Source organism: Lethenteron reissneri, chromosome 24 (assembly GCF_015708825.2).
Source record: "Lethenteron reissneri isolate LAM-NWPU_2019-01 chromosome 24, ASM1570882v1, whole genome shotgun sequence".
Lineage (NCBI taxonomy): Eukaryota > Metazoa > Chordata > Hyperoartia > Petromyzontiformes > Petromyzontidae > Lethenteron > Lethenteron reissneri.
In genome coordinates, this window is record NC_083802.1 from 10332209 (window position 1) to 10396339 (window position 64131).

Genomic DNA, 64131 nt, shown 5'->3' on the forward strand with positions numbered 1-64131 from the left:
CCTGTGCCTCACCCCTTCACCAACCGGCACTGACCTGTGTGGTGAAGTATGGTCAATCAACACTCATGACGACACGTCACTGAAGAGATGTTCCTACACAGGGCTATCATTTATATATTTATATTTACATACGCATATCATTTTGGGTCCTGTCCCCGCCTCTGTTTTTATTGGTGACCATATCCGGTGCATTAGTGGCTGGTGCTATGTCTTAGTGACTCACTGTAATCCTGTACAGCACAGAGAGCCACTCACCTCTGGAATTAGTTACGCAGCCTTTATAACTAAATTGTGCTCAAATGTTGCAGGATTCGTCATTTAAACAAACACCTCCCTAGAAAGAAAACAGGTTTGTTTTATATTCTTGGCTCTTTCGGGAAAGTCACGTAAATAGAAAACAAAAAATCGAAAAAAATTAAGAAGAATATAAACATGATCAAATAAAATTAAAATAATTAAAATACAATACAAATAAATAAAAAAAGCAAAAAAACCCACGACGTTTCGATTGCAACACAAGCGATCAAAAACGTCGTGGGTTTATTATTTTTATTATATTTTATCATTTTTGTTTAATGTTACATTTTTGTTTGTTTTTATATTTTCGTGACTTCACCGAAAGAACCAAGAATATGAATTCCTGCACTCACGAAAGGTTTAAGTCACAGTGCTGTAAGCAAGCACCGATGAAGACCAACACGGCACATGCATCATGCTCGGCCGCCTTTGTCTGCTCACAATACTGGCGTTTACACGCCGCATCAAAATTATATTTTAAGGCTGAGTCGATTTAGGCACCAGATACTCATTTAAGACTAAGCCGACCTCTGGGAGATCCAGGAGCGATTTAAATTACTCACTGCTGAAGTTGTTCCGTGAGCGGGTATTGAACTCAGGTGGCTCGGTTTGTGGCTTAGTGCGTTAACCACTGCGCCTCCATCTCAGATTCTGCACACAAAGATCCCCCATATAGACTCCACAATTCTGCACACACGCACTTACACACACACCTTCTCACATGTAATACCATATTTATTTATTTATTTCAACGTTCTCACTGATGTTAAAACGTTACTATCTGTGCAATGGTTAAAATTATTAACATAAATATAATCACAAGCAATGTCTGTATTTGACTGGTTCCTGTGTCTTCTGCTTCTACCAGACACCCCTGCAAATGATACCGGAGTAGAATGAGAAACAGGCATGACTTATCAATTAGTCACGTAACAACAATACCTCTCATAGTTGTTTCTAGGACATTTCCCTTTCGTGTACAACAACCCAGACTGCTGTCAGATAGCCTTGGTGTTGGCTTTTACCGTGTGTCCGGTGGCTTGAGTTTATTTTGAAAGGTGAAAATAAATGCCCCCTAAGCAAACATTGTCCCCAGCTTGCTCCAATGTAGTGGCGTGAGTTTGCGTTGCTACTAGGGTTGGCGAATCACTTAGGGATGGGCACACCTTCTATGTGTCAGCAGTCGCCAACCAAAGATCTACATGTGAGCTGAAAACAACTCGAGTTCTTTGTTTTTATTTTTATCGCACAGATCGCCCACTTTGGGAATAAGGCTTCCGCAACGCCATGTCGGTCATGGCGGTTGTTCGACCATACTTCACCACGCTGGTCAGTGTGGATTGGTGAAAGGGGAAGGGGGTGGTGGAAGCGGTTCAGGATCAGTTCAGATATCACTCGCTACTGATGTTAGCCATGGACAGGAATCAAACTCAGGTTACTGGGTTCATAGCACAGTGGGCAAACCACTGCTCCACCACCACTGCCACATTTAGAGTGGCACCATGCTCATACTCAATTGAGCCGATAGTGAAAATTCCCTATTTATGTGGCTGGACAACCGTGGTTAACTTAACTTCAACTGCTACTCTATGGATGCTCATTGTTTTGTCCCCAGATAGGTGAAAAGGAACCCCTTTCCCCTTTCATATCAGAATTGGCTATAACTCACGCACCAAGGTAACAGTGCAACTGAGACGCGTTTGGCAATTTTTGGCCACAGGATCTGGGGCACCGGGTTCTGCAGATGTACAATCGACCCTCGAGGGGTCAACCCGAATGGCACTACCATCGGAAAAAAAACACAAAGATCCCCCGTGTAGCATTTACAGACTTCTGGGACAAGTGCTGTTGGCGAGCACTTTTAAAAGCCGGCACGGTACACGAGCGAGGTGGGGGGGGGAGGCAGCACCACGCCCCACCGCCTTTGTCTCCCCAGTGGCGATGTGTACACATCACACCACGTTACTAATTTTGAGGCTCAGTTGACCTAGAGGAGGCCCAGGACCGGTTCAGATAATCGTCAGCGCGGTTGTTCGGCCCTGACCGGTAATGGAACTCGGGTGTCTGCCGGGTTCGTGGCGCAGCGCGCTCACCACTGCCACGCTGCCGCTCACTAGCCACCCACCCAACCCACCAAACGCAAATAAATAAATGAAAATAGAGAGAGCGAGAGAGCCTCTTGAGTTGGACGATGCTTTCCCCAACAAGCTCGTTGAGAACCTCGGTACAACAACAAGGAGGAGGAGGAGAGGACGAAGAGGTAGGCCCTTTTTCGATTTAAAGCTTTCGTGACTGCAGGGATTCATCTTCTTGGTTCTTTCTGTAAACTCACGTAGAAGGGAAGTAATAAAATAATACAAATAAAACATAATAAAATAATTCTCACGACGTTTCGGCCACAACGCAAGCAGCCGTCATCAGGTGAAGAATGAATTCATTCATTCATTCTTCATTCTTCACCTGAGGACGGCTGCTTGCGTTGTGGCCGAAACGTCGTGAGAATTATTTTATTATTTCCCTTCTACGTGACTTTACCGAAAGAACCAAGAAGAAGGGTGGCCCTTGCTGAGTGGTGCCCCATCTCTGCGCTCCTGTCCTGTCGATCAGGCGGCACCGGCGGGGAGCCGCCCCGAAGGCTGACGAGGGTCGTGATGACAGTGCCCGGCGGCGGCGGCGCTTTGGAGAGAAGCAAAGTTTGCCCTCGAAACACTAACATCCGTCGCTGCTGTTCCCTCCATCTAGGGAGCTGGATATATCAAAGGGATTGTTTGTGCGCTCTGAAACCCACCCCCTCCACCCCACGCGTTCCGCACTGCCACCCTCCCTCGCCTCCACCTTGGGGATGGGAGGATTTTGAGGATTTTGAGGATGAAAGCATGAAAAATGCTGTTTTCCCTTTCTCTCCCCCCACCGCCCCACCCCCCTTGCTCAAAAATATAATTGAAGATCGCATTGCAATAATACGTCGCGAATAACAATGACGATGAAATGGAGGGGGGGGGATGCGAGGTAGCCAGAAGAGTTTGTGTTGCCGCGGCTGAAAGGCAAGTGGGGAGCGATATCATCCCGGCACCGGCGCCTTATGAATTCGCCTCTTGCGATTCGTGTTTTCGATATCGTAGCAGAGCAGCGTTCGTCTCGATCGTGATGCCGGGCTTGCCTCGTGAATCGGTGTAGGTGTTTTAGACTCAGCCTCAAATGGAGTACCCGGTGCGGTGTGTGAACATCGCCGCGAGGGAGGCAAAGGCGGCAGAGGAGTCTGTGAAGGCTATATGGGGGATCTGTGTATTCCATTGATAATAATTTAAAAGTGATACTTCATCATTATCATCATCATCAGTCATGATCAATTCCACTGCTAAACGAGGGTCTCTCCAAGCCGTCGCCCTCCCACGTGATCCCGTCACTGCTACAATCCACCTAGCATCTGCACAAGAGCTGGTCTCGTGGATGCATCTCTTCGTTGGACGTCTGCTCGGACGCGTTTCATTCATTGGCTGGCACTTTCATTTTTCATTGACCACACTATGTAACACAATTTTTGTTCCTGGGTACTAAGTGTTATTTTTTAATTGCTTATGCTTAAAAAGTATCAAAAATAGATATTATTCCTCACAATCTTTGCTTTTGTGACCAGGACTTTGTGTGAACGAAAGACACGAATTCGCCCATTTTCTCATTGAAAATATGTAAATTTAAAAATATCACTGCCCTGGTCACAAAAGCAAAGTTTGTGGGGAATAATAGCTATTTTTTCTACTTTTGAGGCATAAGCAATTAGGAAATAACACTTACTACCCAGGAACAAAACATTGTTTTTGTTACATAGTGATGGTCGGCCACCATCCACTGTAGCGCGACGTTCCTGCCAAAGACAACGCCTGGTTTTTATTAAACCTCAATTATATCCGTGACCTGTGTATGATATCTAAATAAAGGGGCTCCTCTTTCTGTCGCTCAATGTAATTCAAAGCTTGCATCTCACCATGCTAATTTTCTATTTTAAGTTTTGTCAAAAAAATGTATCATGCCCATGTTTCTGAACTACATTGGTATGTTCAGCTTTCCAAAAGCATTCCTCCAACTTGCTGGAGTCCACCCATTATACTTCAGCCTCTTTTAATAGCATAAGAATATACAAGCAAGCTAAAGACAACGTACATATTTTTCTTCTTCTTCATATGGCTGATGTTGTCGTAGAGCAACAACTATAATTTTATGACAAAAATAAGAATAGGTTTTATCCTATCATGGCTGCGATGCCTCGTAAACGCAATGACGATCGTTCGTCGTAAAGCAACGTTGCGCTGCGAAAACAAATCTCCGCTGGTGTTGCTTTCTTGCGATGACGTGTCAAACGATCCCATTGTTATACGTCAAAGGTTGGAGGCTAGGTCAAACTTGATGGGCCCTATGATGGTTTACAGAAAGGATTTCATCGATTGGATTGCTCGAGGCTGTTGTGTTTATACATGCCCTCTCTTGGGCTTACAAGGTACTGTGAATTAAAAATAAAAGGGTCTATTTGGCCAAAAACATTTTTAGCCTTAATTATTTTGTATGTCTCTTGGCCTGCACAAGCATATAAAATGTATGACAACATATGCACAGGTACTCGCTCATATACAGAAGAGAAAAAAAAACACATTCCTGCGGAGGGAGCTGGTAGGAACGTTGGGTTGCTCGGTCAATGGCCAGGGTCAACAGCGGCGTGGTGTATTCCGCAAACATGCCCGACTGTGAGGGCAGGTACAAGCCGGCGTGAGTAGGTTAAACGTTGAGTTTTATAAGGGCACCACGGGGTGACCAGCCCCTCCCCACCCAGCCCCTCCCACCCTCCCCACCCAGCCCCTCCCCACCCAGCCCCTCCCCACCCTCCCCTCCCAGCCCCACCCTCCCCACTCAGCCCCTCCCTCCCCACCCAGCCCCTCCCTGCACGACAGACACAATAATCTCCTGTGGGCTGGTGTAACCAGGAGGTTCCTACCAGTATTAAGCGTGCTTGTGTGCACTGATGAATTCAGTAATACAAGATAGTAAGAATCAAGATGGAAGGAAGATTATTATACAGTATATATTTTTTGGCATTGTAAATGTTACATACGTGGAGCTTTAAGGATAGGGATTTCAAATGTATATTAAAATACATTTACTTCGTTCTGGATGTATGTCACCGCTTGGTTAAAATGTGACGCCCAATTATTCCTTGACAATTGTTGTTGCAAATCGGTACGACTTTATTTGGTACAGGTTTTTAGATTTCCAAAAAATTGAGGCCGTTTTGGGTTAGCATAGCCCTGCGTAGATTTTACGTTATGGGGTTGCTGATGCCCATGGGCTGAAAACCCAAGCACCATATTATCATTGCACAATCACGATTCTGCCCCCCGCAAAGCGCGTTTCTTCTTGATTGACCCGAAACGATAATTATCAACGGCAACAGCTTGGGTCCGTTTGCAGATGTCAATTTCCCTGTCCTGTGGTATCAAAATTGCCACTTTCCTGTAAAAGTTTTTGGATTCCGCAAAAATGTTGGCCTTTTTGGGTTAGCGTAGCCCTGTGTAGATTGAACACGTGGGTTGTTGATGCCCACGGCTGAAAGCTCAAGCACCCGATTCTGATTTCCCAATCACGATTCTGCCCCTTGCAAAGCGCGTTGTTCCTTGATTGGTCCTAAACGATCATCAACGTCACCATCTTGGGTCCGTTTGTAGATTGTCAGTGCTGTTTCCGCGGTATAAAAACGTGCCACTTTCCTGTTCGCGTGACTACACGCTCAAGTACGTCGCGTTCACGCTGCGATTTGGAAAGTCACGAATGAAAGTGCACATCTGAATGTTTTGGTTTGGCAACAAAAATGACAACGAGAGCACATTCGTGAGTCACGCGCGCACACATATGGACGCACGTGTGCGCGCGCAAAGATACCCCCCGGTATAGACATTAACAGGCTGTTGGGGACAAGGGCTGTTAGCGAGCACTGATGAAGGCAGGAACGGCACACGAGGGGGTGGGTGGCCAGCATCATGCCCGGCCGTCTTTGTCTCCCTCGTGGCAATGTCCATGTGCACATCCACACACGCACAATACTGATCTTGTATTTTTGATCCCTGCACGCGAACTAATGCTATTACAGAATTTTTGATAACCAACAGATTCAAGACACGTCGCATTAATATGCCATAATTTAATCTCATTGCAGACGCAAATCGTTTTATTGTTTTTATTGTAACGTAGGAGTCAAACTTGTAACATGTGGTCTCTCACATACGTTCTACTTCCCACTGCCTCTGTATTGAAGAATGGACCAATGCCTGAAATTGTTTTTTTCTTTTCAATTCACGAGATAACGTTTTTGATCGTATGGGTAAATTGCTTGTCTATTCAGTCTAAGTCTTTGCAAAGCTGGCTTTGGAATTTGTTTTGGCCACTGAAAACATTAAGCAGCACTCGGAATACCTTTTATCAAAGCCAGGGCTGTAGATAAAGACCCACACACATGCGCACACACAAAGGCAGCCCTGACCTTCAGATCAAAAAAGCTAGACTCCAGCCTCCATTAGACTTTGATAATATATTTTCTCTCGATTCTTGAGACACTGACAAGCCGTGAAGCCGTCCTTTCAAACATGCATTTTGATGATTTGGACGTGCAAAGCAGAACACACACACGAGCACTGTATTTCAAAATAAATAAATTTTAAATAGGAATAAATCCCGCTGTCAACTTAGATGGAACACTGTCATCATCTCCCCTTTAGTGGAACGCCACACGAAGCCTTAATCTAAAACAGCTGCCCCCCCCCCCTTGCCATTTGCAAGCTGCTCGTCCAGATATCCTGCGCCTCTTTCCCGATTTAATCTCAAACTGCTTGCACACTCATTCACGGCTGTTGCCAGCGCCGCCACAGCAGGTGGCCATGGCTGACACCACAGGTGTCTGCCAATCGTCTCGACGTGTCAGTGTAGAAAATCCTTCCAGTTCCCTGGATGACTCGTGTGCATTGTGTTTCCGCCGGTACTTGGGCAAACAGGAATGAAGAAATTATGGCGGCAGGTATTTTTTGGACCGTTTTTGTTTTCCTGGTTATTATTATTATGTTGTTGTTGTTTCACCTCAATGTATTCTAATGTTATAAAGCGAGGTGGAAAATCTATTCGGAAATGTGGCAGAGCAGCAGATTGCTCCGTGTGCCATGGGATCATCACAGAGCTATGGGATAGTAGGGGCTGGCACTATCCCATACATTCTGCCACCAAAAGTAATATTCGTCACATGACCAACCAGTGTTTTTAAAATATATTCTACGGCTGGAATGTATGAAAAAAATCAAGTATAGAACCGATTTCGATTTAAAGCTTTCGTGACTGCAGGGATTCATCTTCTTGGTTCTTTCGGTAAAGTCACGTAGAAGGGAAGTAATAAAATAATAAAAATAAAACATAATAAAATAATTCTCACGACGTTTCGGCCACAACGCAAGAAAGAACCAAGAAGATATAGAACCGATGTTTGTGTGATTTTTGTGTGCGAAATCATTGGCGATTGGGCTGATGCCATCAACGCGCTATAGTTGAAAACCTGAGTTAGTCACCGTCGGCTGTCTGGATTCCACCCCAGGGTCTGAGCAGCGCAGGCTCAGCACTCTGACCTCTTAGCCACCCGCCACCTCTGTATGTGTGTACATTTAACAGATGATGATTATTATCACTATGCATTCTCAATTATAATAATAACGTGAATTAAAATTGCAAGCAAAATTGCGTGGGCTACACTTCACGTTTAATCAATTGGGCTGGCAGATGTGAATACAGTTCTTCGGTGTTGTGAAGTATGTCTGCTGCCGAAAACATAACCATATATTCATGTCCTGCTATAAAGAAGCAACGATAGCTCTCGAATGTGTTTTACTTTTGTACCGTGTGTTTGGAGGTCCCCAGCATCAGACATCGTGCTGAACAACACGCGGGTTCAACCTGAGAACACATAAGACAGTTAAACAGCTCAACCGTGAAACCCTACAACAGTGTTAGGAAGTGCCAATGATGCGTGTATTCCATTCAATTTGTTCATATAAAATTATTCATATTTCCACGTGACTGGTACTTGCCAAATTAACACTCTTAGGAATTCACCACTTAAAAGAAGATGATTAAAATATATGTAAAGATATAATTTTAATACATGGGTTCTTAAGGGGCCATGTTATGCAAGAGCCAATCTATTATCTACTAACAGCACGGTAAGTAATCAGGAAGTTTTTTTTTCTTTATTCCTGTCTGGCTTTTTCAAACTTTTTTTAGACAGGTTAAGTTACTGCTTTCAACATAAAAGTCGTAGATTTGAAGCCAGCACTGATATTGCTGCCAACCTGTTGCGGGAGTTTCATTCTTGCTAAAGCCTTACTTTATAAAACTTTATTAACGTGCAGAAAAGTTTCCGGTGCATGCCAAGAAACTGCAAAATTGTTCTTCTTCTTCTTCAGGTGTGTGCGCAAGAGCAGGTCCATGGCTCAAGCTATTTGATCCAACTTCCCCCCATTCTACGGGTCTTATTGAGTCGCTACGACCTGCGATCAGTGGAGCAAGTGAGAGATCAGCAGCCAGGTGTCTCGTCGATTGAACTCTTCGCCCCAGAACCATCGGAACTCTCAGTTGCTTGCGTCGTAAACGCCCAATCTTAAAAACGTATTTGCTTTCACCGTGTAGGGGTTGTGCCTTTTATGTTGTCGTTATCCTTTATAGGTCTTTTATCATTTTATTTGTTAAGGGTTATTTTTCTTTTCTTTTAATAGTTTCATTCAGTTTTAATTCTCAAGGCTCGGGTTATTTTATGTCAAGCGCTGGGAAGCTTCATGTGTAAGGGGCTGTATAACGTGAGGTTCTAGTTAATACTATGGTATGATGGCAGAGGTGGATTCCCATTGTTGTTCTCAACGGTATTTATTTTAGGTGACACCATCCCATAGTTGCAATGTAATAATTTACCCAGGACAGTCTACCATATGGTTCGGATTATAAGATGTATCTTAAAATGTAAAACGCGATTTATAACTGGGAGATTAAGGTTGTATGATAACCATCTTCCAGAAGAAGATACAATGTGAAGATTGTGCCTTATGGAAGATGATTACCTACAACGAGTTGAAAACACGTCTTTAGAAAAATAATGTATTACGATGGAGAGCAATGCAGCTTTAAAAATTGGAAATAGGTCTTCAAGAAGAAGACTTTGAATGGCTTGCTGGTAATGTATTGCGATGGAGAACCATATTTCAGAAGATAATTCTGAACAACGAGATTAAAACATGTCTTCAGGAAGGTGACGTATTTCCCGGATTATAAAATGCACCCCACATTGTCTTTAAATTACAGGGTTTGAAAAGTGTGTCTTATAATCAAGAGAAGACCTTAAGAGTTAATTTGACTTAAAAAGGGCATTTTTTCCCCTTCCAAATTTAATTTAATATTTCTGTGAAACCAGATGCGGTAATTAAGACTGAGCTAATTTGCAGACAAAATGTGACTCAGCATACCACAAAGGTCATTACCGAAGATGGCGTGACATAGTGCCTTTTGAGGCAAGCAGGTATAATGGCATACCCTTTAAAGGATTAAATCATTAAATGCACAGATCTAGACTAAAATGGATTATTTTTAAAGTTAATATCACACTGATTAGCTTCATTTGATATGTACCTGGCAACTTTAGTTAAATTCCTCGCCACGGCTGACATCAGTGGGCGAATGATATCTGAAACGGACCTGAGCCTCCCCCCTTGACTTACCCACAATTACCATAGTGGTGAAGTATGCTCAAACAACCGCCATAACCAACACGGCACATTTACATTATCCCACAATGTCAGTTAATTCCCGCAAAAAAATCAACGTAAAAAAAAATTTGCAGCTGATTTGACCTTTTTTTCTGCCACTAATACAGAGGTGTTACGATGGTTTGTGGTCATTCAAACAGTGTCTCCTATGTTGTCATTAACACTAGGCGAACCTCAACCACATCAAATATGCTTTACCAATGGCTTAGGTTCCACATTCATGAGCCAAGAGCCAGTCCACCCACAGAAATTTTTTTAAACCACAATTGAATGAAAGATTGTGTTTAACTTCGCTGGCGTTGGAACTGCTGACCTTAATATTCAGCGTACGATTTCAGCTGTGTAAACATTACATAATGGAAATTACAAATTCGCTGTGTCTTATAAGCGTCCATATAAGAAAACAGAACAGTGTTTGTAAGTAAAGATGTTCTTACTTTAAATATTGACTCTAAGGTATACAACACGTTGTTTACACAATGCATAACATCTTACTAAACCAGAAAAAGTTTAAAGTCCAATTCAAAATAAAACATTGTAAAAAAAAATCAGCACTCGCGGCTTCGACATTGACACGGTGAAGACCGGTAGGTTTATCCACAGGATGATCACCGCTGTCGGCTTTCCACAACTCGTGACTCATTCTATTGACCCCAGAAGGTGTTATGGGCTGACTTGACCCCTGTCTGAGATTCGTATTTGCAAAGCTTCCCATTGCAACAACCGGGCGATCGTGCAGAGACAACCAACCGGGCTATATCTATGCCACCCGGTGATGTGCTAAGCCCCCTTTTGATATATATATATGATTGTCACGCTCGGCCTGGTTGAGATCAACGTCTCCTGTAACAAGGTGACGTCAGCCCGAAAAGCACCAGACGCTATCTGGACAACGCCAGGTTCCACCTCCGCAGCTCCCTTCCCGTCAATGTGAGTCAAGCGCTGGCGATGTCCTCAAGAAGCACAGCTAATTGGGCGAACGGCAGCGCTTCTCGTTTTCAGTGCCCTGTGCTGTTTCACTTTGAGTGCTGGACATCGTACTGAACAATTAATGAAGGCGGCGATCATTCAGAACACCTGATAAACTGACCGTGCTAACTTTGACTTAAAGCTTTCGTGACTGCAGGAATTTATATTCGTTGGGTCTTTCGGTAAAGTCACGACGACCGCTTGTGTTGCGATCGAAACGTCGTAGTTTTTTGTTATTTTATTTGAACCTATCTACGTGCTAACTTTTTTTTGAAATACAGAAAGGTCGTCTGCAAGTAATGTTTTAAGCTCGGAATTGGCTAACGTACAAAATGATCACCGTTATCACAGTCGTCATACTTTATGTTGCCCATGAAACTTCACATCTTAGCCCCCCGCCCACGTTTTTAGCTGCCCCTGTCTTTGACCTCACCACCATCTATGTAACCATATCATCATCATTCTCCCACCTCCACTCCCTTCCCTAAATCAACGTGTGTTTCCATGATGAAAGCGACTGGCACGATTTATATTACTTTGCTTGAGCTTTTTTGCGAATGATTCTGTGGTTAGGCATTGCCTTGGATAAACACATTGACAGTAACAAAACCCAATGTCACCTTATTTAAGCTAATCGGAGAGTAAAAAGGTAGCTGAAAGAAACAATAAAAAATACAATGTTACCAATTGCTAAAATATAATCAATTACAGTCCTTTATCAAGCCACTGTTGGATGAAAGCCTCCCCACGTCGTTTTGGTAATGGTTGGGGGTTGTTTGACCATACTTCACCATGCCAGTCACTGTGGTTTGGTGAGCAAGGTGTGTCCAGCATCAGTACAGTTCCGATACTGAATCACTCGCCGTCAAAGTTTAACGTGGCCAGGAATCGAACTCAGGGTGTTTTCGCGCAGTGGACTAACACCCCCCCCCCCGACCCTGTATGCATAAACGATAATTGTTATCCACTTTCTTTCCAAATAAAAACTGAGTCGATATCACTTTAACCTGGGATAATTTCCATTTCAACGCTCATTTCCCCACTCGGGCACAAATCTGCCACCTGCCCCGCACATGCGCGCGCTGCGTGAGTCCAGCCTTGCCCCGTGCTCTGCGCGGCACATGCGCATCAAGGCGTTGGCGTCGTTTCCATGCGGGGCCACTCGGAACACATTCCATCCCACTTAAATGTAAAGCGGTTCAAATGCAACGGGCCTCGTTTAGATTGAGGGTAACTGTCCACGTGGGTCAGGTCAAAGCCCACCCCCGGGATCGCCCCGAATGTCGTCGTTTCGCGCGCAACTCGGTTCGGTCAACCCGTGGCACCTGGGTTCTTGGTCCCGTGACCTCCTGCCAGCGAGCCTTCGACACTTGACGTGGCCTCAAAGTGCACCTGACCTGGCACAAGCACCGTGGGTTGATGTCACCGCCACTTAGTTGGCGAATGGGTGGCGTGTGGTTGTTGTTGTTGTTGCATCTGCGTGAACCTCGGCAGAGCGCGGCGTCGACCGAGTTCAAGATTTTAGAATCCGCACGGAGATCGGCCACTGTTACGGCTCAGTGCGTACTTCCTCCTGGATTTAATTAAGCGGAGCCACATTTGCAGAGTAGTGGGAACGCCGAGTGTAAACAATGGGACGTGCCAAGAAGTAGACGACGACGTTTAAGCCCTGGCATTCATTCCATTTGTAGTTACCCACCAAGGCTAGGGTCGCTGCTTCTCATCGCATCGTTTGCAGGTTAATGATATCCGACTGTTTTGGCTACAGCAGAATGCTTTTGTTAAAGATTGAAACGCATACACATCAATGGCCGTGTCAAGGGTCTTGTGGCAGTTTGGTGTACGCAACTAAAATCACAGTTGTCCGTGTAATTGATGTCCGTAGATTTTCACTGAGAGGCAGCTTGCCTATGGAGTGTAATCACAGCTTATATTTGGTGAGATGTTGCAGCTCCCAGTGAAGGGAACCTTCAGCACAACACACAAGTTCAGCGGCTGTTGTACGAGCAGTCGCAGGGCCAGAGCGTTTTCATGTTTCCAATCAACTCCAATCCATCTCAGTGTTTGCGGTAAAACGCACTCGCTTGACACAGATAGCTAAATATTGTTCGTGAAATGTTCACTTTAGTAATTTGTGTATTTTATATAACTTAAGAATTGTTTTGCTTACAGGATACAATCTCAAGAATGAGCTGTGCACACACGGTTCATATTTGAGGCACAGCTCTCCACCGTGAGAAATAGTGGATCAATGAATGCCCCATTTAATCCAGGTGATGATCCGTTCTAAGTCGGAAATGCGGCTGCGATTGTGGCATGTGGTTGCACGATGAGGAGTGCCCATTATTACAGTATTGACCTGATTCTGGTGCGTATTTTTGTGTTATCCCCTCGTATTTGTGGGTTTTCTCCAGGCACGCCGGGGGAGGGGGGGTATTAGTGAGAAACACAATCTCAACGCTGTACTGTTTGTACCCTATATTGCTAGAGTGCCATGCCAATAGCGAGCATCGTGAGTACAGAACAAGGCGAGGTAGATGCGGAGTGCCAAAGTCATTCCCGGAACGACGTTCCGGACTGTTGCGGTTCACATTACAACTCCTTCCCCCACCCCACCTCGCACCTCCGATTAGCGCGGTTGGCTACGTACGGCGCGAAAGAAGTTCAACGTACGGTATACACACACACATCAAGCAAGCAGCCTCCACTCACTCCATTCTCAGCGCTTCCAGCAAACAAAATTAAAATTAAACGGACCGCGCCGACCCCACGGGAGGGCGCCAAACGCGCCACTCCGCTGATTCAAGCTCGCGTCTCGCAAACAGCGCATTGAAGACGGGGGCTCGCGAGAGAGAGGGGAGAGAGAGAGGATGGAGAGGAGGGAGGGAGGGGGGAGCACTCACACTCACTCAGAGCGCACGAGTCAATGAGGGCGAGACGCCGCGACGCAAGCCACGCGCAGCCACGCGCCGCGAGGAGCACGGGCAGCACGGGAGGAGCACCGCCCGCATCATATGAAGCCGGCAGGGCAAAGGGGCTCGGCTGAAACATCTCACACAGACACTGAAGACAATTCGAGAGACGCAGCAACAACAACGACAACAACCACAGCAACAAGAAGAAAGCGAGCCGGGGGTGTCTCTCTGGGTCCCCTTGACCTTTCACAGGAGTGACCGCGTCTCTGGCAGCTTGTGCATGAGCCTTCGGAAGACGTTGACAGCCACGGACGAGTGACCCCGTGGGCAGGTAGGGAGCTGCTGGATGAGTGACGTCATGAACAGGTAGGGAGCTGCTGGAGGAGTGACGTCATGGATAGGTAGGGAGCTGCTGGAGGAGTGACGTCATGGACAGGTAGGGAGCTGCTGGAGGAGTGACGTCGTGGACAGGTAGGGAGCTGCTATAGGAGTGACCCCGTGGGCAGGTAGGGAGCTGCTATAGGAGTGACGTCATGGACAGCTAGGGAGCTGCTGGAGGAGTGACGTCATGGACAGGGAGGGAGCTGCTGGAGGAGTGACCCCGTGGGCAGGTAGGGAGCTGCTGGAGGAGTGACGTCATGGACAGGTAGGGAGCTGCTGGAGGAGTGACGTCATGGACAGGTAGGGAGCTGCTGGAGGAGTGACGTCATGGACAGGTAGGGAGCTGCTGGAGGAGTGACGCCATGGACAGGTAGGGAGCTGCTGGAGGAGTGACGTCATGGACAGGTAGGGAGCTGCTGGAGGAGTGACGTCATGGACATTTAGGGAGCTACTGGAGGAGTGACGTCATGGACAGGTAGGGAGCTGCTGGAGGAGTGACGTCATGGACAGGTAGGGAGCTGCTGGAGGAGTGACGTCATGGACAGGTAGGGAGCTACTGGAGGAGTGACGTCATGGACAGGTAGGGAGCTGCTGGAGGAGTGACGTCATGGACAGGTAGGGAGCTGCTGGAGGAGTGACGTCATGGACAGGTAGGGAGCTGCTGGAGGAGTTACGTCATGGACATTTAGGGAGCTACTGGAGGAGTGACGTCATGGACAGGTAGGGAGCTGCTGGAGGAGTGACGTCATGGACAGGTAGGGAGCTGCTGGAGGAGTGACGTCATGGACAGGTAGGGAGCTGCTGGAGGAGTGACGTCATGGACAGGTAGGGAGCTGCTGGAGGAGTGACGTCATGGACAGGTAGGGAGCTGCTGGAGGAGTGACGTCATGGACATTTAGGGAGCTACTGGAGGAGTGACGTCATGGACAGGTAGGGAGCTGCTGGCTGGTAGTTGTAGGAGGCTTGAGAAGATCGTGACAGCCCCTGAGTAGTTAACACTCGAGCAGCGATTGGAAGAGTGACGCGTGGATAAAAAGAGGGGGCACTTGGAGGAGTGACACTGGACTGCTGGTAGTCGTAGAACGACGAAGACGAGGGGTGACAGCCCCCGGCCGTGTGACGCTTGGAACAGGGTAGAGATTCATTTCGATTTAAAGCTTTCGTGACTGCAGGGATTCATATTTTTGGTTCTTTCGGTAAAGTCGCGTAGAAGGGAAATAATAAAATAATACAACATAATAAAATAATTCTCACGACGTTTCGGCCACAACGCAAGCAGCCGTCCTCAGGTGAAGAACAGGGCTATCGGAAAGACAGACCTCATTCAGACGCTGAAGAACAGGTCTGTCGGAAAAACAGACCTCATTCAGACGCTGTCTTCCCGACAGACCTGTTCTTCACCTGAGGACTGCTGCTTGCGTTGTAGCCGAAACGTCGTGAGAATTATTTTATTATGTTTTATTATTTTATTATTTCCCTTCTACGTGACTTTACCGAAAGAACCAAGAAGAGGGTAAAGATACATTTTGATTTAAAGCTTTCGTGACTGCAGGGATTCATATTCTTGGTTCTTTCGGTAAAGTCACGTAGAAGGGAAATAATAAAATAAATATTAAAAATAAAAATTCTCACGACGTTTCGACTGCAACGTCGTGAAAATTGTTATTGTTTTATATTTATATTATTTTATTATTTCCCTTCTACGTGACTTTACCGAAAGAACCAAGAATATAGGGGTAGAGATATTTATACGATTGCTCCTATTGATGTCACGTTGATGTAGCGTGCAAGACTCGGGGGAGAGGGGAGCTGGGTGATGCGTCGCGCGTTCAGTAAATACCCGTGCGCTGGCTCTGAGCAAGAGCAGTGAACCCGGCCACTGATCGGAACGCCGCCGCTCTGCTCCGTGCCACGCGAGACACCTGAAGATTACTGCGATTGTGGAGCAAAGGTCGAAGGAACCAAAACAAAACACCGACGACATTTCGGAACTCTTGTCGTTGTTGTTTTTTTTGTGTTCCCCCAGCGTGCTGTGTCGATCTGAGCTGACCCTCTTGTCCGCGAGCTGGCGGCGGCGAGGGTTTGAACCTGGGTCCCGGGTTGGAGGAGGAAGAGTGAGGAGGGAGTGAGAAGGAGGAGGGAGTGACGAGGAGGAGGAGGAGTGCTGCAAGTGGCGCAGGCGGCGGCGGGGGGGGGGGACAAAAAAGCGCTCTCTGGAGTTTGTCGTCTCGACCAAAAAAAGCATCCCCACCCGAGGGCGCGCGGAAGCTCTGCCGAAAATCAAGATCACAGCGCAGGAGAAGGCGGCAGGGCCGTCAGCCAGGGACCTGGGGGCAAACATGACGTGGCAAAGCTCAGGGTAAGGCGGCACACCGGGACGATCGCACCACGCGTAGGGTTCAAGAGCGACACGTGGTGGCCCTCTCTCTCTCACTCACGTGCGCGCGCGCGCAGCGAGACGCGGCTGCTCACTGTTACACGGCCAGCGCTGTCGCTGGGATGGCTTTCGGAATGAATCGTGTCACTTTGATTGTTATCGAAGCATGTGTGTGTGTTGAACTTCTTTCGCACCGTACGTAGCCAGCTGTGATAATCGGAGGTGCGGCATGGGGGGGAAAGATAACAAACTGAACACAAACAGCAGTTGCTGAGAAAAGTATTTCTCGACGATGTGTGGGTGTCTGGCTGTAGTTCGGCGTGACTTTGTCCGACGTTTCGCGTCACGTGCTGGGGGGGGGGGGGGGCGTTTTCAGAGGAAACTGAGTTGAGTTGCTCTTCAGTTCTGTGAAGGAGATTTCGCCGAACGATCGCAAATCGTGTCCAACAAACAAACATCGGAGGATGATAGAGCCACAAGCGCGAGTAGCTACGCAGTAGTAATGCAGTCCTGTATGATCATTCATGTTGAATTTAATGTTGGAATCGGCTGCCTGGCCGAGAAGAGTTGTCCTGGCTCGGACTGCTGGTATCGGTGAACGGTTTTCCAAGCGCTACCTATCCGGTGAAGAGGTATTCATTTGTGTTCGCTGGGTATGAATCGGAGTTGGTTACGCGACGGTTGCTTTGCTGAGAATGTCAAATGGTTGGTTCGGAATGTACTTTCGGAGGTTGGTTAAACGTTAGAACAGTCACATGAGTTGTGGTAGTTGTTGACTGGTTAAGAGCTGCATGTTGACTGTAGAGTAGTAATTGTGTTCGTGAATGCTGCATAATTACATACAGGTGCCTGGTTGAGTATTGGTTATGTAGCTGGTGACTGGTTAACATTGCGGTGGTTTACTTGAGGATGACTTTAGTTGCCTGGGATAGCCGGTGGGTGGCTAATAATGTATTGTGGTAGTTGGTTGGGTAGCTGGACATCTGTGATAAGAGCTTCAGAGCTCATCGGATTTCTCAAGAATACATACATATTGTAACTCTGAGCTATGAATTGCTCGTGTTGATTGGATAAGAACGATAGTGATTGGCGGTTGGTTTAACAATGCGACAGGATGATTTATATGTAGACTGTTGGGGCATTTCTGACTCGCTGGGCTATCTTACAAGGTGCGTGCAGTCTGGCTAAGGGCTATGTGTAAAATCTTTTATGTGTTGAAAACTATTGGAGCGATGCTGTTGCATGTCTGTGTGTCTGTCACACGTAGAAACGAAACGCACAGCCACATTGCACGTGCAGAAAGTTTTATTGCTGTTGTACAATAACTTCATGATTCAGCAAAGTGACAAAATAAATATGTATGTTTGTTGAACTTTTCGGAGGTGCGGGGGAAGGACAACATTAATAAAGTATTAATGTACAGCTGCTTGTCATTCCACTGCTGGATGAAGTAAGTCATCTCCAACTTCATGTCAATCACGGGGGGGGGGGGGTGGGTTGTTTGACCATACTTCACCACGATTGTCAGTTCGGGTGGCGGTGAAGGGCGGGTGGGGTACGCCAAAGGGGCTGGGGTTAAGGGAAATCACTCGTCACTGACGTGAGCCGTGGCGGCCTGGAATAGAATTCGTGTCGGAGGGTTCACATCGCCGTTGCGCTAACCACTGCGCCACCGCTCCACCGCTGATGTTGTCACGTCTCGTGCTCCCCCCCTCCCCACCGCTTTCACCAACCCGCATTGACCGGTGCGATGAAGTAAGGCCTAATTACTCACTGCTGGAGGAGGGAAGCCGCCTATTTGGCAGTCGTAGATGTTCAAAAAGGCGCTCTCACACGTACACGCAGCGTGTTCTGCGGATCATAAGACGCTCCGGCAAAGTAAGACTCACAACCGCCCAGCCCACCTCGCACTTTTACTTTAGAACACAAGGTGGAAGGAAGTTGCCCTCTTACAATCCAATGATTATGGTGCACGGACTCTTAACCGACCCTCGTTTTATTTAACACGTTTTGCCGAGCTTCGTGTCAACACATACATACCAAAGCGGTACTAGATATCTATTAAAAAAATCCACGTTGACAGCGAGTGCGCACTGATTGTGCTGATTGTGTGTGGTAAACTCTCAGTGAGTTGGACCCCGTTTATGTCACGTTCACCTGTAGATATCAGCAAGGTGCGGTGTCTTCTCTCCCTCCTCCCCCTCGCCGCGTTATCCCTCGTGCGCGTGGAATGCGCGGCTGTATATCTGTGGCATGCGCTTACATAATGGAAGTTTAAACAAGGCGACTTGTAAAGTGCGCGCTGTAGCCGCGTGGCTCCGAACCTATCGTGCCCTTCGCTCGGGGTTGGCAAAGGGCGGTGGTGTAAACAGCACTTTGTGTGCCGTCACAGCAAGATACTGCGGGGTAGGGGCAGCCTGGGTTCGCGACTCTTGCGTGGAGTGTGCTGTTACGTTCTCCACCGGTTGTTTTGCGTGGGTTTTTACTCTCATAACTAAATAATCCAACAAACCAAACCAAACCACCCCTCACATGCAAAGTAATTGGTGTCGGCCCAAACAACCCCCAAACGTCGAAGTAAAAACAAAACGCGTGAAAACAACTCAGTTGGGATGACACGTGGAAATGATGATGATGATTACGTTTGTGTTGCAGAGATGTTGGTGTTGCCATCGGGGTTGCCATGCCCGCTCTCTGGATCCTCCTCTCGTTCTGCGTCCTCAGTGGCGAGGTAAGGCAACGTACTGTATGTACATGTATACAGCAAACGAACACAAGTCACGTGCGATTTCCTGCTCAAACGAGCAATTGAGGTGCCTCTCGTCTCCTCCTTCAGAGTCACGAGTCAGTGGTGGGAATTCCTCATTCCGGTGGCAGGGGCCAGTTTATCTATACACGAAACCACCGTTGATTTCCCCACAAAGCGGTTGGCACTTTATTGATCCCCCGACCCCCGGAGGGATGATGGGTTGGGTCAACGCCAAACCAGCCTTTGAAACTGGCAATCGGAAGGGCCGCTCAACTCACCACGTGGCAAGCCGTGTACGCTGCAGCCACTGGCTGAATTTCTCACTCGACGTTCGGGGGACGGCGGCGGTGTTGTTCCAGCTGAGATTAAAAACCGCGGTACGACCCACGCTGTGACGTGCGTGACTTGTTTGCGGGGTTGGATACAAATGCTCAAGGAGGTTGGGGAGGGGGGGGGGACATGACCCTCATTATAATCACTAACATTCCTGCCACCACCGTCATCACCATTAACACTATCATTATTACGGTATTAAGACCATCATCATGACTTTAAGAATGTATAAGGGAGGCTGAACCTTCAGCAGGGGGAGGGGTGGCGGTGTCAGCTCCCTCCACCACCCCCTTGCTACTAAGAGGCTGTGTCCTCTTAGTAGCGAGCTGTGCTCGTTTCTGTTGTGGGTCCCAAACCAGTGGTGGGAATTCCACCTGTTTTTATTGCAGAGAATATTTGGTCTTCGCCTGACGCAACCGACCTCCCACGCACTCGAATAACGAATTTCTTTATAACTGCTTTTTGTGTTTCGTTTATTTGTCCTTCCCCCACACCTCCGATTATCACGGTTGGCTTACGTACGGTGCGAAAGAAGTTCAACATACGTACTGCAATGGTGGGATGGGTCTCCCCAGTAGCTGAGTCTACCTAGTGCCATAGCCAGGGCTGACATTCTCATGGAATATATTTTCTGGGAGTCCCCCGATCTCTCGGGTTCCCCCACCCACCCCGCAGTCACGGGGTGGTGGGGGAGTGGGCTCGGCAAATAATATTTTCAGGAGCCCAGCCTCAGGCAGTTTTGGCTGACATTAAACCCTGGGCTTAGTGTGGTTGGCATGGGCTCTGGTGCAACGAGTGCAATGGGGCCCACTCCTGTCTACCTTCATCGTATTCGTAGCCCAGAGTTTCTGTTATTCCGGCCAATAGTCGACCCCACACTTGGGACTTGCACTCGAGTGCAGCGCTTGCACGCGGGAGCCTGCCGCTCTAGAAATTGCGCGAATCTTCATCGTTACGTGTCTTTGGATAAAGTAAGTCATCCACGGTCTGTTAAGGCTATACGGGGGATATTTGTCTTTGTATGTGGGGAGCAGTAGTGTAGTGGTTAGCGCGCTGCACTAGGAACCTGGCGACCCGAGTTCGATTCCCGTGCACGGCTAACACCAGTGACGATTATCTGAACCCCAATGTCGACTCAGCCTCAAATGAGTGCCTGGTGCAATGTGAAAACGTCGCCACTGGGGAGACAAAGGTGAGCGGGCGTGGTGCTGGCCACCCAATCCCCTGTGTGATGTTCCGGCCTGCATAGGCACTCACTAGCAACACTTGCCCCAAAAGTCTGTTAAGGCTATATGGGGGATGTTTGTCTTTTGTACAGGACCGCAGTACATCTACATGTGACATATCACAGCCCGTGTTTTGTGAAATGCAGCCTATGGCACGCGGTGCTCAAAAAACGGCCTTCTGCTTATCGATCGCAATCGCTAACATAAGGAGTTCTTTGCGAGAGAGATAAATGGGGGGCGCGAGCAACGCGTTATTAAATAACAAACGTCGGCGTTGACGGCGCGGGCACCGGGGCGGCGGCGGCAGCTACCTGCACATTCCCGTGTCAGGGGTTCAAGAGAGACGCACCGACTCCCACGTGTCAATCTCAATCGGCGATCAACAGCCATTACCTGTTGCACAACGGTGTTCGGGAACGTTTGGGGACGTGGTGTTAGGTTGCTCCGCGCCGAGTTGGCTGCAGGTATAAAGTGATGCTCGCGTGACATTTCTGTTAGCCCATTTGGCCGTCATTCGTTCCAACGTTGCGCGCGCGCTTCGCTTGCATTCGCCGGTAGTCGACTGTGAGCGAGAAAGCGCGGTATCTTGCCGGCGGCAGTTTTTCGCTGAGGTGCGTGCGCGACGCGAGCAACCCGCCGCGCACTCTCGACGTGCGTGCGTGCGTTTGGCTTGTACCGCGTGTTTTTGTTGGCATGACGTTCAACGTTTTAACTCCAAAAAGCGTGGCAGCGAAACGTCGGACACCGCGCCGGCGCAATATAAAGTCACAGCGGAGAGGCGCCCGGCACGGCCGCGAAAACTTATGCAATCGTACTTTATCATGATTATACACGTTCCTTGCGTGCTGTCACCAACGAACGGACAAATCACCCATCAGGTGCAACTGGTGTATGTACCCCATGGTCCGAGACAAACACAGCATCGAAGGGGTCCCAGAGATGCCCGGGAGCCTTGCAGGGAAAGGCAAATGTCGATCGGTCGCTTTCTTTGCACGTTTAATGTAGATCCCATATTTGATCACGTATCCGTTAAAACCACCCCTTTTGTTCCCCCTGATTAAATTGTGCTCAGGGGACCTGGGATGTCCATGTGTTGGCCATGTCTATCTATAATTAAACATCGCTGTATTTAGCCTCTTACGTTCGGACATGCACACCTGACTTTGGTATTGCAGGCAGGGTGGGCAGCTGTCTGAGTTGACAAAATCAAGAGCGTTCTCTGGATTTTGCTGATCCTGGGAGTTTTGGGTGTGAGCCGTGACCTCTACCCCTCGGACCTCCCAGCTGCACTGAGCCTCCCACACTTTGTGCCAGGCCTCCCAAATGCCCACCCCTGTACTCCAGACCTCCTCTTCGAATCTCTCAAACCTTTCCATCGGGGCATTTCAACATTCCGCCTGGGCTTTCAAAAGTCATTTCCTGGCCTCCCATCTTTGTACCTGGGAATTTTGACTTCCCCTTCGTATTTTTTACCACTTTTTCAGGTATCTTGACATCCCAGTCCACGATTTCCAACCTGGCCTATATCGCCCTATTTCCTTATTGTGCATTTAAAAAAAAATCTCAAGGATCTTACTTCCTCTCTCCTGGTCTCACATCCTCCTCCCCCTCTTCTCTCTACCATTCTGCCTGGTGTTTCTGACCTCTGCACTGGCAATTCCATGACCTCCTGACCTCCCCACAGGGGGTTTCAACCTCCCTCTCAAGGCTGCCTGTTCGTGAGCTCCCTGAACTTCTACCAGGGATCTTCTGACTTGTATGCCAGGACTGTGCGTCTTTTTAATGTTTTGGATGTCCTAAATTCCCCACCAAGCTGCCTGAGCTCATGCCCTGGCCTGTGGATGGCGAGATATTTTAAAATGTTGTAGTCAACAGCAAGTCACGGAAAACTGATTTCCCATCACACGTGATATCGTGTTTGCAAAGCTCATGTTGTAAGATTGTGCTTCCGCAGTATCGTGTGCGCGCTTGCTGATGAATGGGTGCTTAGATCTTGGGAATGATGCTCAGGAGGAACAAGGAAAGTGGTCGCTGTTATCAAACCACTCCCACGAGGGCAATTCTAACATAAACCCAGTTTTATTTAACGCGTACAAATGTATGCAGCGAAGAGCAATTGAATCAATTGATGTTTGCATCAGTCACAAGATCAAAGTTCACATGTGTAGTTCAAATGAGCTATTTTACAGCCAATGAATGTTTTAACTAAATATTTGACATTGCACTTTATTGTATTTTAAAGCTTATTTTTGCAATTTATTGGTGAATTGCTACTAAAGGCAACGTATATGACCACAATAAATGTGATTGCAAAAGAAAGAAAATGGCAAAATAAAAGTGGTAAAACAGCCCTTTAAAACAGATTATTTTGAACTACAGAATAAGGATTGCACTGAATGCAGTTTTTTTGCATTTCAAACGAGGAGCCGATGTGCCGTGCACATTGGGTTAAATACAGGAGCAACAAGATACCTGACACAACCGGTACATTTCACTCGTTACCTCAGTTAATGCGTGACACCCGCCCTCATCTCGCATTTGAATTATCGTCGTTCTCTGCACAGCGTGACTCGTAAATCGCAACGTGTTTTCATCTCTTAATTCCGGTCAATTGGCAACACGGTGACAGGTGGCTGCAGTCCCTCAGCATCATTTCCCCCCCTCTGGATGACGAGGGGCGGAGGAGGAGGAAATTGGAGCCGTCATTAAAACCGCTTTTGTGGTTTGCCGTGTTTGCGGCGATGACGAGATTGTCATATTCCTCCGCGGCGTCAGTGGCTCGAATCGCCATTCGGCACGCGGAGCGCTGCGCTGCGCATAGAGGTAACTCCGCAGCCGAGCCTCGAGCGGATGATTGACTTGTGCGGTTGGCATCCAACATTGTTTTCTTTCCCTGGGTTCAGTGCATGGGCAGAGTTGTGGGAGGGGGGGGGGGGGTGCACGTGGGGGCAACACCCCAGGCAAGCTGAACACTTTTATACATTTATTTTCTGTCGTTTACAATTAAGATTAAAACTAAAGTCATTATATTCACCCGCGATTCCGAATGTGAGGGACAAAGCAAACCCATGCCACCCCCAATATAGACGTTAAACTCCGCCTCTGGTTCAGTGGCAGGGTTTGCAGGGTCTCCGTGCATGCATAGCTCAAAAGGCAATGACATTTGATTTCAGCTGGGAGAACCCGATGAGCTATGAAGCTCTTCATCGCATGGGTCCAGAAATCTCCACTTATGAATGCACCACATGAGGGAGTTGTTGTGGCCTGAGCTATACCTGGCCGCCTTTGTCTCCCCGGTGCTAATGTTTCCACGCCACTCTAGATACTCATTAAAGGTTGAGGAGACCGGTTCAGATATTCGCTGGCGGTGTTGGCCATGAGTGGGAACTGATTGAAGGTCTCCCGGTTCGTGGCGCAGTGCAATAGGTGCTCACAACAGCACTTGCCCCAACAGCCTCTGTAAGCTATACGGGGGATCTTTGTCTCTGTGGTTCTGCAGGACACTTAATTAGATGAGCACAGGAACCCCCCCAACAGAGGTGCTTTCTGAGATGAACACAGCAGAAATGATGCCAGTTGTAGGTTCATCATCAGAGACAGATGATTTGGTGTCAGTGCATCCTCCCAAAGGATTGCACACGAACAGCTGTGGCGTGTTTGCACATTCGACTACAAACATATTGTATTGAACTAAAACTTTTAAATGTTATACGGAACTTTAATTGACTGCGTTTGAGTTATTTTGATGTAATGTGTTGCTTAAATAAAAACATGTTGGTCAGCTTCCACAAATGTAAAGCAAGGCCCTTTTTTTCGTGCCATCATATTGACTGACTTTTGTACTAATTGTCCATGATTATTTGAGGGGTTTTTCTCCATCCCCTCTTCTCTTTATTTAACTTATAATACTCAAGGCTTCCTTGTGAAGAAAAAAAAGACTCAATATCTCATTGGCTTCTTGCCGGGGAAATGATCAAACGACTGGAATTGTAACGGCTGTCTGCACACATCCATAGGATTTTGTAACGGAAGCAATGCTATTTCAGATCAATTAGATTTTTTCCTAGAAATATACTTTTGATAAGTAAATTATAGAGAGGGGGAAAAAATGTGACCTCTCTCGTATGAGATGTCTACAAGGCGAGGGCGTACCATCGAGTTTGTTGCGGGTGATTTATGAGTGCCGTCTTCCCTCAAGGTATGTGCAGTTTGCTTGGCTCAGTCTGGTTCCGTATCTCACTCGACGGGAAGATAAATCAGCTGCCAGGAACCGGTGCTCAGGACAACGTTCAAGTCCAAGGCTTATAGGCCGGAGAAGATTAGAACCCAAATACAATACATAACATTTAAATTACAACATCAGCTTGAATTTACTAAATCGTTCCAATGTAAACACATCGTAAGTGTATTTTTGCGTAAGAAATATGTTTCGTGATTTTTCCATCCACTTGTTATTGAACAAAATTTTACCTTTGCCCTAATTATTCGGCTATATATGACTTACTGGCCCCGGGCACTATTTATGTGATATATTGTTCACAATAGCCTTGTGTGTGACACGGATTATGTTTCAAAATGAATCAAGACCTTAGTAATCCGCAAGGTTATTAAGGCCTACAATACACAGAGAGGGCACATGTCCACACCGCTAGTCAAGGCGGTGTTAATAAGGCATCGATTGTATGTTGTGTATCAATGGTTTGTCGCACTGACGTTCCCCGCGCACATTCAACATTTCTCCTGCACGGTATCCATGCCGCAGCCTGTGCTACTCCCACATTCCCACCACCCCTCCCCGCTGGTTGAGAACAGCTGAAATAGCCCTTCAATAAGTTCAGTCGTAGTGGTGGTGATTCCTGCGAGTGGTGGTGGCATTTTAAAAACTATAACTATTTTTTTTATTTTACCAGGTAAGGCCCACTTAGTTATACAGCGTTTGTTTCAGAAGCGACCTGGCCACAAATGATAGCTCGACGCTTAAGTGGCTTAGCAGGTGAACATTTACAGCAGCCAAATGCTCTAAACGCACATTGACTCTAAATGTGGAGGGGAAGAAACCGGAGGACCCGTAGAAAAATCCACACGACCACGGGAAGAACATGCACACTTCACGTACAGCAGGCGTCAGGCTCGAGATCGATACCAGGTGAGGTAATTGACGTCTCGCCTCCGTGGCGTCCACCGTTTGTGTCGGGCAGGCTGGCAGCAGGCCGGCGGCGCTGCTGTCGCGGCCGAAGCGGCAGGCGCTCTCCGTGGGCGAGTGGGGGCCCTGGTCAGCCTGGAGCCCGTGCTCCCTCTCCTGCGGCGGCGGCGTCACCCTCCGGAGCAGGCGGTGTGCCTCCAGGTGCGGTACACTCGCTCGCGCCCCCCGCCCACCCGCGCCATAGTCATGTCAGACTCGCCATCGGCAGCAGCGTCGTCGTCAATTTTTCACTCGGCTGGCTTGGAGTTAGGGTTGGCTACGTACAGTGCGAAAGAAGTTCAACATACATGCATACATTGGGGTAAGGCACTACCACTAGAGTACCGGATACACGATATGCCTATCCATAATAATCCTATGTTATAGTACCCTGTGTTGTTGTACACTATGTTGCTATCATTTTATGGACATGTTTGTATCATGAGGACAAAGTAAGGGGCGATGGATGACCAGAAACGGAGCACAGGCAGTAGTTATATCAAGTTAGCCATACTCATCAACATCATGTTGTCATCATCATCCTAAACCCACTCATTCATTAATTATGAATAGCAAAAATAAATGTTTTCTTGAGCTAATGTGATTTTTGGAGTTGAAGGAACTTCTCCCAAATGCATTGACGATTTTATAAAATATAATTTCATAGCAGGCTCATAAAACATAGCAGTCCACCACAGTGGACATGATGATGCATGAGAGGGTTAAGACCACAGACATGTCATAGCCAGGTGTCTTGTGGGGTTTAAAGTCTGTGTTGAGGCACCTGCTGCTGAGATTCTGAATAAAAATGAGGGGTCACCACCTGAAATTAAAATCCAGGTTTTTAAGTTGTAGCTATCAGATGACCACTCGCAGCCTATCCAATTATCACTGCACACAACCACCACTGAGTGTTGATGTAGCGAGAAAAGCACGAACGTTGCGTTATCGAGCTCGCACAATCCATTTGACAGATATGCACAGAGTGAGCAATTTACACACGCAATTATTTGCACTTACAACAGGACCCTGCGGGGTGGGCTGGTAGGTATAATACTTAGTACCGGTACAGAGATATCGACCGGGTATAGAGGAGTTAAAGAAAAAATTACTGTATTCTAGTGTAACGTTAATTAAAAGTGTTTGTTTTGACAAGAAACGCTGTGAGATTTAAAGACTCGTAGTCTTTCATTTCCAACACCACCCTCAACACCACCCCTCCCACGGACGGACGGACGGACGGACGATATAATCTATTGGTGGTCTGGTCCACTTCGTTCCTACCAGTATAATCCAGAGGTTGTACTAAGAAACAACACCTTAAGTGATATCAGGTATCGGCATGGATAATTGTTTTTTACTTGCTTCCCCAAAAGTGACAGTCCACTCCTGTTGTATTAAGTTCTAAGAAATGCAAATGTTTGCTCTGTGCCTCTAGTGTTGGTTAAACATTTTGGAATATATTTAAGTTCTATGTTAAATCATCATAAACTATGCCATTAGTTGTGAACTACATGTAGCCTTCATGCATGTAGCCTGTTTATTCATTTTACATTCATATTTTAAAAAATATTATTTGTAAGAACTTTATAAGTCACGAGTGACATTTAGCTAAATACCGAATAAGAACTATTTGCAGTTTACTGTTTTTTTTGGCAGAACTGATTAGCAAAAGCGGTTGCGAGGATTTAATGGTGCTTTAAAGTCATCGAAGGAGCAATGTTCGTGCTGAACTATGTTTACCTTTGGATCACAAGACAGCAACAACAGGCATTAGTAACTTCTGCAAGGTCCAGGCCCTCAGAGTTATGTTCATATTTGTTTATATGCAGCAACTGGAATGCAAAGCAACGATGACATTTCGTACTAAATTCGCATGTCTAATGGTAAATTATAGAGCTTTGAAAGGTTCAATATTTAATTTATACTTTTCTAGCAGTGACTTTTTTTCTTCCAAAATTCCCACCAAGAGCCTGTTTGAGAATGCAGTCACCGTCTTAACGCTTCCACAGTCTACATGACCTGGTGGTGATTGTGAACGTGCGTTTGCCGATCATCTGTTGCCAATGCTTTGATTACTATTTGTTTCAACCCACGCAGATTTCCGGACACAGAACCCTGTCAGGGGGACGAGCGCCAGTACCAGGCCTGCAACATGGTGGTGGTACGGTACTAATTATTTTATATTGAATTTAGCACGGTTGACTACGTACGATGTGAATAAGTTAAACATACATACATAAAGAAGCAAACACATGAACTGCAGTGATGGAGGTGAAGCTTTTGATGGATCGTATAATTCGCATTGTCCATAATAGAGGTTTTTTGGGTTAGATCGTGTAAATATAAATATCATGGGACCTCCTTTGCCAGCACCAAAATATGAGAATAGGGTTTCCCCTTTTTCTGGCAACAAAACAGTTGTGTTAAGATGTTAAAACACCAAACTGAAACCTTTTACAAGGAATCATGTCTGCATTAACCACAATACTTGGGGTCAGAATGCAAACAAAAAACATACTCTGATAATATATGCATTTTCTTTGAAACTGATTGGTCCACACCAATTTTGTTACCAGAAAAAATGTGAAAACCTATTCTCAATATAAATATATAAATATGTTGTTAAACTCGCCCTGTGGTGGACCCGTGGTGGCCAGTTTAACGACACAACATTTATATTTACGCAATCTAACCCAAAAAAACCCTCTAATATGGATAATATTGGACGCAAAAGCCTACGTGTTACACATTATTAGCATTATTCCACAGATATTCCTCCTCTTATCTTTGCGGCTTTCAGCAGCTAATGCTCGGATAATGGAATGCATTTGGTGCTTCCAGGAGATCACGGCCAGTGGTTTGTTACCTGCAGATAAGCAATGGATAATACGGTGACCCCTCCTCTCTCCCTGGAAAAGTGTGGAGAATGGAGTGATGCCTTTTGGATTATCTGGGCCAGCGTCAACATCAGCCAAACGAAGAAGTGAAGACTCTTGTCCACGAAATAACATGTGGACAATAAGGAATAATTCATGTAAGGGTGATAGAATTTGTCATGTATCAATTCAGGGTGGCAGATAACAGGAAGGGCAGGTAATGGAAGGGCGTTTAAGTGGAGTTTGAATGTAGGAAGAAACACAAATATTTCTCCTTCATCACCGCCCAAAAAAATATAATGCCACTAAAACCAAAGTGCGTGAAATAATTGCAAAAGTCATCGCAGGGGCCGAGCCTCTGGCATCATGGCTCTAACTGCCACTGGCCCAGAGGGTGCAATTTCCCCCAGTGGTGAGGACTTAGGCACGGGGTGGTGGAGGGGGGTGGAGAGGGCCCACTGGGAGGCTGCCCCGTGTGCAACAGTGTGGCGCGCCGCGGAAAGCATTTTCGGCTGGAATGTTTAATCGTAATGGCATTGGCCGGAGGTGGCTTTACATTGGCTTCATTCCCAGCAGGGTGATCAACTTAGTTGTGGCACCTGAACAATGATTTATCACGCGATTGCCTCAGCAAGAGTCCCATTCAGGTAAAAATTATGTTATTTTGAGTGAAGAATTCATTATGTCACCTGCTGCTGTTTCCATGGTTTGTAGATATATATATTTTAAAGAAAATATTCAATTACACGTGACCTGGAAGCATTTTCCAATTTTCTTTAATTTCGATTCTGGGGAAAAAATATAATGGGCATTCTAAAGTTATTCATGGAAACAGCAGGTGAGTTATTCACTTCAAATCGAATGATTTTAAACTAGGCTCTGTATAACTGCGTAGGTTTTCGCGGTCCTGCTGTAGAGCTGTCCGATGTGTTTTCTGGTCGTTCTGTGTGTTGTTCTACACGATGTCCAACGTTTCAATCCAGTCAAAACTTTTGTACGACCTGGAAACCCACACCGGAGTGTCGCTTGTATATATTTCCATATATATGCCTATACTAGTTGAGCAAGGTAACGATAGGAAAAAAAAATCACTTTTTTTCAGGAATGTCCTCAAGGCTCGGTAGATTTCAGGGAAATGCAGTGCACCTTATACAACGACCGCCCAATCCGGGGACACGGAGGAATATTTCAGTGGACTCCCTTTCACGGAGGTAAACTGTTGCCGGGTGGCGATGTGGCCGAGCGCTCGCGCCATTTGCTGACCGTGGCAGTGCTTTGCGATACGAGCATGGCGACCGTCATGCTTCATGCCATGGTCGCATGAAACGAAACTACACACCACACGCTTAATGGCGGACGTTATAGATCCCGTGACATCATTCGAGAAGGATTGAGACATGTGTGTGTGAGCCGCTGTCCTGGTGCAAATTTGGAAAATGTTGAAAAATTACCCGCATATTTATTAAATTGGTTAAAACCACATTTTTACATTTCACCCCTACTTGCTGTCTATACCCATTTGCGGAACTTTGCGACCATGGCAGCTTTGTGATATTAGAATGGCGCAAATTACATATGTACAAAATGTATTTCCTTGTCGAATGATGGATCATGTGCGCGTGTATTTTCTAAGAATTTGGTCAAGGACAAAGGTCTCCCGTAGAGCCTATATTGTTCGGCCAAGCTCTGTTAGCGAGTTTTTTGGGGCACAGTAATGCAGTGGTTTCTGTACTGGGTGACCCGGATTCAATTTTCAGCCACAGCCAACATCAGTGTGGATAGCGAGAAAAACTAGTCCTGGGCATCCCTTAGATCGACTCAGCTTTCACTGAATACTTGGTGTGGTAGGTAAACCAGCACTGGGAAATCAAAGCTAGCACGGGGTGGCGCTTGCCACCCCCTCCTATGTCGAACCGGCCTTAATAGACACTCGCAAATAATACTTGCCCCAATAGCCTGCTAAAGGGTATACAGGGGATCCTTCTGAGAATTTGATGAATATTTAGACGTGTGGGTGTCAATGTAGTCTCAAAAGTGGAGCTCATTTCATAATTAATCCAAGGTCTATGATTTTGAATCTCCATCTCTACTCCATGAAGCATTCTTTGTAGAAGCTGAGAGCATTACGTATTTCCACTTGTTAAATATGCCACTACATTTCACGGTGCTTGCCCCTGGTATTCATGCAGAATTGCCCCTGCCAAAACACAGGACATTGGCTCTTTGTTCAGAAGCTTAGAATCTGCATTCAGCTTAAAGCTATGTAATACATTTAATGTTCCATTACAAATTTCAAAAAGTCATTCAACGAACTTACAAGTACATATGCTACGTAGCAATGGGCAGACATTAGACAACAAGGCCATTCCAATGCATGCGGTTTACAGGCATGTGTTTTTGATTCTATTTTGATTCTATTTTATAAATGGTGCAGCTTGGCAATCTGTGTTCAATTCCTGACCACGGCTTACATCAGCGGTGAGCGATATTTGAACTGGTCCCTGAAGAATTGTCGGTCCAACCCCCATGACCGACGTGGCCTGGGGAGAACTTAATCCAGCAGGGGATTGACAAAGCTCTGCAAAGAGCACATACAATAAAAAATACGTAAAAGAGCCAACACTGACCGTTCATTTCACGAACAACAATGTTGTCTTGCCCCCTTTGCAGCTATAAACCAGTGCGAGCTGAACTGCCTCGCCACGGGACAGAACTTCTATTACAACTTTGGCCGGGTGCTCGATGGGACTCGCTGTGGCATGGACTTGGGCCAACTTTGCGTCAATGGTCAGTGCCTGGTGAGTCCTCTCGTGGTGGTCGTGGTAGTGGTGGTGCACGCATCTCTGCAAGTTCATGCGGCGGCTCAGGTTGTAAATGCATTAGGAAAGGCGTGCTGCAGTGTCGCGGTGGTTAGCGTGCTGCGTCGTGAACCTGACCGCTCAAGTTCGATTCCTGGCCACGTTGCGAGTGATATATGAACCGATCCGAGCCCTCCTTCCAAAACCAACCCACGCTCACCATCGTGGTGAAGAATGGCCGAATAATCCCCCATAATTGGCATGGTGTGGGGGGAGGCATTCATGCAGCAAGGGACAATTAATAACTATAACTAATCTGGATTTGACTATAACTATAACTAACTATAGCTATTTTTTACTTTACCAGGTAAGGCCCACTTAGCTATTTTGCTTTTTTTGGAGAGGCGACCTGGCCACAAGTGATAGCTTAACGAAGTGGCTTATCATATGGACGTTTAGCATAGCCAAATACTCTAAAATGCATGTTTATAAATATTAGGGAAAAACCTGAAGAAAAATCCATGCGACCCCTGGGAGAACATGCAAACTACAAATATATAGGTGTCAAGGTCGGGATCGGGATCGAACCTACTACCTCCTGTACACCAGGCGAGGTAGTTAACATCTCGCCACCGTGGTGCGACAGGTGTGAGCGCAGCTGCCTCTTGCCATAATACTTCTAAGCTGTGCACAGGTAGGATTATGTACAATACAACACGATTTTAATTTATGTGAACGGCGGCAAGGAGTTGACAATGCATGGCTGGGGGAAGGGAGTTTCATACAGTCCTGTGTATGAAGTCAAACTGTCTCTACATTGGGTGGTGAATTTCTGTATTGACAATTTTGACCCGGCAGCAGGAATTCCACATTGGTGTGGCAAGGACCAGTATCTCCGTAGAATAACCACTGTTAATGACCCACGAGGGAGGTGCTTACTTGAGTCGAACGTGGGTTCTAACTCAGGATCTCTTCCTCTGAAGTTCTTGCCTCTCCAACATGGTGTGCATAGAATGTGTATTTGCAATTTTAATAGCGGTTTATTTTGCGTCAGTACATTTCTTGTGGAAGCGCTAACGTACAGGAATGGAGCCTTTGATGTTGCTCACAAGTATAACCGTAAGACTACTTCTGTGCTTGCCTGTCATTTGGGTTCAGCTCGGAACTCGACAGACGTAGGACAGAGCTCATGGGCTCTGTGTGTGTTTCTTTTTGCCGCCTCCACATCAGATTCGGTTGACAGATTTGATTTTTTTTTTATTATTACATCGGACACACATGACTCTCACCCCTGGTCCAGAAAATCCCAGCTGTGTCAAGCTTTTTCAACACTTTGCGCTATCGCGAGGCCAAAGTCGAAATCAGAATCAGGATATTTATTTAGACCGGAGGAGGAATCAAATGAGCCATGAAGCTCTTTTTCACAGATGTCCAGTACGGGCGGGTCAGAAAGTTGCAACAACAAAGAATACAAAAACCGATAGGAGTGCTGTGGAGGTTGGGGATGCCTGAATAGCGAATGGTTCCCGGTGGCCATTGAGTACATTGTGAAGTTGGACCCCCACTTGGTCACGGATAAGAGAACAGTTCTACATGATAATAATATTAAATCTAGTAGTAGGTTTTTACCCTTTAAACTGGTACAAAACTGACACCTTTATACAAGGCATCATGTTTGCAATAACCACAACACAAGCAGTCAAAATGCAAACAAAAAGAAACAATTCTGATAATGGTAATGATATGCACTGTCCTTGAAGTTGATTGGTCCACACCCGAGACAGCTTTCCTTAGAGCCTAGTCTCCATTGGTGTTGGACCAGATGACGCCAAAAGGCGTACAACTCAAAAACAGCGCACTATCAGAGTATTGAGAGCTCCGGGGTAAGCATTTACACTATGAGACCTCCTTTACCAGTGGCAAAATATAGTAATAGGTTTTTACCTTTTAAACTGGTACAACACAATATTAAATCTACACAACTAGTGGCCACAGACTCAGTACTGAGCCGACTGTTTGTGCACTCTTGTGTATGCAAGGTTCTATCATGAGCATAATTAGCATTGATGTCACCCTGTTGATGAGAGAAAGATGCAGACACCAGATGGCAGAGATCCAGTGTACATTGAATTATGCATGGGAGAGTCGATTATTTGCTTTTTATGCAAATTACATGCAAATTAGGGGAATAAGATAACAGAAAACGTAAATCTAGACCAACCACAGACGCAAGCTGTACTTGGGAAGAGCTGTCGCAAGGCAGTGTCACGAATTGGTTCAATAATAATAATTTATCTTGTTTTTTTACCACCTCATTTGTATTGTTTTTCTTTTCCTGGCTCATTCGTCCAGTTTGGTTTGCTCCATTAGCCCAAGTGATGAACTTGTCATTTGCATTCAAAAATCGACTTGTACACGTGTGATTGGACGCATGTATCGTGAATTTTCAGACTAATTCAGCGATTCGATTTACCACTACACACCTAGTAAAAGCAACTTTCTATGCACATGTCGATGCAAATAATTCAGCCGTGAATTGATTCCCATGAACTCGTGTATATTTACCCATCATCCGCATTGAAAACAAGTGTCCCATAGACGTGCGCACTGTCCAGTAAATCTGTAACACGTGTTCCGCGTCAGAAGGCAATTAGGCCATGGCACAGCATGCTCGCGGTTTTATTCCCAGCAGGGATGCGGGTTGCAGGCCACAAACCAATGCGAAATCTGGCATTCGACAACAAACTTTCCAGCACTGACAGAGAGGACCGCGTGCCTTTACGGGGTGTGGCGTCAAGAGTCCTCTGCTCCCCGGAGGGCTTCAGTGTCACGCCGATGCTGTAAATGGGGGATTTTTTTTTAAATGTCTCAAAATCGACAGCGTTCCTGCGAGGGAGAAGCGAGTCGACGGGTTGCGATGCGCGCAAGGAGGAAACGGCGGAGTGGTGGATGCTTGTTGTCATCAGCATCGTCATCATCGTCGCACTCGAGGGCACGCCGCAGCCCAGCGGCCTCGTGTTCGCACGAGCGCCCAGGCGCGCGTGCGTGGCCTCCGCGCGTCGTGTCAAATCCGCGCGTTCGATTTGTCGCCGCCGAGCACGAGCGGTCCGTGCATCCGCGGCTCGCGCGCGAGTGCACGTGCACGTGCGCGCCGTGCACTTCCCCGGCGCGTGGCATCGCAGGGCGGAAGTGGTCTGCAGACTGCCGTTTGCGGCTTTTAGCATTGCTCCGGTTGAGACGACACCGCTCCCCGCGCGGGTTTCAGTAACCTTGTCTTGGCACCGACTGCGTGTTTACGTGGACGCGTGTTTGGTGTCACGTCATAAAGCCACCCCCACCCCCCCCCCCATGAGCTTGCACAATCGGGAACCGTTCCAGCGCTGCAGCTCGGGGGCATTCACATTCGTGGCACTGATTCCCTCGCCCGCTGCCACCCCGTGTTTATCCTCTCATGCCTCGTGCACTTAACTCCCTTTCCAATGCCAACAACTTGGGGTGCAGCAAGTTATTGGGGGTGGGGCGGTGTGATCCTGATATGTTTATGCGCCTCCCAAGGCAACACTTGTTCACATAACTTGACAGGTCCAAACAAACTTGTTCGATGCGCTTTTTTTGCACGGCCCTCTATCCAAAAACCGCGTCTTAGTCAACAATATTCATATTTCGTGGGAGCACCTTAACCAGTTAACGTTATTTCACTAAAATACTTTGTGAACAGTAGGTGATCCTGGCCATAAATGTCAGCCTCCATCCCCACCTGTACATAGCACCGATCAGAGGCTGTGGATTGAGAAGGATATACTTTTAAGACCGAGGGGAGCGGTGGCACAGTTGTTAGCGCACTACGAACCCGGTGGCCTGAGTTTTATTTCGGGCCACGGCTAACGCAATTGGCGAGTGAAATCCGCAACCGGAGCTGGGACTGCCCCCTCCCAACCTCCTTCACCAAACCATCCTGACCAGCATGGCGAGGTAGAGTTAAAACAACTTCCCTGACTGATGTATGTATGAATGTTGAACTTTTTTCGCACTGCACGTAGCCAACCATACAGTTTGTTGCGGCACGGGTAGGCCGTCACCCAGCTAGTGGATTGACATAGCATCAATTAATGTTGTTATTACTAGCAACGTCAAAAATCCACGCGGGTGTGCCGAGTCATAAGCGATGTTAACGAATCGTCATGCAACGTATTTGTCTAATTGTACGTGACCTCTTCTCAATAGACGCTTTGCTAACAAGCGCTCGCCCTCTCTAATGCGACAACAACGGTGGATGCGTGTTCGCCTTGCGGTGCGCAGGCTGCGGGTTGTGACCTCATCCTGGGATCGGGAGCCAAGGAGGATGCCTGCCGCGTGTGCGGCGGCCACAACGATACCTGCCAGCACTTCCGGAGCATCTTCATGTCGTCGCACCCCTCTACCGGTGACTGCGCAGACATTGACAACAACAACAACAAACGTCCATATTGTTTACAGATATATATGGTGTCTAAATGCAACTGCATCTCAAAACTTTTCACAGATAAACTACGTGAAGGTGAGAAGTGCGGAGGGTGGTGGGTCCCGGGAGGGGTGGTGGTGCATGGGGTGTGGTTCAGGGTCTTGACAGGGAAACGCAGGAGGAGAGAGCAGTGGACGTGCAGTGATGGCTGAACGGCGTGTGAGCGACCCACGCGTGCACTCGTTGTCCCAAATTCTTGTCTCACGATGCCACAACGACTATGCCTATGGGGGCGGAGCGGTAGCGCAGTGGTTTGCGCACTGCAGTACGAACATATATATAATAAAAATATTAAAAAAATATAAACTATTTTTATTTTACCAGGTAAGGTCCACTGGTCAATATAGCTCTTGTTCAGAAGCAACTTGGCCACAAATGGTAGCTCAACAAAGTAGCTTATCACGTGGAAAATTATAGCAGCCAAATGCTCTAAACGCATGATCCTAAATGTGGAGGGAAAAACCGGAGGAACCGGAGAAAAATCCACGCGACCACAGGGAGAACATGCAAACTCAGAATATTGAACCCACAACAAGGTAGTTAACATCTCACCACCGTGGCACCCTGAAGCCCCAAGTTCAATTTCTGGTCGCAGAAAATGTCAGTGGAGAGTGATAAATCAACCGATATTGTTCAAGGCAGTTGTTGAATAATTTTTAACCACGCTGGTCAGTGTGAGTTGGTAAAGGCGGGTCTCAGAACTGCTATCAAATATCGCTCACTGGTGATGAAAATGAGCCATGGTCAAGAATCAAACTCAGGTGTAATCCAATTGTAATAACTTAAGCATCTAGATTTTTTTCCCCCGTCGCTATGCAGCCTGTGACTGGGACACAATTATTCTGGGCCATCTGGAGTGGCACTTAATTTAACAAGATGAAAAGAGGCAAAACTGGAGAACAATCTTCTATCGCCAACATAAAAGCTTAGCGCTCACAAAATTGTTTTTCTCACGTTGTACTTAGCTTCAAAAGTTGCGCCCTGTGCCAAACCATAGCAATTTTTTTTTCGTTTTAATGTTGAAAAATCCGTACAGTCTTACACGCATCAAAGGAAACCTAGACACGGCCGCGTAACCTCTCTTTGTTCCCATGTGCCTAACGCAACGCTGTGGGCTTCATCTTCTGTCCTCTAAAGTCAGAAGGTGGCCCACAGCGAATTTCTCCACCGTGTTCGTTCGTTCATTTGCACAGAATTTAGCGATTAGCTGTGCAAAACTCGTGACCAGTGACCTCAAACGAGGTACAGATATCAATCGTGTTATTCCACGTGTATCAGATATACCCTGTTTGCACGCACCTTCCAGACGGTGCTGTTATCTGAAAAAGAAAACAATTATGCGATGTACCGCATCAATTTTTTATTTTATATATTTTTGTTTAATCCCCTGCGTGTGAGTGAAGTCAAACTCGACCGTATCCAAAAGTGGTGATGGACCAAAGGATGAGACTGATGCTCTCAACAGATACTGAAAAACCACCTTTGCGAAATGTGGTATTTCCCACGGTTAATTAATTATGACCATCAGCCGCTGTGGAGCAGTGACACGGTGCCTCGAGCATAACGTGCTACGCATCTGTCCACCCGAGTACGATTCCCGCCTGATGCAAACATCAATGGCGAGTCATATCTGAAACGGTTCTGGGTCTTCCCCTTCAACCGACTAACCGGCGGGTGAAGTATGGTTAAACAACTGCTGTGACTGATGCAACGGCCTTCACCAACCCAATATTATTCTATGCGACACGGTTGTTTTTGCTCTGATTCCTGTATGCTTCACTGCTGTATTTTATTTTATTAGTTTTTTTTTGCTTTTGTCATTTTCGTGGCTCAGGTCATTCTTGGAGATTAGACTATATCCTGGTCTTTATATTTCCAAACTTGTTTTAATAAATAAACTTGATAAACCTGCACTGACCAGCATGGTGATAAAAAAACAAACATGACTGCATGGTGTGGAGAGGCCTTCATTCAGAAGTGGAATGATAAAGGCCTCAACGTAAATTACAAGTGCCTGCTGTTGCATGGTGTGCAGGTTACTGAAGGAAGGTGCCAAGGACCGGTTTAGATAAAACTTGCGACTTGTGTTAGCCACGACCAGGAATCGTACTCAGGGCACCAGGACGACATTCCAGATGTACCACTAACAAATCCTACGATTTTGGCACGTTAACTTTATTAAAAGTCATGACTGGGGAGAGGTCACAGAATAAGACAGGGAGGTCGTTTCTTTCCACCTCCACACCTTTCCCCCCCAAGCCGACTTACTGAATTTTTAGCAGGGAAATAAAAGAAGTGCCTAATCTCACACGTTCCTTGTTGCCTTTGCCAATATTTCACGGGACTTTATTCACATTCACGAATTTTGCCTAATCACAATCGTAGGCCCCAAACGAAGAGCACATTTTGTGGCGTTGTTAAGGCGCGTGTTCGGGCAAATCCCGCGGCGTGTCACAGCGCTGCCGCTGTGCCCTTGTCCCTTGTCCCTTCTCCCCCGCAGGCCACTTCGGCTACAGCGAGGTGGCCACGATCCCGGCCGGTGCCACCCACATCCGCGTGAGCGACAACAGTCGCAACTACCTGGGTGAGTGGCAGCTCCGTTGGGAGGCGGCGTATGTACGTGTGTATGTTTGTTGAACTTCTTTCGCACCGTACACCGTAGCTATCGAGCGTGTGCAGGCGGTGGGAACTGCGCCGTGGTCCATGGGACCAGTGAGGGCCCAAGCACCCGGGCAGTAACAAGGGCCTAGGTTCGATTCCTGACTCGGGCTCCTTTCTGCGTAGAGTCTGTATGATATCTCCCTGTTTTGTATGGGATTCCTCCTGGTCCTCATAATTTCCTTTCATGTTTTAAAAGCAAATAAACATGTAATGGAACTGTTATTAGCTAATGATCACAATGCTGAAAAGTAATCTGTAAATTACTCAATGGGATTACACGTAGTAACATCGCCGCCTTACTAAGAAAATTTGCTAGGACCTTCGTGCAAAGGAGTCTTGAGACTCAGGGAGGCTCTCATGGGTAAACAAGTTTAAATGAGTAAACAGAAATTAAGAGGAAGGGAGGTGGACAGTGGGCCCCAATTATTTCCTTGCACCAGGAGCCATGGCGACCGCGCTCCTGAAGCCTCTCACACAACACGAGCAGCACATTGCTTCATTCGGCTCGTTGAAATACGCAGGAAGTGGGAGGGTGGACTATGACGAGGGCCAGAGGGCAGCGGGGAAAGTGGGTCTGGCTACTTAACTTCAATGATTTTTAAGTTTGACTCCCCTTACTGTGCATCCTACCAGCACGTAGTAACAATACTCAGCAAGGAATTGGCCAAATATTCGAGCCAGGAGCCTCGTGCAAGTGAACCTTGAGGCTCGTTGATAGCAGAGAATGAGCGACTGAGGCTCGTGCCGCATTTTCCTCCCCGCATGGTCGACCAGTGCACGGTCAGACTTGAGATCAGCTCTGCGGTATCGTCGTCACACACGGCACACTTTGAGATGATTTTTTTTTAAACAATGTTGGCCGGCATCGTGGTGTGAAGGAACGAAAGGAGTTTGAGAACTCCTGGGTTTATTTGTGTAGAGTGGGAGGTGGGGCTGGTTCTGGGCTTGAAAAGGAAGGCTCACGTGTGGGAGATGAAGAAACTCACAAAGAGAAGAGTGCGTGGCATTCTCCTGGACATTCAGAGTTGTGCGTTTTTTTCTGAGCCGTCAGAACACTGCAGATACCGTACAGATTTCAAGTTCGTGCACTCTGAGCATCGGTGCGAAGTAGTCGTCGCTGGTGAGCGTAGATAGCAAGGAGCAAGAAATAGCTTTGCTTTCAAAGTTAACATGAATTTTCTTCGTTTTTTTACTCAATTTATTTTTGTAACACGTCTTTTCTGGCATGTGTTTGAAAAAAAACCTCCTAAATATTGGTTTGCTCTTATTGGACTATCATTATTTACTGCTTTCTGGGCCAGATCCCATCGCATCCAGTGCTCTAAAAAGTGTGCGATTGTGGGCCGATATATAATCTGGCTGCCGTGCGAACCTGGTGTTGCGTTTTGTAGCGTAGAGTGCTTCCTTTAGCAATCGCCTCCGTGGCCGCTGAGCGTATGGTCAGTGAACGTGGCGACGGTGTGACAGATAAAAGCTCGGGTTAAGAAAAAAAAACTTAAACTGTCAGGGGGCTCTCCTGCTTGGCCTGAGAAACTTTGTTTAATTTTTTGAAGATGAGTTAGCAATAAAGGAAAGAAAAACAAAACAATCTCACTGTGCGGCGATCATCCTCTGAAATGAGCCATATCACCGTCTGCGGTTTGTTTGCCGTTGAGGATTACTAAACGCTCCGCTCTCAAGTTTTGGGACGACCGCTACTGCCGTTGACGAATGTTCGCGACCGTCCACTGTTTTACTGTGGTTTTAAAGATGTTCACGTGAATCCCTCCATTCCTCGATGCCTTGTCGCGTATATTTTGTAGAAATTATGCGAGTGGTTGTGGGTAGGTAGTGGCGACTTCAACAAAACCCTTGAGATTATTCACATCAAAAAGAAAGGAACCACAACATTTGGGCATTGAAGAGTGTACGAGTTTAAGAATAAGTTGTGTAAGTTAAAAAAACAAAGGTGGTTATCCCTGGCTGCTGGTTTCTTTTGTTGAGTTGTTTTGGTCTCCGTTTCGGGCTGATCAGCTGTGAGCAACATCAAAGATTTTTGTTAGGAATTGGCCGAGTGTGTCGCTGCTGACACCTTTTAAAGGATTTATTGTGCCTCCCCCCCACCCCCCCCAGAGAGGTTGTGTTATGACTGAAGTAGGGTCTGGAGGGAGGGGGGGGTGTTTAACGTGGACAATTTCTCCGCAGCCACACTTACCCATATATAGGCCTACCTGAAATTTTCGCAGGGTTCCGAGCCAGCCTGTGTTTACGTAAGAAAAATTCACGGCCGGCTGTTTTGGGCTGGTGCCTTTTTATTTCTGGTCGAGATCCAAGCTGAAGAATAAACAATTATTTTCACATAATTTGTATTTAAAGGGCATGCTGCCATGGTGTAATGGTTAGTTAATTCTGGATTTTGCAATTCACAATCCAGAATTTACTGGATTGCGAATTGATACAGACAAGTTTTTTTTATGAAATCACCCTCCCTCCCACCACCATCTCTGTCCAGAAACTGCTCACATAACAAACACCAGCAGTGTGGTTGGCTACGTACGGTGCGATAGAAGTTCAACATAAATACAAGTTGCACGTTGGTGGGGTAAAGTGTGGGGGATACTCGCCTGGCCACCGTGGGAAAGTAGGCCAAATACAAAATCCCTCTTAGAGGGTTTCTCCACAGCTCCATCTAGCCGGTTTAACACGTAGGCTTTCGCGACCAATATAATCTATAATAGAGGGTTTTGTTGGGTGAGATCTCTAGCTATTGGAGGCCCTTTTTGCCGGCAGTGGAGAGAGCAAGAACTTGCAGGGCTGCACTTTTACCTTTTTAAGCACCGGTCCAGCGATTATTTTATTTTTGCTTGGTTACATTTGGGGTTTACACTGTGCTTCATGTTATACCACAATAGTGAACATATTTATAAGTAGCTTATTACAATATCCCCCTATTTGAGTATTTGTGTACTGGAAAAAAGGATTTCAATCAATGTATTCTCACAATATAACCATTTAAGAACTGGAATAATTCCACGACCATGAGAGCCGATCAATATCCTTGATACAATATTTCAGACCGCAGTCATTAGGGCTGGCAGTCACCTGAGAGAGACACTTCCTACAAAGTTGCTTTGCTGGCCACACTTTACATTCACTGCTAATAAAATAAAAATAAAATGATTCCCAATGAACACCAGTAAGGTGACCTTTTCTCTGGTAAACTTGGCCGCAGATCAAATTGCAGGAATATATTTTTTTCTACGTAGCTGTTGATCAGGTCTTACTGGTTGTAATGACTACGCTCCTGTCAAGGTTCTGGCATGTCCCTGGGCCAGACAGACAGATGGACATTTCTGGATATTCTCCAGATTATAAGATGCACCCCAAACTCTTGGGGGCGTTTTGGAAAAAATAATGCCCCCCCCCTCCAAACTGGACACCTTCATTAATTTATTTTCAATAGAGAATATAAAGAAATTAATTATACGCACCCACAGTTCTTAATGTGAGGGACAAAGCGAACCCCTGCCCCCAAATGTAGACGTCATCCTCCGCCTACGACTGAATACGGTACGATAGAGAGGCATATTTCATCATAGTATTATTAGTGCGCTGCCTTAAAGTGGGGATCAATGTCTTTTGGAAGATTATGCTTCTCGTCCTCAGCGTGTACAATGTGTTGCTATATATCTATAGCAACACATTGTATACGCTGTCTCGGGTGTGGACCAATCAACTTCAAGGACAGTGCATATCATTACCCTTATCAGAATTGTTTATTTTTGTTTGCATTTTGACTGCTTGTGTTGTGGTTATTGCAAACATGATGCCTTGTATAAAGGTGTCAGTTTTGTACTAGTTTAAAGGGTAAAAACCTATTACTATATTTTGCCACTGGTAAAGGAGTGTAAAAGTAGTGTAAAAGTATGTTAAGGAGTGTAAAAGTACGTTAAAATATGTTTCCGATAGATCATATATATTCCGGATTATTGAATTCACCCACAACTGTTTCTGTAAAATCCAGGGGCAAAACGTGCTTTATAATCCGGAAAGGAGGCTAATTATATGTGTGTATAGCAGAGAATTAGATGAGAGAAAACAATCCTTATTTTGGAAGTTTACGATCAGACGGTTTCAGCTCTTCCTGTTGCTGCTTCACCTCGGTCATCTTGACGTTGTCCAGGCACGCTCGCTGCTCCAGAGGAGCTTCCTTGAGCCACCTTTCCTCCAGACCCGGTGCTCGTGGTAGCTTAATCATCGCTCCTTCCTTTTTGGTATTTTCAGAAGGGGACTTGTGTTTCAATTGACCGTTATTTGCACTTCAACAATTGCGAAGTTAAAAGTTAAGGTATATTTCTTTGGTATCATCTTGTCAAGGCCCAATAGGAGGCCCTTTTGAAAAACAGGAAAAACGCACTATCGAAAAATGCCAGCAAGCTTTATTTCAACATTGATCTTACCACCACATTTAATGTTTGACAATGATATGTTGGGATATAACTCTGAGATATCCACTTATGTGGGCCCTTGTCTAACACAATGGGGTTGCACTGCTCTGTGTGAGATCCCAACGGATACTTCATCTCTTGACGTAATTCCGAGAGCACAGTCAGCATAAAATTTTACATTTGAAAAAAAAGAATACAGTGCAGTATTGAATTGTTCCTGCATCACTGGTCTTGAATTTAAATACTGACCCATTTCGTGATGATTTTTTGTTTTACTGAACCTGTTGTTAAAGTAAAAATACCCCAGCGTTGCATTGATAATGTTCACTTGATACAGTAAATTTATCTGTGACGGTCCCACCTGATGACGGAGACTTGTGTTGACTCCGAAACGTCGTGATTTATTATTTTATTTCTATTATTATTTATATTATTTTCATTATTTTTTCTGTTTATTATTTTATATTTTTACCTACGTGATTTTGCCGAAAAAAACATAAGAGTTTAAGAGCAGTGTTGACCTTATGGAGATAATGGTTAGGTACTGTGATAAAGTATTGTGAACACATTAATATGGCTGGATAGTGCTGTAGCAGAACCTGCCATACATTAAAATCCATCTAGCTCCTGCGCACGAGCCGATTTTATCTCTCCATGTCCATGGCGGACGTGCTGTCATGCACGTTTCCCTCATATCTACCGTCAGCCGTCAATCTTTGTCGCAACATGCTCTGCCCGAGCAGATGCATTTTTTCTTCCCTTTACAGCCAACATGATGTCGCTCGCCTGCGTGCGTTCTCTAATCCCGTGCGTTGGATGCTTGGCCCCTAACGCAAAGTTGTCGGCCTGCAGCGCTGATGAATGGCCACCGTCGTTACGTGATCAACGGGAACTGGGTGATCGACTGGCCGGGCGAGTACGTGGTGACGGGAACCAAGGTGCTGTACAAGCGCTCGGCGGACAAACAGGAGACCATGGAGGCGGCCGGGCCCACGGGCGAAGACCTTCACGTCATGGTGGGGCCGTCCACACCCTTCACCTGCACAGCACATCGCACCTATTGCCCTGCTTCCCCGCCTGTCCAACTGTGGGTGTAGCAAACGCTTTGATTTATCCATCCGCGTTCATTTACTGAGGCTCACGTATTTGCACGCAACCGCAAGCGACGCTCGCATTACGTTTAGCCTCGCGGAGTGAACAAACCTGACAGAGATGAGATGGGACAAAGGAGAAATGATGTGAACGAGACCATGGAAACGAGACAAAAAAAAAGAATCGACTCTTTGTGAGTCAAATCACGACGCTGAGTAGCAACAATTCATCAAAATTGAGCCTGGTTACTACTTGGATGGGAAACTGCCTAGGATTTCCAGGTATTGTGAGGCTTGGATTGGATGAGAACCACGATATGCTTAGAGAAATTGATTCTTGAATCTATCTGTGTGGAGCACTGAGTGTTACCCCCTGATATGCGTGAGTTATCTCTGGATACTCTGGTTTCCTCCCACATGCCAAACACTTGTTTATAAATTTGGCCAAACATCCAAATGCAGCTCCCTCCTGATCAAGACTCTTGAGACTCACTTTCCTGGATAAAAAAGGGATTTGTTTTTATGATTGTTAAGACAACCACTGCCACTGACATTCATAATCACACGCTGCAATTGATATGCATACTACGTGACTTCTTCTGCCAACCACGTCAATAATTATTAGACAAGAACTGCCGTCGACAAGCATAAATGCACACCAGCTGCCAATCCATGACATTTTCACGGAAGTTAACGTTCCGAAGTTTGAATGTAGCATTACACACAGGGGTGTATGGCTACAATTTAGTGGAACTGGCACAGGTATTATTTTAATTTACTGTTGTGTAAAGTTGCGCTATGGCAAGATGGCAACGCTTTCTCCGTAGTTCCCTGTGTAATGTGTAAATCGGCAGTTACTGGAACTTCTTCAATGCACAGCAAGCCACTGCCATTGTCATTTCACAACAGAACTATCCCTGCCATCGCCGAGATTCAAGTCTGGTTCGTTGAAATTGTGAAATCAGTGCCATCTGTTATTTGTGTTCATGGCTGAAGGCCTTCCTCTTCAGTGACGGGGCTAGGCCCAAGCAAACCGAGCAAGAATGTAGGGCCCCCAAACAACTCAAGGGGCCCTGGATTCTCTGTTGTTGTCTCCAGTTCTCTTATCTCACTGTGCCTCTATCTCTTGTCCATGTCTCTTCTGTCGGCTCACTGGGATTTTATAAATAGAATGGTGGCTTCAAAATATCATATCTGCTTTGGGCGCCCAATGAGCCAGCACCAGCACTGTTCCTATGCTGGCACCGTGGCATCTGGTCTTGTGTGACTACAGTACATTTTTATTTAAAACACTGCTCTGATTTCATGGCTTTATCTGGTGTTTGGTCATTCCTGAGTGCACATTCTTTCTTTCGGCTACCATTCCGTTGTTGGGTTTGCACCACTGGTTTTGTACTGCAGATTAGAGACTTAAAAGTTCGGTTCACCTCACTGCCAAGCTCTTCCAGTTCACCCACGCCACATATTTTAGGACTAAACACCCTGCATTTGCTCGAATACAACTCCGGGGGTTCCCACAGAACCACTCCATCCACCCAACCCACCCACCTACCTACCCATCCACCTACCAGCCAACCCATCTAGTCCACCCACCCATCCACCATTCCATTCACTCACCCACCAAACCTTTGCGAGACAGCCTGAGTTTACAGTTGAATAGAAGTGTGTGCATGGCACACTCCTTTCGACCATGTATGTGCTCCCTGGCTTCACCAACCAGCACAGACTAGCATAGTGAAGTATGTTCAAACAATTCCCGCAACCCACATCGTATGTGGGTTGCTCTCATGCAGTCGTTGATTGACTAAAAGGGTCGTATGTGTACGCCTACCACTAAATTTCATTTCAAAAAGACAAATTGACTTAATTTGTGATAATAGGTTTTTCCCCTTTTTTCTGGCAACAAAACAGGTGTTAAGATGTTAAAACACCAAATTGAAACATTTTACAAGGAATCATGTCTGCATCAACCACAATGCTTGTGGTCAGAATGCAAACATAAAAAAACATACTCTGATAATATATGCATTGTCCTTGAAACTGATTGGTCCAAAAGGCGTCCTCTGGTCAGGAGTTTTGGCGTCCTCTGGTCCAACACCGTTTGAAACGAGGCTCAAAAGAAAGCTGTCTCTGGTGTGGACCAGTCAGTTTCAAGGACAATACATTTATTATCAGAGCATGTTTTTTGTTTGCATTCTGACCACACGCATTGTGGTTATTGCAAACGTGATTCCTTATACAAGGTTTAAGTTTGGTGTTTTAACATCTTAACACCTGTTTTGTTGCCAGAAAAAATGGGTAAAACCTATTATCATATTTTGGTATTGGCAAAGGAGGTCCCATGATGACCTAATTTGTGTTTCCCCACATACTCATTCCACAGGGCAGGAGGTGTTTGCCATGTATTCAGAGTGGATTTAATGGCAAAGCCATCAATCAGTGATTATCAGCTGTGGCCCTGATAACGTAGCAGCTTCGGCAGACTATCAAACATCCCGCATAATTTAACAGATAAGGATTTTTTTATTCAGTGACCGAAATAAAACAAAAACGTATCCATCTGTCTATGTGTTCTCCACAGTCGTGTTTTTCAGCTAAATTTGCTTTAATGAGCCAGGCAGCCCTGGGCCAGACTCTCACCCTTCACCAGTCTCATCAGCAACAAGCTCAGTCCGCTTTGCTGGGTACCCCAATGCCACTGAGTAGCTCGCTCCCTCTGCCTTGTTTGTTTCGCGAGCATGCGTGGCTTACACGGGCAGTATTTGTGCACAAAAGCGGGAACACCTCGCAAAAGATGCTCAAGAATGTCTTAATAGAGGGTGACCTAGATCGGCACGACCTGGGTCAGGGCGACACGTGGATCTCTTTGGAGGGGCATGCTGGGTAGGATGTTTTTTTTTATTGTTCTTAAGGAAACAGTCATGACCTCTTTGCACAGTTCAGAGTTGGGCCCTGCTGCGTCTGTTGCCGCTCTGGTGGCCGGCGCATCTGGGTCAACACTTGGGGGACACGCGCACACGCATGCGGGCCCCGGAATTCTAACCGGCCTGCACCACTATCTGATAAGATTTTGGGCTTTCAGCACTCGTCAGGTCTCTCGTGTCAGATCTCTCACGCACCAGCTTCTCGTTGGGGGGCGTTCCCCTACAAATCCTTCCTCACACATCCGCAGTCCCCACCCCCCAACCTCCTCCTCCCTCCCCCCCCACCGCCTCACCTCTCCAGTGTTCCGACCTCTTGACCTCTCCCCGCTCCTCCTTCGTGTTTCAACACAAACGCATCGTCTGCCACCACAGTGGGAAAAAAATATATAAGCCTTCTCAAAGGAATGCAACTATGCGGGGGCACTTGCGTGGAACCTGCCAACGTACAGAGAAAGAACGCAGCTGAGGTCGTATTTTAAAATGTTAGTGGTACCGTCCCTTAAATATGCTTGCACTGTTTTGCATTATTACAATATTTTCGGACAATTTTTTTTTACATCAACTCCACCTTGGGTATTTTAAAATGCTTTTTGTAGGATTTTTTTTTTACATTACCCCCCAAGTCTCCATTGCCTCACTCTTGTGGTCTTATAATGGGCTCTTACCTGGTTCTTTAAAATGTATAGATCCATCGATTTTATTATTTAATCAGTACGACTACAGATGATGCCACACGACAGGCATGCGCAGCTATCAAGCTAGCAATATTGTCTATTTGTGCCTTCATCATGCAGGAGTCTCAATTTCATTTGTTTCAACCAGGTGAGAACCCAAGAGACCAGGGTGGCCTCATTTGCAAGCGTAACCTGGAGTAACCAATTTCGATTTAAAGCTTTCGTGACTGCAGGGATTCATCTTCTTGGTTCTTTCGGTGAAGTCACGTAGAATGGAAATAATAAAATAGTAAAAATAAAACATAATAAAATAATTCTCACGACATTTCGGCCACAACGCAAGCAGCCGTCCTCAGGTGGAGAGCAGGTCTGTTGAGGAGACAGAGTCTGAAGTAACCAGTTTACCTGTGTGACTCCGATGTGTTTTTGAGTTGTACCGCATATTGACTTGCATGATGCCCGACGTTTCACTGCACTTGCTGGATGCTTCTTTAGTTCCTATCGGAGGATTTGTGCTTTCATTGTTTGAGTTTAAGAAGTTCCACGTGCCTAAGAGATGTCGTGGGGCAAGGTGTTTTTTTATAATCTGTGCTGTGCGGCTCTACAGGTGCTGTTCCGTGAGCAGAACCCTGGCATTGAATACGAGTACTGGCTGCCCAGCGAGAGGCACAGCCACATACAGGAAACGCAACGTGCTCTCCTGGATGCGGGCTGGCCCGCCGACCTACTGCCCTGGCCACCGGTCATCAGCACTACCCCTCCTACCACCACCACTACTGCCACGACCACCACCACCATCACCCCATGTAAGTGCGTGTTTGATGAATCATTCACAACCGAGAGATGGCCAAGTGGAACAGATGTAAGGCCCACTGAGCTGTATAGCCTTTTTTTCGGAAGCGACCTGGCCACAAATGATAGGTCAACAAGGTGGCTTATCATGTGGAAATGTATAGTAGCCAAATATTCTAAACGCATGTTTCTAAATGTGGAGGGAAAAACCGGAGGACTCGGAGAATAATCCATACAACAACGAGGAGAATGTGCAAACTCCAAATATATAGCACGCGTCAAGGTCGGGATCAAACCCACTACTTTCTGTATACCAGGCGAGGTAGTTAACATTTCTCCACTGTGGCGTAGAGAGCTAAGCTGGCAACCACCAAGGTCCCGAGTTTTAATACAGGAGGTCACATCTGGTTAAGTTGATGGATTCTGCTTGGCCGGTCACAAAACGCTGTTCAATTCTCAAATTTAAATATATTGTTTTTGACTGCCATACGACAAAACATATTCTCTGTAGCAGGGCAGGTGGGAAGTGTTGCCGTCTACCAGAGGAAACTTTAAGGGAACTCAGAGGTAGCTCTATGATATCAGCTTCAGTAGGGCATTCTTCATCACGGAGGGTTTCACTCCTCTGAAAGATTTCCAATAGGATTCAAAATCAAGGTGTCAGTTTGCTCAAACGGAAAGCACACACGTACGTATGGCGGGGGCAAGTTATACAAGGACAACAACTGCTGTTGATTTTTCAGAAATTGTTACTCATTTGATTAACTCCAGAGTGGGGCTGAGTGTATCCCTGACCAGGGATTGAACTCATGCTTGCTTCTGAGACAGATGCTATTCCAGACCACTATCAATTACTCTTTGGAGGACTGTATCTGTAATTATGTAAAAGAACAAGCTTAAATTACTTTATCCCCATATATGACCACTAAGAGCATCTGTACATACCCAGGTCATGTCTGAGTTGGTAAAGGAGCAGGCCCCGAATCGTTTAACATCATGAGTTCAAAAGCTGGCCATGTTTGAATTGGGCAATCGTCACCATTCTGGAGTTGGTAAAAGTGAGTATCAAGTTGGTGAGAAGTGAGAAGTCAATTGTGTTTTTTTCCTTCGACGATAAAATACTGGTAACCTAGCATTGCAATGTGGAATTTTAACCACTGGCTCAGGAATCACCAAACTCAACTTGAGCATGGGGACGCTATTTGTTTTACGTTCTCCGGGGTAAAATATATATCAACAGTGTCACGCACTTATAGCATACGAAGGAACGTCTTATGAAACAGCAGTTCAAATGAAGTGAAAATGAGCTACATGTTTTGCTGTTGGTCTTAAATGACTGTACGAAAACACAACCATTGACAACATGTTGAGCTCTACAAGTGGATGTTCAATTAAAAATGTTTGCAGCTTCAAAGAGTTTTTTTTCTTTCATGTGGTTGCTCTAAGATTGCTTTCCCTTCTCAATATGACGCAGATCGGCCTCACTTTCCACATGGCTGGCCAGGATTTTGGCCACACCAACAACCACATCAACAACCTCAACAGCAGTCCCACCCACCTGACCAGCAGCAACCCCACCATCATTATCCTCATTCGCAACCTCATCATTCGCAACCTCATCACCATCCCCATCAGCCTCATCAGCAATCCCAGCTGCAGATGCATCAGCCTCACCAGCAGCAGCAGCAGCAGCCTCACCAGCAACATGAGCAACCTCATCACCATCCCCATCAGCCCCATCAGCCTCATCAGCAGCAGCAGCCTCACCACCAACATGAGCAACCGAGGCACCATCCCCACGAACCTCACCAGCAATCTCAGGTGCAGATGCACCAGCCATACCAGCAGCCGCAGCAGCAGTCCCCCCACCACAAACCTCTCCATCACGAGCAGCACCACGAGCAGTCGCACCAACCTCAGCAGCAGCAGCAGCCTCCCCCGGAGCGCCAGCGCTACGGCGCTCACCCTGCACACGGGCAGCAACACCCGCACGCCAGCTCCGCCGCCAGCTACGGAGACCACCGCCAGCACCAGCAGCAGCAGCACCAGCACCAGCAGCAGCACCAGCAGCAGCAGCACCACCAGCACCAGCAGCACCAGCAGCACCAGCAGCAGCAGACCCCCAACCGGGTGCCGCAGAGTGGCCAGCAAGGGCACGGCGCGGCAGGGCCCCGTGACGCCGCGTCCCCTCCGCGCCACGACGTCCAGAACTCGGTGCAGCAGCGCTACGAGCCCCCGCGGAGCGTCCTGCGGCCACGACTGCCCCCGCCGCCTCCCCCCGGTGAGCGCCTGCGCGAGCGAACCCATCACCATCCCCATCAGCCTCATCATTGGCAATCCCAGCTTGCAGATGCATCAGCCTCACCGACAGCTCCGATTGATTGGCTACGTACGGCGCGAAAGAAGCACCATACCTTACATGTATGCTCCACGAGCGAGCGTCGGTGAAGTGACCCTCCAGAGTTGAACAAAAAGGATGTTATAATGCCTTTCCTTGAAGCGATGCCATTGCCCGAAATGTCACAGAGTGAAGGCCCAGGATTTGGTTCCAGATGTCACTCACCACTGATGTCAGCCATGGCCAGTAATCTAACTCGGGTCACCAGGTGCATAACACAGTTTGCTAGACACTGCACCACCGTTCCACCCTCCAGAGACCACATACTCTGTTGCAAAAACCTGATCCGACTTACAAAAATGTATGCATTTAGGATGCAGCGAAAATATTTTACGTCAAAATATACAACACACGACAGAGTCCATGAAGTTACGGTCACCTACGATCGGAAGGCTTACTGTTGAACCAATGCATCCATTCCGGCACACGACGACAGCGCATGTGGTAGCTGCCGTCACAGAGGGACAGCTCCATTTGTGGAAAGCGTAAAGCTACCTCTTCGAAGTAACAACACGCGAAGGTGCGCTCACAGCCAGTAGGAAGGCCAGACTCGGGCCATGCCTGCGTGTGTCACGTGACCACCACATCGCCATACAACCTTGTCCACGGTAAGTGAGTCGACAATATTGGAAGATGTTAGTCGACAAATTCGAAAGAAGTTAGTCGACAATTTTGGAAGAGAAAAAAAAGGGGGAAATGTTTTGTTCAAAACATGACGAGTTGATTTTTTTCAGCTCCACAAACGGAACCCAGCGATTGTCTTCGTAACATTTCGCTCGTAATGGAACACCGCTTTCAACACCGCCCGCACAGTGGCTTCTCTCTATTAAAGCAGGGCTAGGGTTTCAATTGCTTCCGCAAACCGTGCAGTGAGTGGGCCCTGTCCTCTCAGCCTGTGGTATGCAGCGCAACTGCCGAGGAGTGATGTGCAAGTCGCCAACAGATTTACCCCCGTGTATTTCTGCGCGGTACTGCTTGGATAACAGGACCAATTTGAACTGACAAACACGGATAATAGGACCCGTCCATAGCACCCCCCATCACATGAACTCAGATATAATCCCAATACAGAACTATTTTCACAAAGAGCATTTAGACTCAATGGCGCTTGCCCAGTGCATTATTTCAGCCGGAGAAGTCCACAAAACGCTGATCTGAGGATGATTTTAGCACGACGCCAAACTCATCTCGCCTTTTCAATCACCCAAAGCACACTGGCACGCATCTAATTTTTATAAACACGTTCATTGTATTTTATAGTTATATAGGGTACAATAATATAGGATTATTATGGATAGGCATGACCATGTACTCTATTGGCAGTGCCTTACGCCGACAATCCAAACTCCACGGCAGCCGAGCAGCGTTCCAGAAAAAAAAAAAAGTTAGAAATTAAGTCCTGAGCTTTGGCGAGTAAATCATTGCCAATGCCGCCCGCATTGCCAAGACGATTACAGATGCAGCAAAGCAAAGGGGGAACGCGGGAGAGAGCGACGCACTGCGCTCTCCAGCCTCGTGGCACAGCACCCAGCACGCCTCTCAGGTGCAAGCCGCTGTGGTCCCGCATTGGCGGCAGCGGGAGCGGCCGTGGGCCCCAGGGGTCTTTAGAATTGCAGATATACGGCAGAATAAGCCGCTTATTGTTTGAAGATTGAGAGATTTTGGCGAGATGTGCAGGTGCACGAGCCAACAGATTTGTTATCAAACTTGATTTGGAGCTTTCGTGACTGCAGGAATTACTCTTTGGTTCTTTCGGTGAAGTCACGTAGAAAGAAATAATGCAATACTCTCTGTGTTGTATTGCATTATATTTTTAAGTTTACTAGGTTTGTTTTCTCATTCCTTCGTACCTGATGATGATTGCTTGTGTTGCAATCTAAACGTCGTATGCTATTTTATTTTTTTATTTCTACGTGACTTTACCGAAGGAACCAAGAGATTTGTTATCATTATAATAAGTACAGTGGACACCCATAAAATATTTAAAATGCTTTTTTCAGGTTCAAATACCATTAGTTAGTGTGTCGTGACATACGCAATGGCTCTAATTATGATGGCTGAGTTATTTTGAATCACAGTTAGAACCCAAAAACAAGATGAGAATTAAACCAATTGCCCTGGTTTGTGATGTGTAAATCATGCTGTTGATTTGTAAATTCTGTCGCGAGTGGCTTTAGCGATCTGTATTTTGTTTTCTGATGCGTACTTGGCCCGGTGCATCACCCTGGACATTAAACCCGAAACACGCAGATGTCGTGGCCTTTGAATCGATGACAAGCCAGAAAGCTCTTTCCTCCCCACTTCTCTCCCTCTCTCGGATGCACGGGGTGACTCAGAGGAGGAAAATAACCAAGCTTACAAACCTTTTCTCAAGCTACTTCCAAGTGTTGAAATTATCTTCCAGGTTTAGAAATGGCCACCTAATTTTCCCGCTGACATTTCGACTTGGAGTTTGAACCATCTCATCTTCACGCCTTTGCAAAAAAAAAAAAGGTTCCGCTTGTTTTTCTGAGCAACCTCTTGAGACGTCTTGGTAAATGTCATGAAAGGGATTTCTTTTTACCCGTGTCCTTCAGCTGTAGCTGATGATTAATGGGAATAATCCAATATTTACAAACCTCTCAATGAGAAATTAAGATGAATGACATTTTATTGAACGGAATTTATACAGTATGTCGGTCCCGACGATTCGATTGTCATGATTCAGTTCAAGAATGGATTATTTTTCGTAATCTTGCAGTGAATATTAATGTCTCTAGTTGTGAGGATCATGTAAACCCAATTAATGCAATTGACGTTTATAGCTAAACATACATTCTTACACTCGTGATCCGATACACGTATTGTGAGCTTTAGAATCAATTTTGATCGATACATCACTCCAGCCTTAAATGTAGTTATACCAGGAAACGTTCTTAAATTTAGCATTTTTGCCCTTCAAATATAATATTACAGGATTATCATGGGAGTCCAATCCATGTTTTTTTCACCAAAAGAAAGTTCAAATCTAATAGTATGTTCTGTCAATTTCCTGTGACCTGAAAAATGTCGTTTCTGAGAAAATCGTCGGTATGATAATCGTTTCTAAGGTATGTTAATTTTGCAATTTGTTGTTTGGCAGAATATTGCTCGCGGTGCAAGAAGGTCCGAGGAAGGTCAAACAGGATCAAGCAGTTCTGTGAGAAGGATTTCGGTGAGAGGACATTAACAAGGGGACAACTCCACACGCAAAAATAACGAAATTACTGCAAATAAGAAAAGTAAATAACTACATGGGTGGGCGCTTTGGTTAGAGCATCTGACTCAGGCAGAAGGTTCAAATATCAGATCTTGGTCAATGGACACCTCAACCTACCACCACCTTAGGGTGGATAAAATAAATACCGCTTTGTGGAAAGTCACCTATACAGAGAATTGTCACCACCATAGCACATGCCTATGACAAAATGGCATGGAATGCATCCAATCTCATCAGAAACTAAGCAGGCTTGAGCCTGGATAGCACTTGTATGGGTGACCATCATGCATAGAACAGATGCTGTAGGCTGCTGCAGAGCTAGGTTGTCAGCAGAGGGCAGTGCAACAAAATACATTGTTGTACAGTACTCCGGTCCAATGTTTATGCGCACCAGCTTCCCCAACCTGCACTGATCCCCATGGTGAGGTATGATCAAATAACCCCCATGATCTACATGGCATGATGAGGCCTTATCTAACAGTGGATTCAACTTCACTCTCAAAAATATAAGTGAACAAGTTTGGGTTTCCCCACATGCCAATTCCACAGGGCAAGAGGTGTTTGTGATATTTTCAGAGTGAATTTAAAATCAAAACAAACAAATGTCCAATGTCAACCACTGCCTGAGCAGTACTCGGTGACACTTAAACTTTGACCTTCCCCCTCCTCCACATTCACCCTTCTGACCGCTCTCCCGCTCTTCCCACCCCGTACGTGACCCTTTGCACGCTGGCCGCTTGCCAGTATTCCGCGGCAAGGTGCTGGGCAAGAAGACGATGGGCCTGGAGACTCGCTACGAGGTGCAGGTGACACGCACGTACAAGAGCGACTTCCCGCTGACGACGCGCGAATACGTGTGGGTGCCCAACGTGTGCGAGTGCCCGCGCGTGCTGGAGCACCGCGAGTACGTCTTCATGGCGCGCCGTCACGTCAACTTCGAGCGCACGCTCAACCGCATCCTCCTGGAGCACGACAGCTTCCTGAGGCTCTTCCAGGCCCGAGGAGACGCGTCTCATGAAGGGCCTGGCCGACCTGTGCCGCAAGCGCAAGCTCAACCCCGGCGCTGCGGGCTAGCGGGGCTAGCGGGGCTAGCGGGGCTAGCGGGGCTAGCGGGGCTAGCGGGGCTAGCGGGGCTAGCGGGGCTAGTGGCTGGCGGCCAGCGGAGCCTGCTGTGCTTGGTACCCCTCCACTTCCTCCGCCTGCCCCCCCACCCCCGTGCCTACGAAACAGACCCTGAGGACATATTTGTTCCACTTCGCTGCCTGCCCTTCCTTCCGTCTTTTCAGCGACTTAACGGCTGTGACTGACTGCTGCTGCTGCGCGCGGGGCGGCAGGTGGGCCCGATGAAGCCTCTCGCTTCAGTTCAAGCCGAACGCAAATGTTCGCCAAAGATGACAGAGCAGACGTTGGGGTCGTGTTGCTGCTCACCGAGGTGCTGCGGGGGCCCTGACGAGTGAAGAGGCAAAAGTGGCTCCATTCTTCCGACCAAAAAAACCAGAATGACATGCTTCGATTTGTACTTTCTTTTTACACTTCTGCTGCATCCATACACGGAGGGAAATGGGCTTAAAGGAGACCGGCTTTATTGGCGTGTTTACCTCAAAACTGTTAGCTGGTAAAGGCAAAGGTCAATGAATGGCCAAGAATGCGGCTTGCCTCATCTGTGCATTTATTACACGTACGTAATTATAGGCAGCTTCAAGTGGTGTACAAATGCCGTGGTAATGCTGGCCACAGCCCGTGGCTCAATGTGCTTCGCTGATCTGGTGAATGAGGAGCACGCCATGTTGAGAGGTTGTGGTGCCCGTTTCAAAAGAGAAGCACAGCCCCCTCTCTTTTCATTTGCATCTCCCTAGTCGCAGCTTTACAAGCACTTACTCGAGTTAATTATTTCCTGCCAGACAACGGTGTTAATCAGTGACCAGAGACGCCTTGCAAAGAGACTTAAAATCTAGAAGAACCAGTATGGTAATGACGTGTGTATGAGTCTCTTACTAAGGACTAAAGCTGAGAGGTTCAAACTATTAAAGAATTAAATTATTTTTTTACTTTACCAGGTAAGGTTCACTGAGCTATGTAGCTCTTTTTCAGAAGCGACCTGGCCACAGACGATAGCTCAACAAAGTGGCTTATCGTGTGGCAATTTATAGCAGCCAAATACTCTAAACCCACGTTGATTACAATTATAAATGTGGAGGGGAAAACCGGAGGGCCTGGAGAAAAATCCACGCCACCACAGGGAGAACATGCAAACTCCAAATGTACAGGCGTCATGGTTCGGGATGAAACCCACAATCTCCTGTATACCAGGTGAGGTAGTTAACATCTCGTCCTCGTGGCACCCCGAAAAAAATTGTGTTTTAAGCGTTCTCACAAAACATTGATAGAAAATAAATCAATTAATAACATGTGAAGGGCACAAAATATGCGCATTGCACGAGTGTGAATGGCGCAAGAAGAGGCATATAATGAACAAACTTTGGGCATATTCCAGGCATGAATCAGTTGGTCAAGGTTGCACTAAACTATCATGCAATCCGTATTTATCTTTCATCACCCATACCATTCTTTGCAACGGTAAGCCTTTTAATTCTCTTCGTCAGTTATAAAATTTTGTTTTTTTTATTCAATGGAGATTTAAAGGCTGGATAACATCAGAATACATTTCTTAACAGTGTTTCTTTAAGGATGGAGAGAATGTTTGAAGATAAGCGGACGGAATTGGACTTGATGAACCTCAGACGGTGGTTCACCAAACGTATAAATGGTGCTTTGACTTGCCCCAAGAAGGTCACTTTGACAAAAGCCCGAGTGTTTGCTTTAACGTGCCATCGTAGAGTCCATTTTCGTGGCTTTTTCTGTAATCCACACAGAAGAAGCAACGGTATATATTTATCAATTAAAAAAACAGGGGTTTAACAAAAGATAAATTTGGTGCTACTACCACAAATGCTCCCGACTGCTCCCGGACGGCCGAGAAATCGGCTGAGAAATCGGCCGTGTTCGCGTTAAGCAACGCTGTCCTAAGGCCACGGGTCAGATGTTGTGACCTCGGTGGTGGTGTTTTTGCTTTGCGGGTGGCCAAGCTCGTCACCGTTCGCAGGCCGCTGACCTCGCTTCGACAGCCGCGACCGTTCCCTTGTGTCGCCACCCAGTTCACGGCGTCAGCTGGAGGAGCCCTCTCACTTTTTTTTGTAGTTGGGGCCTCTTCCTTCTTAGCTCTTGTTTTTGTTTGCCTCTGGGACGCAGCAGCCGCGTTGCGATCGTGAGATGGAGGTGATCCAGAATAAGTCTCGGGGCGAAACCTTGCACCAGAGAGGTCACAGTTAAAGCAAAAAAAAGGCCACACACACGGGTAACGTTTTTCTCTCTGTGATGCAGTCGTGGTGATGTGGCTAGAGTTGCCACCTGTTCTCGTTTTCCCAGGACCTTTATCTTGTTGAGAGATATCTCTCCTGGGAAATCCTTAAGTCTTCCCGGGAGCATTAAAGTCACGTTTTTTTTGTAGAACGACGCCACTCAAGACACCGCGTATTTACACGTTGCTCTCCCACTCTTCCGGTATCGTGAGATATTATTCTTCCCATATGTCCCTGTTTTTTGTTTTGTTTTGTACCTCGGATGTGCAACCCGAATGGTAACGTGGCTGCCCCCATCAGCGATGTCATGCGATGACGCGTCTGCCTGCCATTACCATGTCCTCACGGGCTATGCTTGGAAATACGGACGTGAAAGATGCCCGTCGTAAGTCGGACTTTCATTTTACGGTTAATTTATCTGAATTTATGTTGAAGGTGTCAGGTACATTACAAAAGGATTACAAAATGAGTATTTTTTCATAATACTCTTTTTATGAAAAATATGAAATTATTTACAGCCAAAAAACCTATTGTATTTTGTACAAAACAATTCTATATTAAATGCTTTGTTTGTTGTATCTTAAAACACACGTATATTTATTTTTTAAATTGTAACATTTTTTTTATAAGCTGTACGTTCCTTTAAACAAATGCCTTCCGATGCATTGGCATAGTATAGATGCTTATACAGTACCTAAGTGGACGCTGCCTGAACTTCACGCTACATTTTTATAAAGAAATGTAAGAGTCATAAAATTACTATTTAGGTGTTTGTGGTTGTGCTGTGGAGCTCTCCGGCGTGTTTCCAGGTTGTACCGCATTTTGGTCTTCGTGACGGCAAATCATTTCCGAAGAAACGCCAAGCACGGGGTCCAAAACGTTGGACATGGTGTTAAAGAACACGCGGCAACAACCTGGAAACGCATCAGAGAGCGATGCTGAGAGAGTGGAATAATTCACGATTGTGTAAAGTAATCAATGTATACTGAGCATCAGACAGTGCTTGTCCACATTGGAGACTGGTACCAAGAAAGGGAATGTCACCATCCTAGACCGTTTGTGTTATTATGTGTTGTCGCGTTTCCAGAGGGTCACGAAAATACTCTCCTGCAAGATCGCGGGTACAATTAAACAATAGCGCTCGCTTGGTTGTCTCCGAATGGCTGGCCAACATTGTGTTGTGTGGCACGTCTGTTGCTGAGAAGCAATCACAGTGTTATGCCATGTTGCAGTCTCCGTTTGTTGCAGTGGCATTAAAGAGGTTGTCGCGCTCACATTCCATGCGCCTCGTGTGTTGACGAAGCATTTTGCCGTTTGCTTTCTCGCGAGACGCTGTTTCTACCTCTTTGCACACACCGGCTTGCCAATGTCACAAAGCGTGCCTTCGCTTTGAGCTCCCATGTTTACTAAATACGTTTTCGCACCCCGATGTTAAGCAGCCCAGTTTACGATGAAAAAAAACCCCCGTTTCTCTACGCTTATTCTCCAGTTCTGCTCGAGTTTGGAATTCCCTCGCATCATCTGTTTTCCCCAAGTTCTTATAACCTTGCTGAAATTCAAGAAAACTATGAACACTTAATCTATTACACATTCAATAGTGCTGTTTGCCGATAGCCACTTGGCACTTTGGGCCTATGCTCAGTCACTGATGCGGAAAAGGAGCAGGTTATGGCACAATTGACTGACAATTATGCCACCCCCTTTTTAGAATATAAAACTCCACCTTGAGCCGCAAACATCATGTTCTTTCAGAGACAAGCCAGATCGCTTTGGCGATTAGAGGCCTTTTTAGCGTCCAAGTGCGGATTTACAGTGAGGCAGCCAACGCCCCACAGAGAAACTGGGGGCATCGGCTTGGATCCCATAGAGAGGGGGGCATCGTTCTTGAATCCCACAGAGAGATGGGGGCATTGGCTTAGATCCCATAGAGACGGGGGCATTGGCTTGGATCCCATCTCCGTTGCGCGCGTTTGAAGGTCAGTTTGTACCGTTGACGTTTTTTCTCTCCAACATTTTAAATGTGGATTGTGCATTCTTTTATTTTCCGTTAAAACATTGAAAATCCAATAACAATAATAATCCAGGCAGTACTATGGTGAGAGCAGTCATCTTGAAAATTCGAATTTAGCCAATTTAAAACTGGGTCAGGGGCTGACTCAGCCTATTCTTCCTCTGGGGTCATTAGAACAAGTCCCACTGTGTTGGAAGCCAACAGTGCTCGTCTCCCCCGCCTATAGAGACTGTCCTCAATACAGGGAAGTGCAATTTCCACCGTTTGCTCAGTACCACAAGCGGAGAATAACATCGGCCTACACTCGGACAACCTTATTTACTAAAGACTTGGCGAGTCTCAATCACTTTCAACAGGGTCCGGCTTGAGCAGTTGGGGCAATTATTGAGTATCCAGCGTGTGAGGTGGGGGCGAGGCGGAGCTCAGAATAAAGCCACCGAAGGGAACGACTCTCAAAATCTGCACTGACAAAGAGCCCGACCTTCTGCACCGCCTTGCACATGCCACGTGGTAGAATTCCACGTGTTGTTTCACACGCTTGATTTCTAACGAGTCTACCAAACGATTACCAGAGTGAGGAAAAAAATGAACTTCACCAAAAATGTTTACTCAACATCCATTGACGTAACTTGTTCTTCAAAACATTTACGACTTCGCACGCACTATTATAAGGTGTCGCACGAGTGACCAACGCTCGCAGCTTCTGCTTTTGATGGCGAGTTTAAACTTGGGGGGGAAAAAAAGTATACATTTTCTTTTTTTCGGCGCATTATACCGACGCGAGATAATCCTTTTAAATTGTGAAAGCGTTGCAACGACTGTGATATCGAGTTCGAGCGCGACGAGAAATGCCCCCGCAGGTGTCCGGGATGATTGAGGACGAGGGGAAGAAACGTGAAAAGCGTGGACTCGGGGAGTATGTATACAGCTGTAAGGAGACCTCAGCCCTCATCTGTCATCGCGACGAGAAGGAATCCATCGTGGCGTGCGGAATGCCGGCCCCCTTGACGCACATTCCCCCATCGCCGTGCCGCTGAAGGGCATCCGCGAGGTTCCCTTTCGAGCGGCAGTGACTCCCAAAGGCGCTCGCCTCGGAGCCACCCGTGGGCTGAACGAGCGGACAGCGCCTCGGGTGGCTCCCCCCTCGACCTCTCCTCCTGCCTGCCTGCGTGCGTGTGATTGATGGCCTATTTGACAGTGCGTGGTTCTAGTGTCATGCGTTGTTTGCTGTGCTCGCCAGATAAATATGTTTGAAAAAAAAATTCTGCCTGCAGGACCGCCTGTGCCGACATAATACGCCGACCTCTGCTACCTGAACGTTTAGAGTCTCACCTGGAGAGCCCACGGTCTGGCCTTGCAGGCACTTTGCTGCGAGGCACGGCTGTTTTTTGTGTTTGTTTGTAATAGGGTGGCATCTGCCAAGCGTGGATTCACGTTCCAGCCTGCAGGCTCGGAGGGATTCCCATATTTACCTTTTGGTGTCCACGACCTTTGCTCTCGATCAGTCGATGCAGGAATAGTGATGGTGATGGCCCTGGTGGCATGTAAAGTGATGGGGTGTATTTCGATTTAAAGCTTCTTTCGTGACTGCAGGGATTCCTCTTCTTGGTTCTTTCGGTAAAGTCACGTAGAAGGGAAATAATATTATGTTCTATTTTTATTATTTTATTATTTCCATTCTACGTGACTTTACCGAAAGAACCAAGAAGATGATGGGATGTACGCTGGGTAGTGATGGGTGTTACACGCTTCATGCCAGTGGTGTGAGATTGAACCCGAGATGACCTTGCATTGAGAAGCTTTGGAATGAAGTTTGCACTTTAGCAAGGGTGACATTTGGATTTGTATCGCATCTAAATACGACCGCATTTTGAGATGTGAACATAAATAAATGTTCGCATGCACAGGCAGGACTTGAACAGGGCAAGGGGTCCACAGCACGTACTGATTGAGGGAAGATGAATACGAAATACGAAATAAAGCGTTGGCTTTTAGGTTGATATGGAGACGTTCTTAATGCTAAATGTTATTAAAAGTCAAAGGCGGAGCGTGACTTCTATATTTGGGGGGGGGGGGTGGCAGGGGTTCACTTTGTCCCTCAGATTAGGCATCTCTTGTGTATAAAATGAATCAATTTATTTTAAATGTTAACTGTCAACTATTGAAAATAAATTAATAAAGGAGTCCAGTTTGGGAGGGGGGGGTGAGGCGTTGCCTCCCCGTGCCCACCCCCGCCAATGTTAAAAGCCCTCGATTGTATCGTTCGTAGCGATTACATAATACAGATTTAAAATGCCTCACCACCAAACACCGTCTTAGAGTAGACGACTCTAAAAAGGCAGCACGTTAATATAATGTCCGACGCCTTTTTTTCGCTGAGAGCAGCTGTTACGTTGCTGCTAAAGTCTGCATTTAAATATCTTGCCTTTTTTTTGCTTGTTCAGTTGGACCCAGTCCATAGAGCTGTTTGAAAGTAGCAGCCCAATAGCTCTGTCGCCACAAATTAGAGGGTAGGGAGGTTCACGTCCACCGATCACTCACTTTGAACTCCTCAACAGGAAACTGCAGGGGGGAACAAAGTGGATAAAATAATGACCGCTGCGCATTGCAATAACAAACAAGTTCACGCAAAGCATTACATTTACTCGCTTCCACAAAGGTGTTTTCGTTGAACTTGAAAGCATGAAGAGAGAAGCGAGAGAGAGGGAAAAGGAAAAAAACATTACCCATTAGATCCAGGCCATTCGATACGAGGGCAGGTGAATAATCCAAGTTGCCCTGGTGGGAAATTCCCCGCACGTATTATTTGTGTTGCACGCATCCGAGAGTAGAGCCAGGAAGAGACAAAGTTTGGCGTCAATTACGAAGCACCTGCCAAGAGTTGATCCCGCTGCCATTTAAGCTGAAACGTTGCAAAATGTCTGTCCCACGGCAGGCATTTCCTTACCAGGTCACGAGGTGTTTCCCCTTTATGCTCGGCAAATGTTGACATTAGCTCGCCGGCAAGGATTCACCTGCTGCCTCTCCTCCCAGGCTCTTAGTCCATATTGCGTTACCACGTCCCGTTCTTTCCCGGTGACTCACCGACACGTTCCGATGTTGAGCAGTGATGTTTTGCAGAAGACGTAAGCAGAAAACCGTTCGGAAGGGCATTCACGTGAGCTTAGCTAGTTATCTCATTCAGGACGGCGACTCGAAACAAAGAGGTTTGACACAATCCTCAGAGGGTATACAGCTATCAGATGCACTTTCATTTGTGAAGTCATCAGTGCCATCTGATGCCAACCGATTTCCTTATGATGGTTATTGATCGAAGATTTCCCTCCAGCAAAGGAGCTGTGATTTGCAGCAGCAATAATGGGGCATTCTCGACTTAAAGCTTTCGTTACTGCAGGAATTCATAAAGACACGTAGATATCTACGTGACTTTACCGAAAGACCCAAAGAATATAATGGGGCAGTCACAATCTGGCAACTGCAATTATATTTGACTGCAAAATAAAAACCAGCAAGCGAATACCATGGGATCGCATGTTCAACCATCAGTCATGCACTATCCACTACTGGATGAAAGCCTCCCCAAGCCGTTATGATGTATCTCATGATGCGTATTATTTCATTTGAGAAAATGATATGCGAGTTTGTAACGGTGTTCAGATTATAATTATGTGGGAGGATGGCTGTTGGCTGCCCTCAGCGAATGGTGTGAAAATTCCACATTCATATGACAGGGATGACTCACTGGCTTGCACAACCACGACCGAATTGGTGTTGACAAAGCATGCAATGATGAATCGATTCTTACACTCGACGTACACGAATCAGAACATCCGTGTAAGAATATATTTAAAAAATGTGCCCAAACATACGTTATATCCAGGCTAAGGGAATGAACACAACTTTACAAGCTCGTAAAAAAACCCAGAAACAATACAAGCCTGTACAAATATTTGCTGAAAATTACTTAAACAAATAATGGAGGAAAAGCAAAACAACGGACTTTCCTCTCCTGAATGCCTCTCGTGGTTCGCAGACCACGACATTGGTTGGCATTTAGCTCTTGAACACACTTTATTATTGCCATGCGTAAGAGTATAATTGATTCAAATCATG

At 46.5% G+C, this 64131-nt stretch overlaps 1 protein-coding gene across 1 annotated transcript; it reads left to right on the forward strand.

The window, feature by feature from the left end:
* Positions 1-14044: 14044 nt before the first annotated feature.
* On the forward strand, positions 14045-59283 carry LOC133346571 (uncharacterized). Its single transcript, XM_061558229.1, has 14 exons — positions 14045-14348; positions 16425-16757; positions 19431-19506; positions 26282-26427; positions 28366-28429; positions 30247-30355; positions 31815-31942; positions 36242-36365; positions 38944-39027; positions 44384-44547; positions 48828-49026; positions 50487-51293; positions 54532-54603; positions 55393-59283. Exons 2-14 carry the CDS (start codon positions 16738-16740, stop codon positions 55953-55955), a joined length of 2556 nt encoding a protein of 851 aa, XP_061414213.1. The 5' UTR covers positions 14045-14348; positions 16425-16737; the 3' UTR covers positions 55956-59283.
* Positions 59284-64131: the final 4848 nt, after the last annotated feature.

Coding starts and splice junctions, on each gene's coding strand:
- LOC133346571 (XM_061558229.1), top strand. CDS start 16,738: ATGACGTGGCAAAGCTCAGG. Junction 19,507..26,281: donor TCTGCGTCCTCAGTGGCGAG/GTAAGGCAACGT, acceptor TGTGTCGGGCAG/GCTGGCAGCAGGCCGGCGGC. Junction 30,356..31,814: donor GTGGACTCCCTTTCACGGAG/GTAAACTGTTGC, acceptor CCCCCTTTGCAG/CTATAAACCAGTGCGAGCTG.